Source organism: Sminthopsis crassicaudata, chromosome 6 (genome assembly GCF_048593235.1).
Source record: "Sminthopsis crassicaudata isolate SCR6 chromosome 6, ASM4859323v1, whole genome shotgun sequence".
NCBI classification, from domain to species: Eukaryota; Metazoa; Chordata; class Mammalia; order Dasyuromorphia; family Dasyuridae; genus Sminthopsis; species Sminthopsis crassicaudata.
Window position 1 is genome coordinate 186028500 of NC_133622.1, and position 72089 is coordinate 186100588.

The 72089-nt window shown below is 34.2% G+C and overlaps 1 long non-coding RNA gene across 1 annotated transcript; it reads right to left on the reverse strand.

Annotated features, from left to right (window-relative positions):
• Positions 1-15902: 15902 nt before the first annotated feature.
• Positions 15903-45272, reverse strand: LOC141545963 (uncharacterized). The gene is made up of 4 exons (XR_012483193.1): positions 45070-45272; positions 40946-41015; positions 37528-37610; positions 15903-15950 (listed from the first exon to the last, which is right to left on the reverse strand). It is a non-coding gene; the product is annotated as an uncharacterized LOC141545963 (long non-coding RNA).
• Between the last annotated feature and the right edge of the window lie 26817 nt (positions 45273-72089).

The following is a 72089-nucleotide window of genomic DNA, read 5'->3' on the forward strand; positions in this document are numbered from 1 at the left end:
ACAGGGACAGGACCTCATCCATATTAGATTCTGATAAATATTTATAAATGTCCATTTGAAATAACAAAAGTTGGTTAGCTGAATTGAACCAAATCCTTCTGAGGAAAACTTTAAGTAGATTTTTAAAAGTCATGATTAGACTATGGAAATAACAGTGAGCTCACAAGATGGTAATTTCTTCAAGTAACTAAATATTAATATTCAAGTAAGAAAGAATGATCTCTGCTGCTTAGTCAGCAGAACCACTGTATTCTGGGTTTTTGAAGACAGTGTTAGCATGGAGATATAATTCAGAAACTGTTCCATTAAAATGAGCATTTGGCATGCAAAGGTTTCTAGGAAAACCTTTTATATCCCATCCCATTTCAAACTCCTGAGCCTGCTGTCCCCATTTCTGTAATGTTTATACTCATAAATGGCTGAGTAAGTGGTTGGCTCCAATGGTCTTTCAGCAAATTGGACATTTTATCCCCATCACATTTTGTTTCATTAAACTGGTAATTTTGGAAATCCACAGTCAACTCCCCAAGATTAATTCAGGTAGGATTAGACCCTCACAAAATTGAGATGATGTCAGAGATCATCTTAGGGGCCACGAATAGCTAGTTCTTTGGGATTTCCTCCTCCGCAGCTGTCAGAGGACTTCCAATACTCTCCAATTTGCCCAAATCCTTCTTGTCAAGAACAAAAACCCAAATCATTCCTACTGAAGTCAGTCCAAATTCCTCATCCTGGCATTCAATGTCCTCCATTTACCAGATGTTTGATTTGGGATAAGCCCTTTCTCTTTTTTTGTTAAATGAGAAAGTTATAATAGATCATCCTGGAGGTCTTTTCATTAAATTTTACAGACCTGGGGCAGCTAGGTGGCACAGGGGATAGAGTACCAGCCCTGAAGTCAGGAGGATATGAGTTCAAATATAGCCTCAGACACTTAACGCTTCCTAGCTGTATGATCCTGGGCAAGTCACTTAACTCCAATTGCCTCAGAAATAATAATAATAATTTTTAAAAATAAATTTTACAGATCAATTGTAATCCACATTACTGAAGCATTTCCAGATTTGCAAAAGGCTTTTCTCCAAACTACCCTGAAAGGTAAATAATATAAGTAATATCAACTCCAATTTACAGATGAAGAAAATGAAGCTCAGAGAAATAAAGCAAATGAGTATTACCTGGGACTTGAAATCAGGTCTCATGACTTCCCACTGTAGAGTCTATATCCTACTGCCCTGATAAGCCTATGGATCTAGCCTCTTACTTTCTGATGTTAACTACTGCTATTAGATTTGATGTTTCTATCCTCTAGTCAAACTGCCCTTTTCATCATTTCCTAAGTACATCACATGCTTATTTATCATAGTTCATGCTGTGCTCTATACCTGGACTCCCTATCTTCCCCTTCTGCAGCTCCATCTCTTGAGACTTTTCTCATGATTTAAGGTTTAGTTCAAATGCTTCCCCATCCATACAGCCTTCCCTGAGTCTCCTAGGCACAAATGATCTTTCCTTCTTCAAATCTCAAATATCAATATTTACATCTCCATATATATAATATTTGTCATATTCTACTGTTTTACACTTATATATTTGTATCATGTCCTTCAGGTAAACTGAATCCCACAGGTTCAGGACCATATATCTTTCATCTTTGTGCCTCACACAGCATGGGAATCTCTGAATACATGGGAATCGCTTAATAAATGATTCTTGGATTTAACTGATTCTAATTTTTTTAATCATTGCCACTGAGCATCAATATCCAACCCACAGGTAGATAATTCTTTTGCAAAATGAAGGTTAACCTGGAATCCATGTTATTGTCAAGAATCATGTGAAAAAACATCTGAAAGTGAAGAATAGGTCATTTAAGAAACCCAAAGATGACATGTTAGATAAGGAATTCTGGGTTTGATTCAATTCACATTGACATAGAATCATGGAATCTCAACATTGAAAGGGGTCCCAAAAGCCACCTAGCCTAAATAATATTTAAGTAGAAATTCTCTGATATTCCTGGCAGGTGGTCCTGTGAATTGAAGTGGTTTTCTGACTCAAAGATTTCCTTTTTTGAGATAAGGTCTCTTAAACTCTGAGAAGTAACTTGCCCAAGGTTACACAGAAAACAAAAGTCTGAGACAGGATTTGAACCCATGCCTTGCTGTTTCCAAGCATAGTGTTCTATCTCCATGAATCATTACCTCCACCAAACTAATGCAGGAAGAACAAAGGAAAATGAACTAGATTCTTAAAACAGCAGGTTTAAGAAAGAGTATCAGAATGCAAAAGAAAAAAATGAAAAACGGTAGCTGAACAATTAACACAACAAAATTAAAACATAAAGAGAAGAAGATTGCAATAACTATAATTGAAAGTAAAAAAACTAGGAGATGACTCTGAGGCTATAAACTAGAGTAAAAAGAAGTAGTTTAATGGCTTTGACAAAAATAGGAAACATAAGAAAAATGGAAGATTTGGAGGAAAAGATGAGTTATGGTTTATATATATTGAGTTTGAAAGATCTATGAGTTGGTCAAAGAACTAGGAGAAAAGAAACTTAAGTATTATATGATATATGATTACCAGTTAAAAATGTCCAAAAATCAATTATGTTGGTAAGGTGGAGCTCAGGAGGTATATACTGGGTTTAAGTATATAAGCATGAGAATCATAAAAAATGACCATTGAGTCCACAGGACTTGAGATTATCAAAAGAAGTGGTATAGAAAGAGAAGAAAATAGAGCCTTGGGTTATATTCACAGTTAAGAGACTTGGTGTAGAGGATGATTGGACAAAGGGGATTGAAAAGGATGAGCCAACAGGAAGGAGAAGAACCAGGAAAGAGAAATTACACAAAAGCTCAAAGAGAAAAGAATATCAAGGAGAAAAGTGTCCAACACTAACAAATATTGCAAAGAATAAGGGAAATGAAAAGACCATCAAATTATTAGATTATTTATATTGGTCCTAGTATGACAAGCACAACTCTGTCATTGGGTCTGCATTCAATACCTTTTCAACTTGACAGGATTTCTCAGAGCTTAAGCTTCATTGGTAGAAAATTGAGAACTCAAAAAAAAAAAAAAAACCCACACTTCCATAATGAACACATAGACTATTGTTATTTGACATGATGTTATAATGCTAGCCAAGAAAAAGGAAAAAAAAGAACAAACACTGAGAGAATAGGCTAAAATATCTCTGCTAATATATAATATATATATATATATATAAAACATAATATATATAGTTTACTTAGAAAACTTAGAGTTAATAAAAAACTAATCAAGATAACAAGTGGCTTGTATAAATTAGTAAAATACAAATAAACCCACAAAAATCACAAGCAAATCTATATACTTCTACAAATTCCACAGATCAATATTTCTAAACAAAAAACTTTGGGTAAAAAAAGGCATAAAATAAATTATATATTAAATAACTGATAGTTTATCTATATACACATAAAACTATGTTATAGTAAATACTGTTCTAGTGGCAAAATTGTACAAAATTATTGTACATTTTAATAAAAGATTAAAGAAGTGTTTTATATTCATGGCTTGTTTAGGCTTATATAAAAAGTTGGAAACAACCCGAATTTAACTACAGAGTAGACATGATATCAATCAAAATGCCAGTGATATACCTTATTTTTTGCTTTTAATATCAATGTAAATATCTTGAGTACAATGATTAGCACTGAGGTTATAGCATCAAATATGAAAAAATATTCATTATTATCATTTTGGATTTATAGCAAAAATTCAAGGATGCCCTAAATTAGGAAAACTATAAATATCCTTAATCATATTAGAAACAAGATAATTAAAAGCTCCTCTCAACAGATGAGGGAAAAATCCTTGAACAAAAAACAACATGTATTTATATATTTTTATTCCCTCTTATTTTATTTTCAGGTCTTCATTCTCTTCTCCCACTTCCCCACCTCAAGAAAACAAGAAAAAAAAATGCTACAAGTATCAATGGTATATTTTAAAGAACTGTGGAACTTTTGAAAAATTCATATGGAAGAATAAAAAGTTATGAATATCAAGGGAAATAATGAAAAAAGAATAATAGAAAAGTAAATGGCACTAACATGTTTCAAACTACATACTATATAGCAACAATCATCAAAACTATTGAAAATTGGGATAAATGTAGAAATAGCAGCAGCAGAATATAATACCTGTAGATAAGTGAAATTGAAAACCAAATGCACCAATTGAATACACTAGAATAATGGTTGATATAACTGAATTACAAATTACTAAGGAAAGAATCTTCAACAAAAACTATTCTGCTGAGAAAATTAGGGAGTAATTTGGCACCAAAAATGATAACAGATGATCATCTAAAGTTATATACTGGACTACCTGCCATCTAGGGAACAGGGTAGGGGAAGAAGGGAAAAAGTTGGAACAGAAGTTTTTGCAAGGGTCAATGTTGAAAAATTATCCATGCATATGTTTTGTCAATAAAAAGCTATAATAATAATAAAAATAAAAATATAATTTTAAAAATAAAATTATATACTACTATGAATTCCCAATGGATCTATGAGGTAAAAATAAAGTTCTGCTTAAAAAAATTAGAGGAGAATAAAAGGCTATCCATTTTACAACTATTTATGGATAGAAAATTCCTAAACAAATAGAAAAAATACTATTTTGATGGACAAATGAAGTGTGTGTATAAGGAAGGTTATTATAAAATAGCCTTTGACACAAATAAAAAGAATATATTTATAAGAACTTGTATAAGGGATGAACAAAGATATTGTTAATTGATTTGATGGGTCCCTTTCACCTGATAAAATTACAGAGCATAGGCATTTGTAAGAAAAGGATGCCTCCTATGGAGCTGGACATGAGCCCTATTCTCCTTATTGGAGGACATGATTTTCTCAGAGAACATATGAATTCTTAGTGACTCCGGTCATATCAGAAAACTAATAACCTAGCCTTTGAATGATAAACTATTGTCTAGAAGGGTGAGGTTGCCATCTCTTTTTATTCTTCCCAAGTACTCTCTAGACAAAATATAATGATGTACAAATTGGGGACTTCTGCCCCACAACCTTCCTATCAGCAAAAAAGGTGACATAGTAGAAACATGTAACTGTAGGAATCATTTGCTTGCACATAACCTGAGACTGGAAGTTCTTAGACTTCTCATTTGATGGCTCCCTTGATTACTATTACTTTTCTTCTGTTATGACAGGCTCTTAATAAAAATCCTGAAAAAAATTGTTTTCCACTTTGAAAGTTCTATCATGGACTAAGAGTTCTTGAATTTGGGATTTGAGCATCAGTCAACTAGAAAAAGGAGAGTTTTTTAATGCCATACTTCTCAGAGGAGCAAAGGATGAGTGATAGGGACATCTTTCATCTGAGGACTCAAAAAGAAATCACATCTTAGCTGGCAAAGAAATATAAACCTTGAGGGTTGATCTGACGATTTAGGTTCAAGGTGAATGAGAAATATCTTTTCAGAAAGCCCCTAAATTTGTCTTTATCTTCCAGGAAAACATATTAGTGTCATGGGCTATATATATATATATATATATATATATATATATATATATATATATATATATATATATATTTAAGTTTTTGTATTTGTCCATTCTTACATGGAATCCATTATGTGTTATGCTGTTTCAATAATAGAGAAAATAATAAGAACAAAAACAATAATTAATCAAATGATAATGATGATAGAATTTATATAACACTTTAAGGATTACAAAGGACTTTTCATATATTGTCTCATTTGGTCTCATTTCAATGTTGAAAAAACTGAGGCTATTTCAGGATACATGACTTATTCAGGGATATGGGAAAGGTAACTTTCTTCAAACTCAATATACTATACTACCTAAACCACAGCTTGTTCCTTCCCTGTAACATGTGTATGTTTTTCTAAAGGGAACTCCTGTTATCCACATTTGGGGGAGCCCTGAACATATATCATCTTTATTTTAGAGTTTTTCCTGGAAAGTTACTCGGAGTGAGGGCAGATTTAGAGAAATATGATCCTCCAGTGGGTAACTTGCTGTCTGTGCTTAGATCTCTCTGTAAGGGACCCCATGAGGCATAGAGGTTCAAAGAAACATTTTGGGCTTGTAAAATCTTAGTAATATACAATTCTGAAAATGTTTAATTTGACACCAAAAATCTATAGGGAATTTTATCTATCATCTCTGTATCTTTGCATACACTGTATCCCATGCCTAGAATGCAATCCCTCCTCACCTTTAGAAAACCTTCTTTCTGTAAAAACTTAGATCAATTGCCATTTCCTAAAAAGAAGTCTTTTCTGAGGTCTCTCAGTTACTAGTATCCCCAAAAAATATAATTCTTTTTATCTATTGTGTATACCTCTATGCACAGGCACACACACAATACACATATATTTTAATTATCCATATATATACATATACATATATATATATATATATACATATATATATATATATATGATGTTTTACCACCCTTAGAAGAATATGAGCTTCTTTTTATTTTGGCTTTTCCAGTACCCAGGACAGTGCCTAGCCCATAGGTGCTTGTTAATAGATGGTTCTTGAATTGAATTGACAAAACTTATAAGAATAAGAATGATTTCCCAATAGATAAGCAGTCAAAGGATATGACCAGGCAATTCTCAAAAGAAGAAATGCATACTCTCAATAGCCACTTGGAAAAATGTTTAAAATTATGTTAATAGGAGAAATACAACTTTAAACAGCTCTGAGACATTGCCCATCAAACGGGCAAAGTTGATGAAAGATGACGATATTCAGTGTTCTTCAGGTTGCCAGAAAGCAGGCACATTAATTCACTGTTAGTAAAGCTGTGAATTGATTCAACCATTCTGGAAAACAATATGGAATTATATAAGCAAAGTTGTAAAAATACTCAAATCCTTTGACCCAGAAATCTGACTTTAGGAGGCAAGGGACAAAAAGAAAGAATCCATCTGAACAAAGATATTCACAGCATTATTTACAGCATATGTGTTACAAAAACTAGATGCAAACTCTATGCTCAATAACTGGGAATGACTAAAAAAAAAAGTAGATCTTAAGTGTAATGGATAATGGAAGATGGTACAATAAAATAGAAAAAAAACATTGGTTCTAAAATCAAAGGAGCTGAGTTCAAATTTCACTTTTGATGCTTATTATTTTGGTGTTCTTGGGCAAGGCAATTTCACTGGGACTCAGTTACCTCATCTATAAAGTGTGGTAAATGAAATAAATGTTTTTTTAATACCTTCTAGCTCCATCTATAGTCTAATGATAATTGTGTCACAAGGAGTATTTTTAAAAGGATATTAAAAATGAGGGAAGAATATGCATAGGAACCAGCAGCATACTATACCCTTCAGTTATACAAAGGAATTCTGCCTGTGACATTTATTAGCTTTGCGATTCTAGGTAAATGGCATAAATTCTCTCTCTGTACTTCAATTCCCTCATCTCTAAAAGGGGGATAATAATAGCATTTAGTTCCTGGTGTTATAAAGTTAAATGAAATAACTAATGTAAAGTATTTTAAACCCTCAAAGAACTATGTTAATATTGGTCATTATTAGAGTATGAGAACATGAAATAATAGCAAAATTCATGGCAAGTACAATGGACAATTAAAACTAGTTTCATTTTTTTGATTAATTAGTAAATTATAGAAAGACATAGTTCATGTACAATCATTGACAACTACCTTTCTTTTTTGCTTAATTATTTATGAGGTGGGAATAGCTTTTTGTTATTGCTGTTTTTGTTGTCCCTGATAACTTTTTATGGGGAAGACAAATCTATATATACATATATGTATATATGTAATCATACATATATATATATTTTCATGTAGTTATAAATTTATATATGGGAATATATATATATATATATATATATATGGTTATGCATATATGCATTTTTGATGAAGCAATTGGAATTAAGTGACTTGCCAAAGAATGTTCTGTGTCTGAGACCACATTTGAATTCAGGTCCTCCTAACTCCAGGACTGATTCTCTATCCACTGCACCATCTAGTTGCCTTATGCATACATGCATAGAAAAATTATATTTATATTCATATACATTTGTGTGTATGTACGGAGTTTAAAAACAAAGCATTTTGTAGGATGAGCAAGAGCATGTTGTTCCCAAGACAATAAGTCAAAACCACAAGTATTTAATAAGTGCTTACTATGCACCAGGAACTGTTACTCACTGATGTTATGATTATGATAAAAAGACAAAGAAAAACAAGCTTTACCTTTAAGAAACTTATACTCTTTTAGAGAAAAATAATAATCAACCAATAAACATTTCTTAAGCACCTGATGAGTGCTGAGCACTGGGGACCCAAAAAGAAGTAAAAGATACTTCTTGCCTTCAAAGAGTTTACAATCTAATCAAGGAGAGATAGATAACATATAAACTATACTAAGTAAGCTTTATACAGGATACATGGGAGGAGGGGAGGATTGCCAGAGGGAAAGCACTATAACTAAGGATGGGTGAAGACAGGCTTTCTGTAAAAGGTGAATTTTATTTAGGATTTAAAGGAAGCCACGGAACTCAGTAATCAGGGCAGCACATAAAATATACAAAGCCGAGCTGAAAAGAGAGTTTGGAGGAAAACCCCCATGAGAGTATGATGAAAAATAAAGGTTGGCTGGCTAAATCTTTCCTATAAATGTAAGTTCCCAGAGGAATTTGCCAATTGGAAAAGGGGACCATAGGCAGGGAAAAGATTTAAAGTTGGAAGGATGGAGAGCCCATAGAGAGCCTATAGGTGAGAAGTCCATAGGGATGAAGGAATTTTAGAGGGAGAAGGCAGCTAATGAAGTGAGAGTAGATAGTCAAAAGCAGAGTTCAGGAAGGAATGAAATCTACAGAAAAGGAGGGGAAAATTCTATAGCACATATAGCATTTGAGTTGGGCTTTAAGGGATAGCTAGACAAAGAGAAGGCTTTCTAAGTATCAAAGCAGGAAGAAACTATAGAACATAGAATTTTTAAACAACTTTTAAATATCAAAACAGGAAGTTTAGAACCCAGATTTTTTTTAACAATTATTCTAAGTATCACAGCAGGAAGAAATCTTCGAATATAGAATTTATATTAACAACTGTTCTAAGTATCAAAGCAGGAAGGAACTTTAGAACCCAGAATTTTTATCAACATCTCTGAAATGGATTTTAGAGATCATCTAGTCCATCAATACCCTACATTTGAAACATAGGGAAAATGAGGCACAAAGACAGGCCAGTACTTGCTGCATGTCATACAGCACACAAAAAGCAGAGCCAGAATTCTACATTCCCAGGTTGGTATTTCTTCACTACTAATATAACCTTTTTAAAACAAACTCATAATCACTGAGACACAGAATTCTAGAGCATGACCTAATTCAGATGAAAATATAATCGGTAAATATTTGACAAAATAAATAAAATACAACAAAACAGAGACAATATTAATTTGTGGTTTTCTAAGTCAATATGCTGCTTGCAGGGATTAATTTTTTGCCTGAATTTGACACAACTAGTTTAGAGTATACCGAGAAAGACAAATTTGCACCTAAATCAACTAGTTAACTTCAATGTCCATCAGGACATTTCTAACAATAATCCAATTTGGGAGGGAGACCAGCGTATGCACATCCATGGAATCAGGAAGAGTGAGGAAAGAGGAGGGCTCTTTGGCCTTAGATGGAGAAGTAGCCTAGGTCTGTTTGTACTCTTTTCTAGAAAGATCTGTTCTGGGACCTTCAGTTTGAGAAATATTGACCTAACTTTTTTCAAATGAGTCAGTTTTCAAATACTTCAGAATTCTTTGATTTAGGAACACTTGATGGGAGCTGTAATGTAACTATAACTAATGATGACAGATCAGAAATGATTTCTTCTGAATGCTTTGTTTTTTTTTTCTGGGCTGATGCTCCTTCATTAATCACTACCTCAGATCTAGAGCCCTCTGCCCTGGACTTTACTTAATCTCTCAGATATTGTGATCTTCCCCAGTCACCAAAGTACAAAGTATGTTATTGCCCTTTGATTTCTTGGAGGAACAGTTCAGAAAATTGAAGGAACTTGTCTTGGGTCCCACAATGATTAAGTTAAGACATAAATTTGGGTTGCCCAATCCCTAATCCAATACTTTGGAATATTCCTGTCATTTCTTGGGCTTTTAACATTTTATCCATCCTTCAAGAGCCTATTCAATTATCCTTTCCTTTAGGGAACTTTCCCTTTTAAACCACAAATATGTAATCTCCCTCTTATGTTCTGGTAGCACTTCTAGCTCTCACCATTTTCTAATTTTTTTATGTCTAATCTCTATCCTTCATCCCACTACATAACTATAATCTTTGTGAAAACTAGTACTATGTCTTACTCATCCTTATATCTATTTAATATCAAATGTAGGGTTCTACACAGAATAACCACTTAATGAAGGGTGGATGGATAGATGGATGGATACAGAGGCAATTTACTGGAAAGAACATTGTACTTGAAGTCAAAAGTTCTGAGTTAAAAACCTAATTTTTTTTTACTCAATATCTGTATGACATTAATCAAGGCATTTAACCTCTGTGAAATAAAGGACTTAGAAGAAATGATCTCTAAGATCTCTTCCAGATCTAAACCTGCTGATTCTAAATTGGGCATGTATCCAGCTAGATTGGATGGAGGATCAAGTTCATGGTGTAAAGTACAGTCATTAACCTCAAGTCAGTGCTCTGAAGTTTAGGTGATCCTTTTGCCATCTAATGATTAAATAAGTATAAAAATGCTTACGTAAAATTGTCTCGAAGCATTGTACAAACATAAATGTAATCTTCTAAAAGACAAAATAAGAATAGAAGAACGAGGAAACCAATAAAATAATTTATTTGCTTACTGACATTTATTAATATTTATTTACATAATTCATGTTAATGGATACTTGGTAATTCAAATTCCCTTGCTAATAGACAGAACACACTACAATAACAATAGCCAACATTTATTTAGGACTTTAAGTTTGATGAAGTACTTTTACATTCATTATCTCATTTGATTCCTGGCTCTGGAAGCAGGCACTGTGCCAATCTTGTGTAACTGAGGGTTGAACAGGAAACGGGCAGAGCTGTCTTGCCTGCTTCTAGCATACCATGTGTACTAGCTCAGGACTTAGACACTTTGGGGGTGATGAACTCCCTGACTTCTGCCTGTTCAGTGGCCATTAAGGGGACGCCTTCATCACTTTCAAAGTACCCAAGCACTGAATCATACACAACCAGCTGTAAGTCATTAGGAAAGGAATTAGAATTACTATGTCAGGGAAAGGAGACTTCAAAAAACTCTGTATCTTTTAGTTTTTTTCCTTCTAATTCTTATCTATGGAGATAACATACTAGAACCTCTACCGTTCTCCTCAGCTGTTTCCCTGGAGAGATAGAGTCAACACCGTATTTTTTTTTTTTTTTTTAATTTCAAACTAGGAGCCAGATTTCAGGCCCATCTGAAGTGTCACTCCTTTTTCAAAGAATAAGTCATTTGTAAATCAAGCAACCTCTTGCCAGAATGCCTGTTAACAGAGTCTGGTCCACTTTCCCAAAATCTACCTATTGTTTACAGCTAATGCCAAGTGGGAAATGGCTAAGTTATTAAATCCTATTCAGAGTAACTAGAAGGTAACAAGATGGTGTTGTATTACAAAAGATGGCTAGGAAACCAGACTCCTAACAAGGTGACAATTGCACTTTGTGTTTTTATTTTTCTGGAGATTTATCTCTGATTGCTGAGCCTATCTTGACTTTTTTGTGAATAGGCTTTGGCACACATTTCTATCCACTATCCCCAACATTCTCTTTAACTTCATCTCCAGGAATAATCATTTTCTATTACAAAAGGATTTCTGCAATGAAAATCTAACTCTTCTGTTGTTTTCCTCCCATGAAAATAAGAATCTCATAGTACTCTTCCTCCAAAAGTTCCTTCCTTCCTGTGAAAGTAAAATCAATGAAAATCAAAAGTGGAAGAAGTATTAAGCACAATTCACAAATGGGGAAACCCAAGTGTGAGGAGAATAAATGTTTTCCAAGCTCACAAGCTACTAAATATCATAACTAGTCCTTGTAAATGTTGTAAAAACAATTGTTTTATAAATAAAAGTTGGACTAATGTCTCTAAGATTCCTTACAGATTTTTCAGGGTACCTCCAAATCTTATTTAATATTTTTTTAAATGGCACTAAGACTTTTAGGATGGCCTATATAATTTTGTGGTAATATCATTATTTTTACTATTTATCTATTAGGGTTATTAGTAAAGAAAGTTATTTGCAAATCTTAAATTATCATACTTACAAAAGTCTTGGTTGTTGTTGTTGTTGGCTAGATCTGAGATTTCATTAAATGATAGATTAACCCAATGAGAAAAGCCTTTTTATTAAATGAGATAGTTATTTACTCTGCAAATTATAGTCTTGGGGAGTTACTTGGACACTAAGAGTTGAATATCAATGGTCCTCCTCTTCCCCTCAGGGAAAGAAAATAGCATAGTAGTACCCAAAAATGTGTTGGTATGCTCATCAAGGCGTGCCCATGGTTCTAAGGTCTCATACATTCTATGTTTTAGAATCTTGACCAGCGCTACTATTCTGAATTGATTTGTTTCTTTCCTCCTCTGAACTAATTCTACAGTACCATATTTTCCTACTTTTGCACATAATTTTAATCACCCGGATAGGAGAAAAAGCCCTGGAACAGTTGAAATAAATAGTAGCTTTTTCCCCAAACTTCAAAAGATAGACACATCAGTCCATCTTCATAATTCATGGTCCCCCAGCCTCTAATGAGCAAAAACACTTGTTACCCATACTAATATCACTGGATCATGGATGCTGATTCCTCTGACTTTCTGAAGTAGCACAGGGATACAGGGAGATATAGTGAAAAGAATAATGCACTTGGAGTTCAGAGGTTAAAGTTGAAGTTTGTCCTTTCTCTGAATTTTTAAGTAATGTTGTAACCTTGAATAGATCATCTGTCCTTTCAGACTCAGTTTCCTCTTTGAAAATAAAGGATAAGCAATAATGGGACTCTATACAAATATATGTTAATATTATTATTACAAGAAGTATGAATTCATATCAAAAAAGTGTTGAAATCCTGAAACATTAATATAGACAATAACTAGAGTTGAGGATATGTACTTTTCAAGGCTTCCATGGAGAAACTTCAGAATGTTGCTTATCTAACAGAACATAGTTTTAATGAACTGAGAGTAGAACATACAGATTAATTATTAACTATTACAATACTTCAAGAAATGAATAGAAGTAATGCTAGGGAAAGAGGACTGGTTCAGTCTTCTTGGTTAATTTTTTATTTCTCTTCTAAAATTAAATTCCTCACATCAGGTCAGGGGAATCAGAGAATTGAGGTGGTTAAGCAAAGAATATAATTCCACCTCTGCCCCCACATTTCTGCTTCCTCCTGAGATCCATATAATAACAGTAAAAGAATCTATTTTTAAAAATTCCAGATGGTTGGAATTCTGATAGAAAAATATTTCTTGGTTAAATGCTTGAACAGTTGGTTAAACAACCTTACCCGGGAATATTGCCTAATAGGGAGGACTCTAGTGGTCATAGCAAAATTCTATTTTTGATTGTGTCCTATTCAACATACTTAATGGTGACTTAGATGAATTATCTATCTGGCAACTGACACAAATTTGAGTGATATAATCATATGATAAATGACAAAAATCAGGACTAAAATATTTAACAAATTTTAAACAATGAGACAAAATCTCCAAACTTAATTATAATAGAGATAAATGTAAATTCCTGAACTCAGGTTCAAAAAATCAATTTCTGCAGCTAAGGATGGAAGATAACTGGTCTGATATAGTTTTTAATGTAAAGCAGACCTGGATGTTTCAGTTACCCAAAATCTATTAAAAACAAATAATATTCTCTTACAAAACTAACACAATCTACATTCATCCTTGCAAAATTTTATATTCCAAATTTTTCTCTCTCTCTTCTCCCACCCCTCCCCCAGACAGCAAGTAATTCAATATACATTAAACATGTACAATTCTTCTATGCATATTTCCACATTTATGCTGCACAAGAAAAATCAGATCAAAAAGGAAAATGATGAGAAAAAAACCCAAAATACAAGCAAACAACAACAAAAAATGAAAATACTATGTTGTGATCCACACTCAGTCCTCTCTCTGGGTGCAGATGGCTCTTCGCATCACAAGTCTGTTGGAACTGGTCTGAATCACCTCAATGTTGAAAAGAGTCATGTCCTTCAGAACTGAGCATCATATAATCTTGTTGAGGTCTTTGATTTATCAAATACTAGATTACAGTGGTCATTGAATATTGTATCTTGTGAACCTAACCTATTCTACTGATCAACTTCTCTATTTCTTAGTCAATACCAAATGGTTTTGATGACCACTACTTTATAATATATGTTAGGTCTGGTACAGCTAGGTCATTTTAATTTACATTTTTTCATTAATTCCATTGAAATTCTTTCAGATGAACTTTGTTATTATTTTTTTCTAGCTCTGTAAAATAATTTCTTGGTAGTTTGATTGATATGGCACTGAATAAATAAATTAACAAGTACATTTGTCATTTTTATTTTATTAGTTAGGCCCATCTATGAGCACTTGGTATTCTTCTACTTGTTGAGATCTGACTTTATTTGTGTGGAAAGTATTTTATAACTGTGTTCATGTTTTCCTGACTTTGTCTTGGCAATCAGACTCCCAATTATTTTATATTATTACAGTTATTTTAAATGGAATTTCTCCTTGTATCTCTTACCGTTGGACTTGGTTAACCACAATCAGAAATGTTGAAGCTTTATGTGGATTTACTTTGTATCCTGCAACTTTGCTAAAGTTGTGAATTGTTTCTAGTAGTTTTTTAGTTTATTCTCTAGGATTCTCTAAGTATACCATCATATCATCTTCAAGGAATGATAATTTGGTTTCCTCATTACCTACTTTAACTCCTTTAATTTCTTTTTCTTCTCTTATTGCTAAAACTAACAATTCTAATATAATATTGAATAATAATGGTGATAATGGGCAACCTTATTTCACCCCAGATCTTAATGTGAATGCTTCTATTCCCATTACATATGATGCTTGCTGATGGTTTTAGATAGATGCTACTGATCATTTTAAGGAAAACTCCATTTATTCTTATGCTCTCTAGAAAACAATATTCAGGAAACAGATGATCGTCTTAAAAGGTTATCATAGGAAAGAGAAAAAAAATGCATTATTTTCTATCTCTATTAACATGATATCTATCATAGTGCCCTATATTTAACAACTATCCGATAATTTTCTTCTATTATAGCATAATTTCTCTGAAAGTGAGTTATTTGTTGTATTTATACTTATATCCTCAAAGTCTACAATAGTAACTTACCTATATGGGTATGTCATAATTGTTATTTGAATTTATTGACTATATCTTAAGTTAATAGCAGTGATAGAATGGAGGATGTCAGTATAGGAGTACCAGTTTATACTTGTAGAGTTGAATAAATAAAAGTTAAAGAAGCGTCAAAATTTAAGTAAGAGATAGCCAGTTCTCAAAGTTCTTATTGATCAAGTGTCCAGAAAGGCAAGAGAAAAGTGTGAACATGTAATGTCTCCAGAAATCAGGAAAGGAAGGTCTGGGTGAGCAAGATGATGATTGAGAAACACGCAGGTGTAACAATAGTCATTGTGATTCTTGTATGAAAGGTGCAGCTTACCAGCTGATATTCATCACCTGCTTTTGAATTCCTCTTTGTCTCTCTGGATTTAATCAGTCTTACTGTGTTGTAACAATTAACTTTTTCTTTGGCCTAGGGGCAGTATAATGGTTTCTCTGGTCCAGATGGTCTCCTCATCTGCTGCTTTATCAAATTCATATTAAATGAAAAGTTAGGAGTACAATTACAATTCAGAGCACTAATATTTAGGTAGACTATCTAAGCCTTAATTTAAATTTATGTTTATCTCTACCTGGCCCCTATCCTCTTTATGGTTAAGGCAAAAATTCAGGTTACTAGAAACTTAGGAGTAAATAAATAATTAAGTTACTATGGCTATTAATAAACAGCTATTTGTTCTTTCAGGCTCAGTCTTTGGGGTCATCTTGTTCTTAGTCTGTTCTTCATAAACTATGGATGTTTCTTTTCTTATAAAGCTTTTTATTTTCAAAACATATGCATAGATACTTTCCAACATTCACCCTTGCAAAATTTTTTCTCCCTCCTTTTCCCCTACCCAACCCCTGGATAACAAGTAATTCAATAGATGTTAAACATGTGCAATTCTTCTATACATATTTCCATTCTGCACAAGAAAAATCAGAACAAAAAGGAAAAAACTGAGAAAGAAAACAAAATGAAAACAAAAAACAAAAAAGTGAAAATACCATATTGTGATCCACACTCAATTCCCACACTCCTCTCTCTGGGTACAGGTGGCTCTCTCCATCACAAGTATATTGGAACTGGCCTGAATCACCTCACTGTTGAAAAGAGCCACATCCATCAAAATTGATTGTGACTTAATCTTCTTGTTGCTGTATACAATATTCTCTTGGTTCTACTCACTTCACTTGGCATCAGTTCATGTAATTCTCTCTGGGCCTTTCTGAAATCATCCTTCTGATCATTTCTTATAGAATATTCATATATCATAACTTACTCAGCCATTCCCCAATGATGGGCATCCACTCTATAATATGGCCACTACAAAAAGGGTTGCCACAAACATTCTTGCACAGGTGAGTTACTTTCCCTCCTTTAAGAGCCCTTTGGAATGTGAGCCCAGTAGAGACACTGCTGGATCAAAGAGTATGCACAGTTGGATAGCCTTTTGGGCAAAGTTCCATACTATGCATGTTTCTTTAAGAGCTCCAAAGTGAAATTCAATTTTGGGTACCAACTCAAAAAACACAACAGTTTCAATTCATTCTCAGTTTGGGGGGGAGAAAGCTTGTCCCTCAGGATTACCATACAAAATAACCAGCAGTTCTCAACTCTCATTTACATACTTATTGGGAAATATTAAACATTTTCCCAATGAATACAGCAAGTAAATCAAGGACTATCCTTTATCCCTCCTGTTATTTGACAAACTTCTAAAAGCAATAAGCAATAAGACAAAAGAAAGAAACTGAAGGCATACAAATAGGTAGAAGAAAAAATAATCTTTATATACTGATGATTTGATAGTCTTCTTAAAAATTTCTAGAGAATCAACAATTAAAATATTTGAAACAATCAAAGTTTCAGGCTATAAAATAAACTCACAAAATCAATAGTATTTCTAAATAAACAAAATACAAAGTGATAATATAAAATATCATTCAAAATAACTTACAAAATTCATTTTTAAAATCTGTCTCAATCTACTAAAGCAATATCAAAATCTATAGAAGTACAAACTATTCCTTAGTGAAATAAAAAAATTTAAATAAAAAGGAATATAACAGAAATGGCAATACTACAAAAATTAATAAACATAATTAATGCCATGCAAATCAAACTCCCAAGGAAATATTCCACAGAGATAGACAAAATAATAACAAAATCCACTTAAAGGAGCAAAATATCTAGACTATCAAAAGAAATATTAAATAAAGGTAAGAATGAAAGAAAAATAGCAATTACCAACCTGACCCAATATTATAAAGCAGTAATCATCAAAACTAGTTGGAATTGATTTTGAAAATTAAAAAGTTAATCAATGAATATACGAGGATAAGTGGGAACTTATTTGAATGAAATATCCAGTATTAAATGGTAGACTGGAAACCCTGCTTTTGGTTCTTGATCTGCTACTAACTAATTGCATAAATTTTAGTCCTCAATTTTTTTATCTATAAAATGAGGTTAGATTAAATCAATTCAGTTCAATTCAAATCATCAAATGTTTGTACAGCTTCTTCATTTTGCTGTTGTTGTTGTTGTTTTTGTGGCTGTTGTTTGAGCTTGAATGAAGAGATTTGTATCCAATTTTTTGAACCAGGAATCAAGAGACTCAAATCCAACTGTCAAATTCTGCGATTCCTAATTTTAATATGTTGAATTCACCATGCTGGGCACTGGGGATTCAAAGATAATTTTCTTTTTAAAAAATGTTCCTCAGAAGATTTTGCAAGGGTCAGTGTGGAAAAATTACCCATGCATGTGTTTTATAAATAAAAAGCTGTAATAAAATAAATTTTTAAAAAAGAAAATAAATAAAAAATGTTCCTACCCTTAATCATTACAGTGATGACTTCCAAAATCCATTCCAAAACACTCTTATGTTCTAAATCCCATCCAGTTCCAAAGCCTTGTGTTCTAAACCCTGATATTCTTTGTGTAGAGATGCACTCCAGCTCTAATGTTCTATGTTCTAAGATCCCTGACAACTAGATCATTCTCTGTTCCATGTCCTGTAACCTGTGTTTTAAGATTTTACATTCTGTGTCCTGTGTGAAGATAACTAACTTCCTTGTTTTAAGTTCCCATCCAGCTCTGACATCCTCTGTTCCTTTGTGGTCCTTTCCAACTAAACATTCTATGTTCCATGTTTTAAGGACTCTTCCAGATCTTCTATTTTCTATGATTCTGTGGCTCTGTCTCATAGCTCCTACCCCCAATGCTCTTCCTTGACCCATCAGCCCTGAAAATATCTCTACCTTTCCTATCTCTACTCCACGTCTCCTGCTTTTTTCCTTCCCCTTCTGAAGCTTAACAATGTTTCCTTGCACAGCCTCCCTTTAGTATCTCTAAATATGATTATTCTGTTATATTTCCAAATGGTCTTTTAGTTTCCAAAAATGGATTAATTCAAAGAGATGGTGTTTCTTTTTCCCTGTTCCCAAGGGGTGATACAAGATCAGAGCAGGGGCAGCTGTCTATGGTTCTCATCTTCCCCCTTGTGGCTATTGAAGACATTACCCCCTTACTGATGCTAAAAGGCTAACAGCAGCAATCATCAAGTGAACATCTATTATGCACCTACTATATGTATCCCAGGCACTGTGCCAGGTGGTGAGAATTTGTTAAGCAAAAATAAAATGCTCCTGATCATGAAGGTCCATAGCATAGTGTTGCACTTAACAATTTTAACTGAGTTCTCAGTAACCTACTGCCTAATGGTATTTTCTCTGTATTTTAGCTATGTATCATTCTACTGAAGAAATCTCAGAGCATCGTTTATTCTTATCTTTAGCATCCTCAAAAAGTGATCATCAAGCCTCTACTTTAACAGCCCTAGTAACAAAGAGATCACCCCCTCAGAAGGCAAATAATTCTACTTTTTGTAAGTTATTTTGAGTCAAACAAACTCAATCTCTGTTCATGTACACGTATTTATACCATAAATATTGCCTCTGAAGTCAAAGAACTGGGTTTGGATCCTTGTTTTGTTATTCTTTGCATGATCTAAGGTTGAAGTCCCTTCTTTCTGGACCTCAGCTTCCTTATTTATCAAATAAAAAGTTAAACGAGGTGGTTTTTTCATCTTTAAATCTAACAGGATTGGTTTGAGACTGTAGGCAAATGTCCTCTCCTCTTTAAGCCTTAATTTCTTCCCCTGTGAAAATAATAACACAATAAATAATAATAAAATAAAACTACCCACCTGAAAATGCAGTTGTAGACATCAGGTAAAAATCTGTATGACCATTATGACATATTCCAAGCATTTTATTTTGTTTAAGCAAGAGCTAAAGGGACAAGAAGTCTCTTGGTCACACAGAATAGCACCAGAATTGGAATTTAGGTCTCTAGATATTGAATTCAATAATTCCAGATGTTGAGTTCATTTTTCCCCTACCCCTGTCATCCAATAAATTAAAAGGAATCTTGGAACATAAAAGACAGAATGTTAGAGCTGAAATGAAAAGGACCCTCTTGCCATTTTTTTTTCCTTTCAAACATTATTTTTGTAAATCCTCATGACACTTAAGGTAATCTAACCTTCCAGGTCCAGCTGACCAAGTTTTTTTTTCTTCTTACTGAATTTCTCCCCACAGCAAGCTCTCTTCTGGCTGAATCATAAATTTGGGCATTCACAGTAAAAAGAAAGAGAAAGGAAGAAAAGAGAGAAAGTTAAGTCAAATATTTCTAAGCAGGCATAATTATGTCTTCAATAGGAGAGTTTTGACGTCTGTGATCTCTTATTCTCTGCTAACTGCTATTAATATCTTTCTTACTGAAGAGATTTGATACAACTTCCAAGTTAATGAGTTCATGGAGGTGGAGGTGCCATTTAGAGGAGTGGCCACATCTTTAATCCCAAACAAAGGACCCCCTGATATTTACTATAGTTGCTACAAGACCTCAGACAAGTTACTTTGAGGGTCCCCTGATAGAAAAAAAAAGCTCCTTGAGAAACAGGGACCATTTGACTTTTGATTTTGTATTGCTTGAGTCTATCACAATCCCGGAACATTGTTATTTTTTGTGGTTGTTGTTGTTGTTATTGATGATGATGATGATGATGATGATGATGATTATCCTTTGTTTTCAAAGAGTATCACAGATGAGGAAAAATGAGGCAAACAGGGTTAAGTGACTTCTTAATTAATACTTCTTGATTGATTGATTACAGAGATATAACAGATTCCTTATGAACTAGAGCATCCATGGAGTAGTTGCTGAGTCATTGTTTCATATTTAATAAAGAAAATAGAATCTCAGCTGATAAGGTGACCAGAGACTTTACCTCATACAGAAATCTCTTTTATCAGCAAGGCTTCAACCAGCCTGGGCTTGAACACCTCCAATAACAAGAAGCTCACTGTACATTCATTTTTTAGCAGTGCATATAATTTAGCAGTTTTTAATTTTGGCAGATTTTTCTTTAAGTTGAGGTGAAATCTTCCCTCCTCCCTCCATCATTAACTCACTGCTGCTAGTTCTATCCTCAAGGAGAAAACAAAACAAACCTAATCCCTTTTCTACATGACAGCTTTCCAAATACTTAAAAACAACAATTATATCCACATAAACATTCTCCTTCCTGAGCTAGACATCCTCAATTTCTGGTTTCTTTAGAATGCTAGGTACTCTCTTCTTGAAAAATTAAAACTTATCAATATTCTCTCCTAAAATGTGGCACCTAAAACTGAACCCTGTACTCCAAATGTAGTCTGACCAAGGGAGAAGCTACTGGGATTATCACTCCCTTATTCTGGGCATTTGTAATTTATTTTTTAATGTGGCTCAAAATCATATTATCTTTGTTTGCCCTACATCATGCTGACAATTCATGGTGATTTTGCAGTTCAGTTACATCCCTTAAGAGATGCTTGGCAACCAAGTAGATTTTCTGCAAGGGAAGCAGCACGTTCTTAGCCTCTGAAACAACAATGTCAGGTTCAGTTCAACTCAACAAGCATGAGAGCCTGCATCCTAAGTGCTAAATTCATGTTAAAAATAGAAAAATGAAAAACAATAGTCTCTTTCCTTAAGCTTACAATCTAGAAGGATAGGGAAATCATTTGATAAAGAGGTTGCATGCCAGTAAGCAGTGATAGGTAGATGAAAAATAAAATACCCTAGTATAATGTAAGAAGAAAAAGATTTTCAGCTGGACCAATGTGTTGGAAGTTAGGAAAGGTTTCTCACAGAAAATAGCATCCAAACGGGACCTTGAAGGTAAATTAGCTATACTGTACAGACCTAGTGAATAAAAAATGTACAGGAGAAATTCAAGTCAGAATCTTTGGGAGCCTAATATCTGGGAATCAGCCTAAGAACTTGGGAAATATTTCAATACAGTTAAACTAGTTTTTGCCTGAAGCTCAGTTGAGCTGGCTCTAAACACTGCCTGTCCTTTTCTCCAGTCCAATAAAAATCATTTCAACAAATATTTTTGAGTGCTTACTAGGAACAAGATTAGCTAGGCCTTGAAAACTATGGAAAGATCCTTTAAACAATATGAGGCATTGAATGTCAAAGCAGAAAGGATACTCAAAAGTCATGTTAAACTTCCCCATTAAAAATGTGAAGAAACTGAGTCCCCGTTTGGGGAACGGATTTGTTCAACATTTTAATTAGTAGCAGAGCCAGCCTTAGAAATCAGGTCTCTTAGATTCTAGCCCAGGATTCTTTTCTCTTAAAATTATAGATGTTTATATTATATACATTATTATATTTATATTTAAATTTATTGTTAATGATTAATTATAATGAATAATCATTATTAAATAATAGTTTATATTATAGATTATAGACACAATTTAAGGTATGAATGACTACTTCTTAGGCTGCATACATTTTAATAAGATTTAAAGACCCATGGAAAAAACCCATAATGTTGAATTTCAGGAAATATGACAGGCAGGTGTGTTGTGGGGATGGAAAAAGGGGGTAGGCTGGGACATGCTCAGAGTCCCTCAAATAATACCATGTAGGCGACCGCCTACCTCGCTTACTCATAAGGCCAGTCCTGATTAAAATTATGAATACAGGTAATAGAACAATTAGCTCAAAACATCTGCTAATACAGAGTTGCAAAGGTTTGAGGGGATAGCAGGATTTGGGGTTTGTGTATTTTAGCTGGTTTCCTTCCTTCCACCTCCTATTATTGTAGGCACCCTTCAAATGAATGTTAGTCCTTTCTCTTCTGCTGACCAGAATCAAGCATGATTCTGCATTCTTCATTGTTCAGTGAGGAAGGGACAGAATAAGCCACAATCAGAAGCAAAACACCAACACTCATTAAGCTCATTCACGAAGAAAAAAACCCAATTCTAAGCTGTATATCTAAGCAATACCTGTGGGCTCCTTATAGAACATCTCTGGAGAGGTTTTGAAGAGGGCCAAGCTTCCATTCATCCTGCAGTAATGGACCCCACTTCCCACAGCATAAATCACTCTTGATACTTAAACCAATTTAGTGGGATGCCCCTTTGACAATGTCCTTTCAGGAAAAAGATGGGATTTTTCTCCAGGGAGGTAAAGAATCTCCATTAAGAAAACCACTCGTTAGCACAAAAGAGAATAAAGGGAAAACTTTTGGATGGATTTAGAAGACCTTTTCTATGGACTTTGCCATGTGACCTTTGGGACAAAATGTTTTCTCTGTCTCTGAACCTGAATTTTATCCTCTGGGAAAATAAAAGGTTGAATTAGTTCAATGATCCTTTAATTTCTATTTTGTTTTTTTCATGGATCCATTCCACACTTTAGTAAAGTCTGTCTGCCCTTCTTAAGAGATCTGTTGTTGTAGTTATTGTTACTGTTTTTAATTCTTAATTGAATGTCAATTTAATATTAAATGTTTAATGTTAAATTTCAGATAGAATTTAGTGAAAATAAAGATGCATTTTCCCATCTTACCTCATAGATCCTGAAATCTATCCATGGACCTTTAGGGGGATAAAGAGCTCCTGGATTGGATCATCTGGGAATTTCCTTGTAGTTCAGATTTACCAATACTCCCATATTCTATAAGATGAGCAGCATTTAGAATGACTTTAGGCAAATAAGTTACTTGCTCTAGGCATCAGTTTCCACTTCTTATTTTTTTTGGTGGAGTAGTTGGGGTTAAGTGACTTGCCAAGAGTCACACAGCTATCAAGTGTTAAATATTTGAAGACGGTTACTCCTGACTTTAGGGCTGGTGCTCTATCCACTGCTACATCTAGCTGCCATTTTCATTTCTTTAAATAAGAATAAAGATTCCTGTTCCCCTGATAGAGCTGCAATGAGAATAAAAGCAAACCATGTTTAGAGAAGAGTTTCAAAAAGGAGATGGCAGCCACTGTGAGTGGAGCTGCTGTCGCTTTGGCACATCTGCTATGAACATCATGCATCACTTAGTAGAAAAGTGAAAATATGTCCCAGCTCCTCAAAAGTTTGTCATTTAGTGTGAGAGGCAGGTGATATTTGCACTGACTATCATGTTACCATGTTAGTCTGTCTAATGTTGAACATATATCTCATCAGAAATCATAATGCACAATCAACTGATGACTGCGATTGGTCCACAGGACCAGCAGTAGACTGATTTAAATGACAGCTGATAGTATCCTTGTTTCTGTTGTTCTAGGGATATTGTTGCTGGGATACATCCTCCCTATCTACCATTGTAATGAAAGTTCATGGGCCTCTGTGTTGGTCTAAGCTAATGACTTGTGTTCCTCCAGCATCAACAATTAGTCAATCCAGAAATTATGGAAGGTAGGAGTCATTCCCAACACCTGGCACAGTGCTTGGCATATAGTAGGCACCTAATAAATACTTGTTGATTAATTGATTGATGCTCTGTTGACAATATATTTCATTACCTACATTTACTTCCATCCATAAGGAGCCATCCATTATGTAGATGTATAAAAGATAGTCAAAGATGTAAAAAAGATAGCCAAACAGATTATATAGCATGATAGATTAAAATATAACAAGTGATTAATTCAAAGTTGATATACAAAATCAATCAGTTAATAAACATCTATTAAGCACCTACTATATGCCAGGCACTATACTGAAGCAAAAGATAGTTCCTGTCTTTGGGGACTTCACAGTCTAATGAGGGAGGCAAAATGCAAACATATATATATATATATATATATATATATATATATATATATGTACAAATATATGTATATATATATATGTACAAATATATGTATATATATGTTTGCATTTTGCATATATATATGTATATATATGTATATGTGTATATATATGTGTGTGTATATATGTATATGTGTATGTACACAGAATAGTTAGGAAATGATTAACAAAGAGAAGGCACTAGAATTCAAAGATGTGGGGAAAGGTTTCTTGTAGGATTTTAGGAAGAGTGTTCCAGGTAAGAAAGATAACCAATAAAAATGTCCAGAGCTATATTGAGAGCAAAGAGGGACCTTAGAAATGATCAAATCTGAGTCTTCCATCCTGCATTTTATAGATGAAGGAATTGAGGTCCAAGAAGTGAAGTAACTTGCCAAGTAAAGTAAATTAACTAGTAGATGTCAAAAATAAGATTAGACCCTGCCTTCCTGGCTCAGAAGCCAACACCCTATCCACTACAGCACATTGTTTCTTAAGGTGAGCTGGTGGTAGAATTAGAATCATTTCCAATAGAAAGGCAGTCCAAATGCTGCTCTGTTATTCATAAATTACAATAAATTTCAGAGGAAAACTTACAGCAATATGGGTTTTGTTTTCTTTTTTTTCCAACTTGTGATTTCATTGAGGAAGGAAACATTTTCTCCCAATATGAATTAACAAAGGCTAGACAATACCAGGGGCATTAAGAAGTTAGATAACTTATCGAGGGTCACACAGTCAGTATATGCCAGAGTTATCAATATATAAATTATGAATATATACATGTATAAATATATACTTACATAGAGATACACACAATTATATATATATATATATATATATATATATACAGCTATATGTTATATGTAATATACATTATATATATAATGTGTTTATATATTTAAAATATATCACATATTTCCTCATACATGTATATATACATATAGATACATATATAATATATATTTGTGTATATACTTTATATAAGACATATATAGTATATATCTCCTTGTATATATAGATAGCTACATGTATACATGCATATATAGTACATATAGTATACATTTGTATGTATTATTATATTTGTATATATGAAATATATAGTATGTATTTCCTCATGTATGTATATGAAATGCATATATACATACAAATATATGTACATATGCATATATGTGCATATATACAAGTATAAATATAACCTTATGAATCTATACATAAATACATATTTGTACATATACAAATGCATGCAATATAGTTTAAGGTAGGGGACACTAGTAGTTGGGGGAAAGCTTTATCCATAAAATAAAGGCAGAGAGAAAATCCATAAAATGGAGGAATAACACATTACAGGCATGAGAGGATGGCTGGTACAGGGACACATAGACAAGAGATGGATCGTTATGTGAGATCGTTATGTGACAGACACAGAAAAGTCCAATTTGGACGGATCACAAAGAATGAAAAAGGATGTTATATCTAATGAGGCTGAAAAGATAGATTAAGCCAGATGGTGTAAGACTTTTAATACTAAATAACACTAATACATTGTTGGTGGAATTGTGATATGATACAACCATTATGGAGAACAATCTAGAACTATACCCAAAGGGCTATAAAACTGTCTATATACCCTTTGACCTAGCAATGCTATTACTGGGTCTATATCCCAAGGAAATCATAAAAGAGGGGAAAGGACCCGCATGTGCAAAAATGTTTGCAGTAGATCTTTTTGTGTAGCAGCATCTATATTGGAAAATATAGATGCCCATCAATTGGGAAATGGCTGAATGTGGTGTATGAAAGTAATGGAATATTATTATTTTATAAAAAATTATGAACAAGCTGATTTTAGAAAGGCCTGGAAATATTTACATGAAGTGATGCTGAGCAAAACAAGCAGAACCAGGAATAGGTTGTACACAAAAACAGCAAGAAGCTGTAATGATCTACTGTGAAAGACTTGCTTCTCTCAGTGGTTCAGTGATTCAAAGCAATCCCAATAGACTGGATAGAAAATGCCATCTGCATCCAGAAAAAGAACTATAGAGACTGAATGTAAATCAACATATGCTATGTTCATTTCTCTTTTCTGTTTTTTTTTTATTTCTCCCATATTTTTTCTCTTTTGCTCTGATTTATTTTTGTCTCCCAACATGATTCATAAAGCAATGTGTGTTTAAAATAAATAATAAAATTTAAAAAGGGGTTTATATTTGATTCTAGGGAAAATGGGAAATCAGTGGTTCAGTAGGAGAGTGACATGGGGAGATCTGTGTTTAAGAAAAATCAATCTGGTAGCATATAGAGGATGGGCCACCATTTTTTTTTTTTTGGTGCAACACCAATCAAAAGGTTGTTGCAATAACTCAGGAGGTGAGAAGGCCCTAAACTAAGATGGCAGCTCTGAGTGTAGAGATAAGGGGCAAAATGTAAGAAATATCATGAAAGGGGGAAAACAATAAGACATTCCAACTGATTGGATAGGACAGGTGAGGGGGGAAATAGGGAGTTTATGAACCCAGGAGTTTGGAAGGATAGCAGTGACTGCTGAAAAAGAGAAGGAATTATGGAGAAAGATAATGGGGGGAGGGTGAATTTCAGATATCTGGAGGACTTTCAGTTTGAAAATTCTATTTGTCAATTGGATATACAGGCCAGAAGGTCAAAGAAAGATTAAGAAGACAGTAAAGAAAGATGGGGTTGGATACAGAATTGTGGGTATCATTTGCTTGGAAAATATCATCAAACCCCACCAGTATAAGTTAATTCCTGACTTCTCACATCATGCTCATTGTTTAAATCACAGGGCTTAGGACTTAATGACACATTATATTGAGCTGAATGTTCACCAAATAAACTGTCAACTCTCAGAAGGCAGCTGCAGTCTTCTCTTGAAAACCCCTTGGAGGATTGCACAAGACTTAACATATCATTGAATTGTGAAAATTTAGACTTTGAAGAAACCATTAAATTTGTCTATCTCATCTGAACCATCTTAATCATTCTTTCAACCATCATTCTAGTTTAGGATTTATCTCATTGAGCTGTTTCAATGGTTTCTTAATCAAACTCTTACTCCAGTCCCTCCCTTTTCAAGTCCATCTTATACATTCCTGGGTCATCTTTCTAATACAGCACTCTGACTGTGATCAAAAGCAATTCATTTTTCTCCTTTCCCATACCCCCAAGGTCAAAATTACTTAGCCTGGCATTCAAAACTCTATAACTTAGACTTAACATGATTCTAATTTACCTCCCACTACTATAAACTCTCTATTCTAATCAAATTAGCCATTCAAAGGTCCTTGACAATGTATTATGGAAGAAAGAATTGATTAAAGAGTTGGAGAGAGCTAGACTCAAATCCTAGCTACATATTAACCAACCAAATGATCATAAGAAAATCACTCATCTAACCTAAGTTTTGGTTTTTTTTCCATGTAAACAGGGAAGGATAATATATATTTATAAAACCTACCTCTCATGGTTATAAGGAAAGCACTTTGAAAATCTTCGAGCACTATATAAATATGAGTTATTGATATGATCCTCTTGTATTCTTTCCATATACCTACACTTCGACGTTCACAAAACTTTATGAGAATAATTGATTTATGAAGGGCATACATCATAAAGCAACGAGAAGAAAACAGGCTTGCATTCGCAATTGATATTCTGCAGCAAACCATAGAAGGACAGGCACAATTGACTAAAAGGCAGAGAGAATATAAAATCCCTCTCTGCATACCTTTTTAAATTCCAAAAAGGCATTCAATTCAATAGAGCAAAATATTACCTTAAAAAGTCTCTTGAGGTTGGATATAGAAATGTATCACTTGCCTGGACATGATCATCAAACCCAGACTCAACCAGCCTATGCTAACCTCTCATGCAGATGCTAATCTAGTAATAGGATTAATAGCATATATTATATTTATACTTTAACATATTTAACATATTGGTCAACCTGCCATCTGGGAGGGGGAAGGAGGGGAAAAATTGGAACAAAAGGTTTGGCAATTGTCAATGTTGTAAAATTACCCATGCATAAAAACTATTTTTAAAAAAGTCATAGGATACAATATATTATGTTATAAAATACAATATCATTCAATGTGATATAATATCATACTATGCATATTATGTATTATGTGGCATATAAACAATATATTATATTAAGTATCATACATGCATGATATAATATTATACATTATGTTATATGACCTTATGATGTGATATGTCATGTCACATCATACTTAATTCCCTGAAATATGGAAAAGGAAAGATCATTTTGTTTGATGACTCTCAGATAATCAATCTCATAAGAAAGAGAAATAAATGCTAATCACAGGTATTTGCCACTGTTTTGAAGGATGTCCATCACAGAGTCCAACTCAGATTAGAAGTCCCTAACAAGTTAAGGACAGCCAAATACTCTCATTTGCAGATGACATTGTCTTGATTGCATTAAGCCCCACTATACTTCAGAGTTTCTTAAATGCTCCAAGGCAGTGGTTATAACACTGGATCTGGAGTCAAGAAGATTAATTTTCACCTTTACTAATTATTGTCTATGTGACTTTCGTCTTAAGGTAAGTCATTTAAGGACCACAAAGCACCAATTTCCTCCTTTGTAAAATGAAGGAATAAGACTGGATGGCTTCCTAGCTCTTGTGTAATTCTAGTTCTCTGATCCTATGATTTCTCTGGACCTTAATTTCTTTAATCATAAAATAAGAGGATAAATTATCATCTCTAAGGTCTTTCCCTGTGTTTCTATGTTTTAAAAAAGTCAATGGACATGTTCTTTGCAGGAATATGACAGTAAATGTTTAACAAAGAATTTTCTAAAAAAATAAAATATATAGACATAAAAGGCACATTTTTAAGTTTAATGTTAACATTTTCTCCATCACTATCTTAAGCATAGACAATCAATAAAAACTACATCAAGTCATAATTTGTATACAAAAATATTCATAGCAGCTCTTTCTGTGGAGGTGAAGAATTGGAAACTGAGGGGGTGTCATCAACTGGAGAATGGCTGAATAAGTTGTAGTATTTGATTGTGATAGAATACTGTTTTGCCAAAAGAAATGATCAGCAAGATGGTTTCAGAAAAACCTAGGAATATTTATATAAACTAATGCAGAGTCAGGTAAAAAGAACTAGAGAAACTTTGTACACACTAAGAACAAATTTGGGTAATGATCTACTGTGAGTAACTTGGCTAAGCTGATCGATACAATGATACAAGACAATTCTAAGAGCTCAGATTGAAAAATGCTATCCATCCACAAAGAGAACTGATTGAGTCTGAATACAAATTAAAGCACAATCTTTTCAGTTTATTTTTCCTCTTTTTTTTTTTAACACAGGGCTAATATGGAAACATGTTTTTCATGATTTCAAATATATAATTTATATCACATTTATAGTCTTTTTGATGGGTAGAGGAGAAAATTTGAAACTCAAAATTTTAAAGAATGCTTTAAAAATAAACATTTAAAAAAAAGTCACTGACCCATGAACAAGTGACTGTGGAATATGAGTGGAAAAAAAATGAATCTCAGTCATCTAAATATTTTATCAAAATCACTGATAATAAGAGCAATGCAAGCCTGAGGCATCATCTCATATCATCATGGGATAATAGATCTGAAACTGGAAGAGGTCATCTTGCCTAGACTTCTTATTATATCTTGAAGAAATAGAAACCTAGAGGAATTAAGTGACTGGCCCAAAGTTACACAGCAAAGTGGAGCTTGAATTCAGTTCCTCTCTCTCCAAAACTAGTACTATACCAAGTTGAATAAAATTCAGTGCTGAAATAGTTGTGAGAAGAGAGCCATGTTAATTTATTGATAATGAAGCTGAGAATTGACCCCAAAGTTTTGAGAAATAATTACTAAATTTTTCATTTCTTTTCACTCAGAAGTTCTCTTATTGGGGATTAACTGCAAAAAAAGTTAATGCCAAAAGGAAAAGGACATTGTGTGGAAAGATATTCATAACAAGTAACAAAAAGCTGAACCAAAATGCATGCCTAATTCAAGGAGCCTAACTGAATGAGTGATATTAGATGGATGCAATGAAATGTTATAACTGAACAAGCAATAATAAGTATGAAAAATGAGATTTATATGACGATGCAAAGTCAAGAAAGCAAGAACCAAAGGGGATATAGATAGATAGATAGATAGATAGATAGATAGATAGATATAGATATAGATATATAGATATATATATATAGTAACTTCAGCAACAAAAAGACAGTATTACAAGCCATCAAACAAAATGGATGATGTTGGTAACACTCTATCAAACTTCAAGGCACTCATCCAACAATAAATAAACTACACAGGTAATAAGTGACATGTTCTATCAGTAGCAACCATGCTATAAGCAATCAGGGTCATATTTAATGTTTTTCAGAGAACGTATTTGAGGGAAATGTTATATGGATATTGATTAGTGACTCATATAAAAATAAAACACCTAATCAAAAATTAATAAATAAAATGTGTCAAATATACACAATACTCCAGATATTGCTTAACTAAAGCAGAGGAAAATGAGACTATAGTCCCTCCTATGCTAATATGTTGCTCTATTAACTCATACTTAATTTGCAGTTGATTAAAAACCTGACTCTGAATATGAATTTTCACCTAGCCACATCTGCCTCTATCTTCAACATAAAATTTTTGAATTCCAAGGATATAACTTTACATTAAATTAATTGAATTACATACAACCCCATTAAATTTCATCCTCCAAGGAATATGACATTTTTGAGAGTGACAAAGTTGAAACCCAATCAGGGAAAGCTGGAAGGTAGGCCAACTTCATGGATTCAAGTACAAAAATACTAATGGACTTAAAAGAAACCAAATGAAGCAAATTGTATCAGATGCTTTGTTAAATTCAGACTCTCCTTATTCTCCCACACAGTCTAATTTCTGCCTAGATTTACTTTTCCTAAATATTATTATCCTTTGGTTTCAATGCAGAGTTCAGGTCCAAATGTGATACCTCTCATCTTCTTAAGACCTTCTTAAAGCTTGGTTTCCATGTTTCTGGTAACTGAGTCCAAGCTCTCATGGTAATCATGCTATCTATCCTCTCCTAGAATGGGAGCTTTTATTTGTTCTCTAGTTCATAAAATCTCAACCAATATCATGTAAGACCCTTAGCTTAAGTTCATGACAGACCTCAGAGAAAATATCCCTTAGATCAATCATACTATAGTTAGACGTTGGGTTTTTTGGTAGGAGTTCAGAAAAGCAAGAGATCATTGGAGTATGGGTTCATGGGAAAGGTTTCCTCATAGCTACCCAGTTTTTAACCTTGAAATCATGCTTCGCTCTCCCGACTCCCTCAACCCAATCAACTGTCAAGATTTGTCCCTCCTCCCTCCACAACATCTCTGGCATTCTTTCTCTTTACTCAAATGGCCAGCATTCTCCTCGGGCCCTAATCATCTCATGCCAAGTATAACAGGAAGTAGATTGGGCTATGGTTCACAGACTACCAAGGAATTGGGCTAGCAGGAGCCATACTCTAGATCACAGTGAGGATGGACCTTCCAGAGAGGCACATAGCCCAATGTTACAAAATCTTACAGCAAATCCTTTTAAAAATTTTTATTAAAGCTTTTCATTTTTCAAAACATACACAGAGATGATTCTTCAACATTAACTCTTGCAAAATTTTGTGTTCCAATTTTCCCTCTCTTCCCCTATCTCCTCCCCTTGATGGTAAGTAGTCTAATATATGTTAAACATGGTAGAAATATATGTTAAATCTAATATATGCATACATATTTATACAATTATCTTCTGCACAAGAAAAATCAAATTGGAAAAAATGAGAAAGAAAATAAAATATAAACAAACAACAAAAAAGAGTGAAAATGCTATGTTGTGTTCCACACTCAGTTCCTATTCTCCTCTCTCTGGGTGTAGATGGCTCCCTTCATCACAGGATCATTGGAACTGGTCTGAATCATCTCATTGTTTAAGAGAGCCACGTGCATCAGAATTGATCATCGTATAATCTTGTCAGCAAATCCAATATTTAATACACACTTGGGAAATGTCAGAAGTCACACTGGAACTCAAGTGTTCCTGTTTACTAGACCAGCTCTTGTCTTGTATTTAATGGGAAGGTTTTAAGTGTTTATTGAATTCAGTTAATTATTTGAATGCAATGAAACTTGAGCTAAACTTTGAAAGATAGATTGGATAGATGAGAGGAAATGAAGAGGACATTCTACATGAGCAGAATTATGTTAGCAAGAAAGTAGAAGTACAGTAAATCAGATAGTTGATAATATCAGTCATGGAAGATGTAAGTAGCGTGGTTTCAGAGTTTAACCGGATTTCATCCACCTGTATTGTCAGCATGGTCCAGAGAAGACCAGAGCTGGGGATTAACAATGTTTTCCTTTAACAGATGGAGCCTCTGCTCCTGAGCACTGACCACATTTTAGGGCAGATGGGAAGGTGCCCCCTCTCCTTATGAATCCATAGCTCTCTGAATGTCCTTTTCTTCACAATTTATGACTTCTCCCTGTTTTGGGTCCTTTAGACATATGTTTGGAGTCAACTCAATGGACTCAGAAGTAATAAACTGGTCCCCCATGTGTTCATAGTCCTGAGATCTCCAATCCTGTCCAAGATGGTTCCAATGATACCATGCTGCTCAATGACCTTTATTTGGTTATCTGACTTACATATATCTTCAGCCAATTTATTAATCCAGCCCACCTCTATGTGACCTGTTATATTCTCCATCAATGAAATGATTGGGCTTAATTATTTCTCCTGGGCTGCAAGAGGACATGAAAGTTGTGTCCCTGTCATTTGGAAGTGATAAATGCTGTGTTTTCCCCCTTTCTTTCTTTCTATCCCTCATCTCTCCCCTTAATTGTTCAGATACATGGTCTTGGCTTCTGATGTCAACAGATGCTCTTCCACCAAAGGAGGCGGGCTAGGCTAATAGCTAAGGTTTGTTATCCTGGCAGATGGAAACACTGGCAGAGAGCCAGAGGAGTATGTCTGATAACTGTTAGACTGGGCCTTGGGCCACAGCAGGTCAGGGAGACAGAGCTGTGAGCCAGAACTGAGAAACCTGCAGAAAAAACTAGGGAAAGGGGGAAAGGAGCCAGACAAAAGGATGGTCCAAACCCAAGAAATACATAGAAATAAAGAGTCAAATTGGAAAAGTAGGTCAAAATCAAGTAATCAGAAATAAACATGGTTCCTTCTGTTTATAAAATATTAGGTTCTAGGTTCTAGATTTTGTATTTGGATATTAATGTTGTTCTTGTGAGATTTAAAATTTTAAGTTTCATAATAATCAAAATTACTTATTTTATTTTATGCTTTCTCTAGCCTCTGTTTAAGAATTTTTCTTTAGAGACATATATTTGAAAGATATCTCCATCCATTTTCCCCTATTTTTTAAGGGCAGGACCTTTTATAATTAAGTAAAAGATCTTTTTGTACCTTTTTGTGCTATATGGTATAAGATAGTAGGGCTTAAACCTTTGTCCTCTGGAAAAGTTATTAAAACTTGAAACTGTACTGAGATTTTTGAGATACCCATATGTCAACTACCGATTAGTTGTTTTTGTTGTATTGTTTCCACTTTTCCCCCTAACTTTCCTGTTCCTACTTCTAAGACTGAGGTTATTCTAGAGAAAATGTTTAAAATTAGATCAACTGCATCCATTACAAGTTAATGCAAACAGTCCAACTATAACTAAGCTCTCACCACAACAAGGCAAGTATTAATTCATTCTCTTGCAGATCTTCCAGAATAACTGCTACAAATCTTTTCTCTCTCATTTCTTCATCTTCACCCTCATTCTCTTCAGCATAATAAAGACATCTCTCGTCAACGCCATCACTTCTCATCCTCTATATCTTAAAAACTCAGTAGGTTTTCCTTTCCTTTATTCTAGTTCTCCTCCTGGTGCCAGTAGATGAGGGGGAACTCCTCATTTTTAAAGCTAGCCCCTAGATAGACATTGTGCCCTAACTCCCAACTCTTACAGGGACATTCTCCATTAATCTTTCCCCTTGTCTCATTTCTAATTTCTTCTTTTCCCCTGATTTTTTTCTTTTTACCTACATTTATATTCAAGTCTTGTTTGTCTTCAAACAAATAAAAACAATTCTTGCAATTGCCATCTGAAACCTTTATGCAATCATGACAGATGATGCTGCAGAATAGATATTTTCACTATATTTATCTTGGAGTCCTGTTCAGATCTGTACTATAAATGACAGCCTCGGCATAGAAAGGAATTTTAGAGATAATCTATTCCAATTTACTAGAACAACTAGGTCAACCCAAGATTGGGCCTGGAGTAAGGAAGTCATTTTTTGAAAGTTCAAATCTGTCTTCAAACTCTTACTAGCTTTGGGACCCTGGGCAAGTCAATTAACCCAGTTTACCTCAGTTTCCGAATTCAAAAGATGAGTTGGCGAAAGAAATAATAAATGATTCAAATACTTTTGGGAAAACTCCAAATTGTGCCATGAAGAGTTAGACATGATTGTAAAATGACAAATTCCAATTTACCACTGAATGGGAAAAATCCTATTCATAATGTCAATAATAGATAATTATTTACCTTCTTGAATACTTCCAGTAATAAGGTATTTTCTACCTAAAAATAGCTAGTTCAAATTTTAAACTGCCTTCATTATTTTTTAAATCTTTATAGTCAGTTTAAGTCAGTCTTCTTGGAATTTTAATCCTTGTTCCTAAATCATAGGATTATAGCTTTTGTGTTGAAAGGGGTCTTAGAGATAAATTAGTTCAAACTTGTTTTTGTTTAGTTGAAGAAACTGAAGCTTGGGGTTAAGTGACTTGTCTGCAAGTCATACACGTGGATCTTCTCACTCCAAAACCTGTTTGTTAGACTGCACCACCAGAAATTGTTTTGGGAGAAATACATTTCTCTGTTCTCCTACAAATTTAATCCTTCTGAAAGATTCCCACACATGCAAAATGTTTGTGGCAGCCCTTTTTGTAATGGCAAGAAACTGGAACTGAGTGGAAGCCCATCAGTTGGATAATGGATGAATAAATTATGGTATATGAATGTTATAGAATATTATTTTTCTTTAGGAAAACAATCAGCAGGATGATTTCAGAGAGTCCTGGAGAGATTTACATGAACTGATGCTGAGTGAAGTAAACAGAACCAGGAGACCATTGTACATGTTAATAACAAGATTTTATGATGATCAATTCTGATGGATGTGGCCCTTTTCAACAATGAGATGATTCAGGCCAGTTTCAATGGTCTTGTGATGAAGAAAACCATCTATACCCAAGAGAAAGGACTCATTGTGGATCACAACATAGTATTTTCATTTTGTGTTGTTTGTTTGCATTTTTTCCTTTTGATCTGATTTTCCTTGTGCAGCACGATAATTTTAGGAATATGTATAGAAGAATTTCACATGTTTAACACATATTAGATTTCTTCCCATCTAGGGGAAGGGGATCAAGAGAAGGAAATTAGGAACACAAGATTTTGCAAGGGGCAGTGTTGAAACATTATCCATACATGTTTTGAAAATAAAAAAACTTTTAAAAAAAACAAATTTAATCCTTATTTCCTTATGATAGTTCTTTAAATATTTGACAGTAAAGATTATACCCCCCCTTAAATCTCCTCTTCTCTTAGTTAAACAACCCCAGTTTTTTCATCTATTATTAGCATGGCATGGCTTAAAAACTTCTCATCATCCCGATCTCCTCTGGACCTGATCCAGTTGCCCAATGTCCTTCCAAAAATGTGGGTCCAGAACTGGACATCCTACTAAGGAGTTGGCTCTTTTGCAACCATCCACATATGGTTCCTCATTCCATGAATGACTTTTGGGTCTGGTTTGAAATGCCTGAGTTGGCTACTGAGAAGGGTCAGGGTACAGAAAACCCAAATGGATTTTATGTATTTGCTTCACAGGCTCCCTCTGGAAGCCTTCAAAGGTCCAAGTAACTGAGTCATGGTGGTGAGGGGGAGGGGGTTGGCTCTCTCTCAGAAAACAACCTCTGGGAAAAAATGCCCCATATTATACATGAAAGTGATGGGGACGAGGCAGTGATCTTCATTGGAAAGAGCTCTGAATCTTGGAAGAAGAGGATCCTGGTTCAATTCCTGGGTCTGACTACTTGCATGAATTTAAGTGAGTTACTTAACAGCTCTAAACCTCAATTTTCTTATTTATAAAATGAGGAAGATGAACCAAAGAAAAGATTTCAAAGGTCCTTTATCTATGATCCCATAATTCTATGATTGGATCCAATTCTAATTCTTACTATATGAACTTGGACAGGTCAAAGCTTGAGGCCTCTATTTCCTCATTTGCAAAATGGAGGACTTCCAAAGTTCAACCTTTCAGGTCAATAATGTGTGGTCTTCTACAACATAGCATTTCACTCTTTCTGTTGTTTTTTGCCTGCATTTTGTTTTCTTTCTCAGGTATGGTTGTTTTTTCCTTCTTGATTCGATTTTTCTTGTACAGCAAGGTAACTGTATAAATATACTGAATTTAGCATATATTTTAACATATTTAACATGTATTAGACTACATGCCATCTAGGGGAGGGGGTGGGGAAAGGAGGGGAAATTTTGGAACAGAAGGTTTTGCAAGGATCAATGTTGAAAAATTACCCATGCATATGTTTTGTAAATAAAAAGTTTTAATAAAATAAAAATTTAAAAAAGAAAAAATAATAATCTATGATCTTCAAAGAATGATTAAAGGAAACACTTGTGTAGTACTTTAATTTTTAAAGTGATTGCCTCACAATTCCAATTAGTAAAAGGAGGATGATAAAACTGGAAAGGAGTCTTAAAACACACACATATCATAGCCAGAAAGGGACTTACCAGAGTTTCATAGAAATGTCAGAAGGGCTGTCAGAATCTGATAAACTATCTAGTCCACGTCCCTTATTTCACAGAGCAGGAAACTGAAACCCAGAGGAATTAAGAATTATATTCAACACCCAGAGAAGGAACACTGGGAAGTGAATATAAATTGTTAGCACTGCTGTCTATCTACCCAGGTTACTTATACCTTCCGAATCTAATACTTAATGTGCAACAAGAAAATGGTATTTACACACATATATTGTATCTGGGTTTTATTGTAACACATATAAAATGTATGGGATTGCCTGTCATCGGGGGGAGGGAGTGGAGGAAGGGGGGAGATAATTTGGAAAAATGAATACAAGGGATAATATTATAAAAAAAAAGATAATTGTATAAATATGTTTACATATATTGAATATTGTATAGCATATATTGGATTGCTTACTATCTAGGAGAGAGGGTGGGGGAAGGAGGGGAAAATTTGGAACACAAGGCTATGCAACTGTCAATGTTAAAAAATAATGCATGCATATTTTTTGAAAATAAAAAGTTTTTAAAAAATTATATTTAAGATAATACATCCACTATTGGAATTTGTTGTTCAGGCATTTTCAATCATATCCAATTCTCTGTGACTCCATTTGTGATTTTCTTAGTAAAGATATTGCAGTGGTTTGGCATTCCCTTTTCTAGCTCATTTTACAGATAGGAAAACTGAGGCAAACAAGGTTAATGACTTGCCAGATTTGAACTGTGATGAAACTTTCTGACACCACCTAAATGCCTTCTCCTAGAATTAGACTCCAGCTATACTGACTTTTTTTTTTTTTGAGAGGCAATTGGGGTCAAGTGACTTAACCAGGTCACATAGCTAGAAAGTGGTAAGTGTCTGAGGTTGAATTTAAACTTAGATCCTCCCAACTGCAGGGCCAGTGCTCTATCCACAATGCCATCTAACTGTCCCTATCCTGACTCTTAACTTCATCAAATGGATTCATAAATGCAAATCACTCTGCAATCATTTGAATTTTTGTAGATATTAGCTATTTTTACTATTATAATCAAAATAATTATTATTATATCTCAGGGATCTTTGACATGATACTAGACTTATCTCTCTAATAGATTATTAACATTAACTGGTCCAGAAGGATCACAGGGACGGCCAACCATGAAGAACCTGATTCAGGATGGATTTTTTCCAAAGGGGTAGAAATTGTATTATGGGACTGATGCTTATTTTCATAAAGCTCATATGAAAGAGAGTGGTTTGTTTGTGTTGTGAATTTCTTTTAATCCATTTTGTATTCATGAAGGGTTGAATTTGATTTAACAACTAATATATTGTGGCCTGTGCCTTGATAAGAGAGCACAGCAGCCAGAGTAAAACTGTGGGTTAGTAAATGGCTTTCATTATTCCACCACTAACCACTAATAAAACCTCCTTAGGAGAAAACACAGTATGCTCCATCTTTTGGGCTGGGAAAGCAGACGCCAGAATGGCATGAGAGTCCAGAGGTTTTTGCTTTGGGGTATAAAATAGAATCATGGATCTGAGAGCAAGAAGATTCCTTAAAAATCACCCCGGTCCAACTCCCTTATTTTATGGGGTGGGAAATGAGAGGGAAATAAATAATGAGTGGGAAATAAAGGAAAGGGAAAATTATTTCTCTAGCATCAGATCTGAGATTCAAGTCTAGATCCTATTCCAAAGCAGAGAATGTTAGAGCTGGAAAGAGCTTGAAAAATGTGAATGTTCACATGAGAGCCGTAATTTCCTCTGTGATGCTCATTTTAGAGATGGGAAAACCAAGACCCTAACAAGAAAATGATTTACTCAGTCTTTGGGTCATATCATCTGCTTGCAGATTTAGTAATACCCCCCCCCCCGTTCTAATCAGGACTTTAATAGCATTTCTCATTGCTTTCCCCTCCAACTCCTAACTGCTGGTGCTTTCCCTCTAAGAATACCTAAGAAATTTATCTGATAATGAAATTATGTATTTAAGAGAATTAGAAAATTATACAGAATAGATTTACAGTTTTATATGCAATCATTTTTTTCTATTCTATGTTATGGAAATCCTTGTTTTATCTCATAAATTAAAATGTAAATGAAGAAAAATTCTAAAAGAAAAATAATAAATGTATTTTTCCATTAAGAAAAAAGAATATTTCCAATTTACCCTGGACATATCATAGATGTTTGCACTTGTCTTCCTCATTAGAATGTGAGCCCATGAGTTAAAAAGACTGTTTTTGAGTAAATTTATATTACCAATGCTTAGCATAGTGCCTGGAATATAGTAAAGTGTTTAATAATGTTCGCTGACTATTTGTTAGTTTAAATAATAATTTTACATAGAACTATATTTACACATTTATTATATGTACATATTTATATAATAGAAAACTATATGTATATATTTTTATTAAATATACATATTCAACTATATTTCTGTTATACATGAGCATTTTGCAAAATACATGCATGTGTATATTCATGTATGGTTGTATTTACCAGGTTATAATATGTGTCTATTATATACATGGATGTTTCTATATGCATGTATTTACCAGGTTATATGTCTATTATACACATATATGTCTAGTGTTTCAACATTTGAATGATCAAATTTGATCCTTATAATATAGTCTTATGAGATCAACAAGTACCTCAGCATTCTCCTCATTTTATGCATACAGTACCTGAATTTCACAGAGATAAAGTGGTTTACTCAGCTAATCACTGACAAAACTAGACAAAAGCCAAATTATGGAATCCAAGATATAGATATGCATAACTCTTGCAACTATATCACATTGCCTTAGTATGCTTAGGAATGTCCTCTTTTCATTATACCTAATACCTCAGAAATTACTAAATTTCTTTACAATCTATCTTTTCAGAACTCCATTTTGAATCAAAAAATGTCTGCATTTTTATGGGGTCTTATGCATGATAGTTTTTATGGATGATTTGAGTTTAGTCATTCACATTAGAAAAATAAAGCAGATAATTCATTTTAGAATATAGTAGAAAGTGCACAACAAAGAGCAAAAGAAAACCTATAAGGAAGTAAAGAAAAGATGGGCAATTCTAAATGGGTTATGTTGTGCACAGGATAATATTTTTTTGCTTTTTCTATTTTCTTGTTTTTATTTTCTTTATTTTCTTTTTTAAATTTTAAATAAAGACATTTTAAAAAGCAAATATAAAAGTGTACAATATTAAAAGAACTATAGGAAAATATACTAAGCTTAACATTAGAAGGACTGGAAATTAAGAATAACTCAAAGGAAAAAGCTGCCATTTGTAACAATGCATTTTTTTAATCTAAAAGACAAGTAAAATAGATAATAGAATTTAAAATGTCATTTCAAAGTAAAATTATAATATTTTAAAAATTTTAAAAAGGATATATCTTACCCAGATGATGACATGAAGTTAGATCAACATCCATCCAATTATCTATCAATACATTCATGTTGGAGAAATGCTGCACTAGACAAAAAGTTAAGCCAGAAGTGAACAGCTGGAAGAGATCAGACTGGATTGCATTTGAAAGATTAAATCACTTTTTTCAATACTAATATTCTATACAATTGTGAATTATGAAACATCATGATCTCCAAAGAATCTGAAGTATAGGTGACCCAATGGATAACATAGAGATGCATAGTGAATGGGAGCAGACTGAAGCTCTTTATTAAGGATTTTTGGTCCAAGGAGTGATATAAAAGACATCATTAAGGATGCATATGAAAGAAAAGTGGGACAACTGCATAGGAAGGATGAGGAAGAGCCTATGGCAAGTATTAAAATTGCACGGATATCTACAAAATATTCAAAGGCACAATTAGTAATGGGAGCTAGCATTTATATAGCATTCTAAGGTTTGCAAAGAAGCTATCTATGTCTATATAAAGAGATATAGATATAGATATAGATATAGATATATACTATCTGATAATGTACTTGACATTCACAATAACCTTACAAAGTAGGATATTATTATTCCCATTTTATAGATGACATAATTGAGGCTTAGAAAGGTTATGACTTGCTATGGGTCACGCAACTAATTGATCTCTGAGGCAGAAGCTGAACTCAGATATTTCTGACTCTGGGTCCACGTATTCTATCAGGGTATCATCTGGTGGTCTCACAGAAAATAACCTCCAGCATAATGGGACAGCTCTTTTAAAGAGCATATTGATTTATTCAAGACAATTGTGATAGGTCAAAACAGATTGGTAAGAGTATAAGATGTCAGAGGTAGTTAAACATGGATGAGAAGTTCAAGAACTGGAATGTATAGGGACTTGAGGATTTGCATAAAAGGAATGGTTAAGCCAATTAACTAACTTGGCAAAAGCCATAGGGACACACAACCACACATTTAGAGCTGCCAGCTATCTAAGGGTCCATTTAGTGCAGATTTTTCATTTTATAGACTAAAAAACAGAGAACCTCAAATGAAATAATATCTGTCATCTGAATGTAATCTAGCTAAGTTCTAAGTGGCTCATTTTCAGAGAATCGAGTATCAGTGATAGATTTTTTTTTTTTTTTGGTCAAAGCAGCTTTATATGTATGATGAGATTTATGTACATATGGTTATTGTGGGGATAAAATAATATTTATCAAGCATTTGTCAAACCTTAAAACACTATAAAATTGTGTCTGTTATTAAGAAATTAATTCAATTCCAGTTTTTTCAGAATAATCAGATAATTCAGCCCAGGTTAGGAATCACCATGATTCTTTTTTCAATATACTCTGCATCCTCAAATTACTGCATGAGATCTTCTTGTAATAAATTAGTGTAGCAGAATGAAGAAGAGGAAAGAAGAAAAAAAGCCCAAAGTCCTCTATCATTCATAAATATCCTGTCACCGATAGGCAGATTGGACAATTAGCAACATGTCAGATAACAGCATTATAACAACCAAATTAAAAACCTCACTGGCTGGTGTTCTACTGAAACAGCCTATGATATTAGAAGGAAGGGAATGAGAAGTCTTTGTCTCTCTGCTTTTCTGTGCCCCCAGAACGATTTAATTATCCTGATTCAAAATATTGAGGAATTGATCCAGAAGAAATGTAAGAAAGAATGAAGATAGAATTCAACAAAGCTAGGACTAAATATAATCAGTGGCTTGGAGTTTTGCCTCTGGTCTTAGGCTATAATTAGATGTGATGCTGAATGATTCAATATTAGATTGGATTATGAATTGTACAAGTAGGGGGGAGACTAAAATATAATGCTCTCAGGTCCCCAGTCCAGGCTTACACAGGCATATAAACTGGTAACCAAGTGGGAGGTGACACATAGTCTTGAAGAGACAGAAACTAGATAGAGAGATGTATACTGCAAAGGACAGGGTCTTAAGGTGGAAGCTGAGAGACTTCAATTCTGATCTCAGCTCTGCTACTGACTGAATTCCTTCTCTGGGTCTGAATTTCTTGACAAAATGGGATTATGTCATCTCTAGGGTCTCTTTCAGTTCTGATAAAGTATCTTCCTAGATCCTTCCGAGTTCTGATGTTCTAAACATTAATATGCATATCTTTCTTCCAGTTTAATTTTCTAACTTCAGAAGATCTTCAAAGCCCTCGTGTCTCAAAGTCTTTTCTTGGGCTAACGATTTACATTCTGTGTTCTAGTTGTTACAAGTTCTTATTGTCCCAAGGTTCCATCCAGTTCTGCTATTCATTTATTTTGGTCATGTTTGAATCTTCATGACCCCCACTGGGTTTGTCTTGCAAACACAATGGAGAAGTTTTCCATTTCCTTCTTCAGACCACTTAACCCAAACAGGGCTAAGTGATTTGCCCAGGGTCACCCAGCTAGTAAGTGAGGTTGGATTTGAACCTAATGAAAATGAATCTTCCTGATTCAAAACCCGATGTTGTATCTATTGCAACACTTAGCTGCCTCAGCTCTAACAATTTATTTTCTGTGGTCTAATCTCTCTTCCAGATAGTCTATGTTCAAAGCTACTATATAGCTTTAATGTTCAATATCCTTTTATCTAAGGTCTCTTCCAATTCTGACATTTTAATTTCAGTTAAATTTTATTCTAATTCTGATATTTAAGTTATAATTATTAAGAAAAGAGGGGAGGCTACCCATTTCATTAAAATGTCCTGACCAAGCTGTCTACTTTTGAATGCACCACTACCAAAAATAATTAAGAAAAAAAATTCTATGATGTGTAACTTTCTACTTATGACTACAAACATGGTGTTCATCTATACTACAGTGATTTGGTAGAACTATAGCTTTTTCAGTGTGTTAACCTAGTTCACTCTATTCATTTGTAATAATTATTTAGTAATTCATCCTTTCTAAAATGTCCTCAAATATTTTTTCCTCTTTTCTCTTTGAGCCAACTCTGATGAGAGTAAGATTCACTCAATGTTCCTCCCCCTCTCTGAATTCCCTTAGATATGATAGGTTTTCTTTGCCTCTTCATGGAATGTAGTTTCCCTCTTTTTATCTCCCCTTTTCCCTTTTTCTGACGCTATCCCCTTTCTATTTCTACTTCACCTTTTTATGTTATAGCAGTAAAATCAAATTATACATGTGGTCTTTATGTATATACAGTTCTCAAGAGTTCCTTTTACCTTTTGTTCCTCTTTTCTCTCACAATTGTCAGGTGAGATTATCCAGAATATATTATCCCCATTTTATAAAGGTGAAAGAGGTGAATATCATATAAATGATATTGGGTTCTGCTAGGATTAGAAGTCATTCCTTAAGTTCAAATGTTCTTTCCAATAAACAGTATTCCCTCTTACAGAATCTCATTTGGTACTAGAATGTAAATCTACAAATTCCATTCTTCCAAGTAAGGAACAGAAAGAAACCCAGAAGTAAGAAGATAGATAAGAGAGAGGGGGAGAAAGAGAGAGAGACTTTAGAGATCACCTAGTTCAACTTCTTCATTTGATAAATGAGGGAATATAAACCTAGAAATCATATGCCTATTTAGTGGTAAAATACCAGAATGCACAGATTTTGAGAGTAAACTATTTAATCCAAACCATTGCTCAATGTAGGAATGTTTTGAGAAACTCCAGTGACCAAAAAAAATTACCTCAAGAAACAGTTCATTAATTTTTTAATTAATTTAACTTAGATTTTAAAATAATTTTAATTTGAACACCAGCCTGAGTTCAAATGTGGTCTCAGTCACTTAACACTTCCTGACTAACTTCCTTAGGCAAGTTACTTAAACTCAATTGCTTCAGCAAAATAATAATAATAATAATAATAATTTAAACAACTTCATTTAAAGGAAATTTTTCCTTTAATTGTTAGGAAATTGCTCTTTTACTACATGTGTGATTGGGCAACCTTTTTAAGCATCTATAAAATGGGAATAATAATTGTAAGGAGAAGATTAATCTATAGTGAGGCAGGATAAAAGTCACTAGTTCCATTCTGTCCTTTCTAGTTTTACTAAAGTGAAACTTTAAATTAATTTTCATAGCCTTAATATAGAAGTCACAGACATAATGGAATTTGAAGGCGATGTACTCACTCCATCTCAAGGAGCAGGCTCAGCTCAAGGTGCTCTCCATGGGGATTTTGTAGTAATAGATTTTGAAATAATGACTTCTTTTTTTTTTTCCTTTCCTCTTTCTTCTTCTTGTTCATTCTGCTGAGCAGATATAACTAAGTCAGAATCAAAATTCTCAAAAACTACTGAAATCATGAGCTGATCACCCATATACAAAAAGAATTGTACACTTTGGGGGAATAGCTGTAATTCAGAATCAGCAGGTAACTGCAGCAATTTAGCAAGAGAACCAACAAATGACAGGGATGCAAGGAGACAATTGAAATAGCTATAGTCATAGCTCAGCAGAGACAGAGGCTCAATAAAGAAAATCACCAGACCAACAAATGACAATAGCTCTGTGGGAAAAGGGTAAGTTATAGTTTCAAAACCAGATGGGTATCCCATCTGAGACCTACCCAGAAATCATCAGGTGTCCAAGCTACAAAGAAGTGTAAAAAAAATTGTCTCTTCTCTCAAAGGGCTAACAGTCTACTCTAATGGGATAAGTGGTCCTGATCAAAAATAATGGTTATATATTATATAAAAGCTGGTTACCAAGATCAAACAATGGGAGATCCCTAATTAGAACTTGTACTGTTTCTACCATATTGGTGCCCTAAGTCTGACCTCCTAATACCTATAAGGCAAGTAGCTACCTACAAAGACCTCATATGGTGGATAGAATATTAAATATGAAGTCAGGAAGACTCATCTTCCTGAGTTCAAATATGGCTTATGACACTTACTGTGTGGCCTTTGTAAGTCACTTAGCCTATTTGCCTCATTTTCCTTGTATTACACAATGAACTAGAGAAGGAAATGATGAACCACTTTCCTCCCCCCAAAGAAATAAACCCTAAATGGGTCATGAAAAGTAGAATATGACTGAAAACAATTGAACAACAACACACCTCAATTTCCTCTTCTGAAAAATTTGAATAATAATAACCCTCTACCTCACAGAATATATGTAATGAAATTATTTGGAAACCTTAATGTATCAGTCTCAAAAAAGCTAAATTATTATTATTTTTTTTCTTTAGGTCATACTGAATTGGGGAAGGAGAAATGAGATATCAGAGTAATAGAGGTTCAGAGATTGACAAATGCTTCTAGCAGGATAATTTGGCAAAAATGTTACAGGCTTGGGCAAACAAAGCCAATAAAACTTGAATAAAATATGAATCAATTATGGATTGATTCATAATTTTTTCTATTAGTCTAAGGCTGCTAAATTATATATGTAGAAAAGAAAATGGTCATTTATGGCACATAAACAAGACACCCTTGGCTTTCTTATAATTATCCTCATTCTCTAATGTTAATTTCCAGCCATAAGGTATTCTTTACAAGAACTAAGTGAGGCTTGTTGTGAAATATCCAAATGTTGGTGACTGTCACTAAAAGTTGGTAGTCTGAATGACTAACATGCTCTCCTGGAAAAAGGATTGAACTGAGAATTAAGGAGATTTCTAGTACCCACGTGACTCTGATCCAATCACTTCTTCCCCCTACCTCAGTCTTTGTTTCCTCTTCTGTAAAATGAGAGAGAAAATGGTCAGAATTTTTAAATTAAATATGTAGTATTCATGCTACACATACATTTTTGTGGAATGGATTAAGATTATAATTTAGCTTAATTCTTACATTTATTGGTCACACTAAGTTATTGTCCAGGTGCTGCAGGGCTTGGTACTTAAAGATTTCTCCTGAAGGCATCTACGTTTCATTAGTTCCCAAACCCATGATGGATGCCGATTCTTAGGTTTTTGTGGCTCCCACCTACCACATGTAGAATGGGGGGAAAAAAGAAAAAAGAAAAAGAAGGCCAAGAAATGAGGCTCACTTCTTAGTGAGCTTATGGCTTTAGAGAAGGAAAAAAGTCCTAAGGCAGTCCCTTTTACATGAACAAAAGAACCACTAAATTTCCCCCCAGGCACAAATAGAGTAAAAAGAAAGTAGCTGAAGTTGATAGGCCTTTTTAAAGACCTCCAACATTTCCACCCATTCAACCAATCAAAAATAGGTCCTTTCAAATACATAATTAGCCAATCAGATTCAGTTAAAGAATGTCCATACTTTCTGCCCAGTCCCTCCAAGGTATTTCCTTTACAAATTACCCCAATTTTCCCTAAAGCTGCTCCCTAGATTCCTTGACATAGAGAAGTTGCAATAGACAACTAAGCAAATGGGATCTGTACATTCATCTGCTCCCTTATTACAAAGGATGGCTAAGGTTGCTTCCAAAACATTCTGTGTTCTAATGCCCATTTGGATTCTAATTTTCTTTGTCTAAAGCTTCTATAATCTTAAAATGTATAACTTTTTGCAGACAACTTTTCTCTGCTGTTGCCCCCTCATCTATAAAATGAAAGGTAGTGATAAAAGCACTTGATTTGGAATGAGAGCTCCTGGGCTTTAGTTCAAGTTCCACAGCTCATTGTCTACTTAAGGCAAATCATTGAATCACTCAGCCTCAGTTTCCTTATCTATAAAATTAAGATAAAAATACTTGTACCACATACTTTATAGGATTGTATAAGGATTATGGAATCAGAGAAAAAAATTTTTAAGTATTCTTCAATCTGTATTCAAAGTTCATCAGTTTTCTCTCTGGAGGTAGATAGCATTTTTTATCATTAGTCCTTTGATAGTGTCTTTTTAATTATTATAGCTTTTTTATTTACAAAACATATGCATGGGTAATTTTTTCAATTTTTACCCTTGCAAAACCTTCTGTTCCAAATTCCCCCCTCCTTCCCCAACCCCCCAGCTGGCAGGTAGTCCAATACATGTTGAATATGTTAAAATATATGTTAAATCCAACATATATATATATGTATATGCAGTTATCTTGCCGCACAAGAAAAAATCGGATCTAGAAAGAAAAAAAAAAACCTGAGAAGGGAAACAAAAATGAAAGCAAACAACAACAGAGATAGTGAGAATGCTATGTTGTGGTCCACACTCAATTTCCACAGTTCTCTCTCTGGGTGTAGATGGCTCTCTTCATTACTGAACAATTGGAACTAGTTTGAATCATCTTATTGTTGAAGAGAGCCACATCCATCAGAATTGATCATTGTATAGTCTTCTTGTTGCCATGTACAATGATCTCCTGGTTCTGCTCATTTCACTTAGCATCCGTTCATGTAAGTCTCTCCAGGCCTCTCTAAAATCATCCTGTTGGTCATTTCTTACAGAACAATAATATTCCATAACATTCATATACCATAACTTATTCAGCCATTCCCTAATTGATGGGCATTCACTCAGTTTCCAGTTTCTGGCCACTACAAAAAGGGCTGCCATAAACATTTTTGCACATATGGATCCCTTTCCCTCCTTTAAGATCTCTTTGAGATACAAGCCTAGTATGCCCAGTTTGATAACTTTTTGAGCATAATTCCAAATTGCTCTCCAGAGAGGTTGGATTCATTCATAACTCCACCAACAATGCATCAGTGTCCCAGTTTTCCCACATCTCCTTCATCATTCGTCATTATCTTTTCCTGTCTTTGGAAAATGGCTTGATTTCTTATAAATTTGAGTCAATTCCCTATATATTTTAGAAATGAGGCCTTTATCAGAACCTTTGAATATAAAAATGTTTTCCCACTTTATTGCTCCCCTTCTAATCTTGTTTGTATTAGTTTTGTTTGTACAAAAACTTTTTAACTTAATATAATCAAAACCATCTATTTTGTGATCAATAATGATCTCTAGTTCTTCTTTGGTCACAAATTCCTTCCTCTTCCACAGGTATGAGAGGCAAACTATCCTATGTTCTTCAAATTTATAATATAATTCTTTATGAATCATGAACCCATTTTGACCTTATCTTGATACACAGAATTAAGTGGGGGTCAATGCCTAGTTTCTAGCATACTAGTATTCAATTTTCCCAGCAGGTTTTTGTCAAGTAATGAATTCTGATCCCAAAAGCTGGGGTCTTTGGGCTTATCAAACACTAGAGTTATTGACTATTTTCTCCTGTGAACCTAACATTTTCCACTGATCAACTAGTCTACTTCTTAGCCAGTACAAAATGGTTTTGATGACTGCTGCTTTATGATATATATAGTTTTAGATCTGATACAGCTAGGCATCTTCATTTGCTTTTTTTCATTGTTGCCTTGAAATTCTTGACCTTTTGTTCTTCCAGATGAATTTTCTTGTTATGTTTTTCTCCGCCAATACAATAGTTTCTTGAGAGTTTGATTGGTATAGCACTAAATAAATAGATTCATTTAGATGGTATTGTCAATTTTATTATATTCGCTTGACCTATCCAAGAGTACTTGATATTTTGTTCCAGTTGCTTAGATTTGAATTTATTTCTGTGGAAAGTGTTTTGTAGTTCCTGACTTTCCCTTGGCAGATAGATTCCCAAATATTTTATACTATTGACAACTATTTTAAATGGAATGTCTCTTTGTGTCTTTTACTGTTGGATTGTGTTAGTGATGTATAAAAATGCTGAGGATTTATGTGCACTTATTTTGTATCCTGCAACTTTTGCTAAAGTTATGAATTTTTTCTAATAACTTTTTAGTTGATTCTCTGGGGTTCTCTAAATATACCATCATATAATCTGCGAAGAGTGATAATTTGATTTCCTCATTACCTACTTTAATTCCTTTCATCTCTTTTTCATCTATTATTGCCAAATCTAGCATTTCTAATACAATATTGAATAGTAATGGTGATATTGGGCAAACTTGTTTCACCCCTGATCTTATGGGAAAGGTTCTAGTTTATACCCATTACATAAAAATGCTTCTCTTGAATCCTATATTTGGAGGTCAATTTTTTTGTTTAACTCTGGTCTTTTCATCAGAAATAAATGGAATTTACCTGTTTCACTTAATGCCCATCTTCTTTCCTGGAAGAAAATGCTCAGTTTAGTGGGGTAGTTTATTCTTGGCTGCATTCCAAATTCTTTGGCCTTTCAGAATATTAGATTCCAGGCCTTTTAACCCTTTAAGATGGAAGCTGCTAGATCCTGGGTGATCCTTATTGTGGCTCTTCAGTATTTGAATTGTGTTTTTTTTTTCCCCTGGCTGCTTGTAATATTTTTCCTTGGTCTGATAGATCTGAAATTTAGCCAAGATATTCCTTGGAGTTTTAATTTTGGGGTCTCTCTTTCAGGAGGTATTCAGTGAATTCTTTCAGTGGCTATTTTACTTTCTGATTCTATGACATCAGGGAAGTTCTCTTTGATGATTACCTGAAAAATGATGTCTAAGTTCTTTTTTTTCAATCATGGTTTTTAGGAAGTCCAATAATCCTTAGATTGTCTCTCCTAGATCTATTGTTTTCCCAAGTATGCATTTTACATTTTTTCTCTATTTTTTTATTTTTTGGTTTTGCCTGGCTGATTTTTTTATATCTCATCAAATCATTCATTTCCATTTTTCAGTTCTAATTTTTAGTGAATTATTTTCTTTATTTATTTTCTTTACTTCTTTTTGTATTTGTCCAATTGTGTTTTTAAATTAATTGTTTTGTTCTATGGAATTTTTTTCCATTTCACAAATTCTGTTTTTTAAGGAGTTATTTTCCTTTTCCATTTCACAAATTCTGTTGTTTCTTTTTCCATTTTGTCAAATCTATCTTTTAATGAGTTATATGCCTCTTCTAAACCCTCTTGCAAAGTTTTCATTTTCTTTTCCCATTTTTCTTCCAGCTCTCTTTTAAGATACTTTTTAATCTCTTCTATGAGAGCCTTGTATGATGGGAACCAGGTTATATCACTTTTTTAGGACTTCATCTGGAAATGATCTGATTTTAGTGACCTCAGGTTTGAAATCTGTTCTTCTCTTTCACCATAATAACTATCTATGGTTAGAGTTCTCTTTTCCTTTTTACACATTTAAAAAAAACAGTTGGGATCTGTTTTTAGGGCAAGGAAGGTTTTCCTCGCTTTCTCTATAAGTGGCAAAGTGGCTGCAGCTGTTCTGGGATCATGCTGACTCATTCCCAGTGGTGGATGAGCATGGCCAGACCCTGTGATATTTTTCATTTTAAGGTTCACTATTTACCTTTTGTGTTTGTGTTGGATGTTTTATAACTTCTCTGCTGATCTACTACCTTTCAACCAGGGTAGAATAGCCAAGACTGGTATAGAATCCTCCTCATAGATTCTCCACTGCACAGAGACCGCACCTGTCCTAAGTCTGAACAGCATGCACCAGCCACTTTCCTCCATGCCCAAAACAGACCTTTTCTGGTGATCTTTGAAATTATCTTCTGCTGGTAATTTGCTGCAATCCCAGTATTCATCGATTCTGCCAGTCCAGAGCTAATTCAGAGGCTGAATTTGCTAATTAGTTGAGAGTCCTGGGAGAAGATCATAAAGAAGTTTGTGTCCTCTCGCCATTTTGGTTCCACTCCTTGATAGTAGGAATCACAGAAACTTAAAGGTCACATTGCCCAACCAATATCTTTCCAAGAATCCCCACTGTAACACAGCCAACAGCCAACAAATCATGAACCAGACATTATTTAAGACATCTTGTTAGGGGGATATATATACTGAACTGCATTGAGAGAAGAAAAAAATGCAGGGGGACAAAACCAAAACAGCAAAATAAAGTTAGCATTTTTTGCAGAATTCTCCCAACATATTGCCTCTACAATAACTTTTTAAAAATACCACAAACTGAAATCTGAGTGAGAAAGCAACAAAAAGTCAGTTATTTTTTTTTCCATGCCATGGCAACTTAGAAAGGTCTGTTTACAATGTGGGGGGGGGGGGCTGGCCAAGAGTTCATAATGGCAGAAGTCGCACCAATAGTCATGACATCATTAACTATGTTGGCAGAAATACTACTACTTGTGGAGGAGCAATAGTGCCCAGGGATGATAATAGTACTGAAAACACAATCAGATAGAGAACCCATGAGATCTCTGTACTAACACTGAAACAGGACTGGGTGCCATTTGGCAGCTCTATTACCCACTACCCAGTTCAAGGTTGAAATTTCAGGTGGAGAGGAGTAGTAACAGTCACAAGGGAGCAAGGTATGTACTTCAATAAGGACCAGAAAATAGACCCAAAGGACAGTAACTGGATTTCTCCCCAAATCACACCATCTTGGGAGCATTGACCCCCACTGAGCTGGAAAAGCACCAGAATATAAAAGACAAAAGCTCAGGTCATCTCCACATCTCCAGTCCCCAGATCATTTCCACAACCCAGGAGTGAACAGAGCCAAATTCTACATAAAGTCTAAAGGCAAGAAATAGATTAGACAAATGAGCATACAATAAGAAAAGAATCTGCCCATAAAAATCTTCTATGGTGACAGGGATGCTCAAAACAGTAACTTAGAAGAAGACAATGACTTGGAAACATCTACAAGCAAAGCCTAAATAGAAAAATGTTGTCTAGACTCAAGACCAACAAGAATCTCTAGAAAAGCTTTCTAAAAAGAGCAGAAAATATATCTCAAAAGTCAAAAAGGGGGGCAGCTAGATGGCACAGTGGATAGAGCACCAGCCCTGAATTCAGGAGGACCCGAGTTCAAATCTGGTCTCAGACACTTAACACTTCCTAGCTGTGTGATCCTGGGCAAGTCACTTAACCCCAGCCTCAGGGAAAAAAAAAGTCAAAAAAGAATAGTAGAGGAATAGGGACATGGGAAAAGAAATGAGAGTGATACAAGGAATTTATGAAAGAGAATTAATAACTTGTTTTAAAAAAGAGAAAGGCACAAAAATGCTGAAGAAAATAAATCCTTAGAAAACAGAATTGTCCAAATGGTAATTGAGATATAAAATCCTTCAGAAGAAAATAACTATTTAAAAATTAGAATTGGTGGAGTGAACGTTTTAAAAAAAATTCCATGAGACATCAAGAAACAATTAAACATCAAATAATGGGAAAATAGAAGAAAATGTTAAATATTGGGTTGAAAAAATCACAATCACATAAGAGACAAGACATTATAATTCAAGAAGTTATCAAGGAAAACTGCCCAGATATCTTAGAACCAAAGGACAAGTAGAAATTGGAAGAATTAATTAGTGACTTCTGAAAAAGCTCCTCAAAATAAAAATTGCAGGAATATTATATCCAAAACCTACAGCTCTCTGGAAACACTACAAGCAGCCAGAGAGAAATAAATCATATACCATAGTCAGGATCACATCAGATTTGGCTGCTACCATGCTAATTAAAGGAATGGGAGGTATTATATTCCAAAAGGCAAAGATGCTAAGGTTATTAATTAATCATATTATCCTACCCAGTAAAATGATGCATAATATTTTGAAGAAGGGATGGATATTTAATGAAATGGAGGCTTTCAGAAATTCCTGATTTTTTTTAAAAAGAACTAAATAGAAATTTTGACATTCAAACACAAGCCTTAAGAGAACCAAAAATAACTTGATTGAGAAATCTTAAAGAACTCATTAAGACTAAAATGTGATAAATTCCTATGTGGGAAAATTATACATGTAAACTCTAAGAACTTTATCATCATTAGAGTTAGAAGAAGTCTACTTGGACAAAGGATATGAGTCTATTGTGTTGGGATGCTCTCAAAAGAAAAATAGAAGGGTAAAGGGAGAGGGGAAGATATACTAGGAGAAGGGAAAGGAAAAAGGATGAAAGAAGGGAGGAAAAGTTTTTTGTTATTTGTTTTTAAGGGGAGGGAAATGGAGGAAACCTGCCAACAGTCGAAGCTCACTCTCATCTTAACTGGTTCAAGGAGCAAACAATATACATGCATATTCATTGGATATAAAAATCTTATCCAACAGGAGGAGGAGACAAAGTTAAGAGAAAGGGATAAGGTGATAAGAATGAAAGTGAATTAAGGAACACAGTAATCAGAAGCAAAATAGACTATTTTTGGAGGGATAAGGCAAAACAAAAAAGATAAGGATAAATAGAATAGAAAAGAGAAAAATGCAAAGTTGGTCATCACAATATAGCAGTGACTTGGGATGAATTCAACCTACCCCCCCAAAAAAGAAGAAGAGCATGACAGACTAGGTTAGAAACCAGATTACAGCAAACAGATTTAATAATTCATAGTCTATTATCAATACTGAACACTATTACAACAAATGGCCAAATTCTTGAGGGAAAAGTTATATGAATTAGGAGGGAGAAAATCTGGAACTGAAAATAAAAAATAAACATTTTCCATTTTTAAATTTTAGAATTTTTTAAATTTTATTTTATCATTTTTGATATACACATATTTTTATTTTTTTAATTTTAAATATATATATATATATTTTTAATTTTAAAAATAAACATGTTCCAATTAAATTTTTAAAAGAAAGGGGATTATAAAGCACCTAAGAAGGAGATGATAATCCCCTGAATTCTTCCTTGGTTAGGCCTCATTTGAAGTATGTTTATTTCTAGACATCCCAGTTTTAAAAGGAAATTGATAAGATGGAAAATTTCCAAAGGAAAGAAATCAGGATAATAAAGGGGCTTGAAACTGTGCTTTATGGGAATCAATTGAAGAGACAAGAGACTTGTTTTGGAAAGGAGGAAAATGGAAGAAAATCTGAGGAGGGGAGGGGTTAGAAGAACATCAGAGCTATCTTCAAATATTTAAAAAAGGAGAGAGTAGATTTATTTGACCCTAGAGGACAAAACAAACGGAAATAAATGAAAGTTCACAAGAGACAAATTAAGGCTTAAATTTAGGGGGGAAATAAATTAATAATTAAGATATATATCCCAACTGGACCAAGGAGGTAGTAGGTGAAGATTTTGTCACTGGAAATCTTCAAGTGGTTGGAAAACCACTTTTATCGGATATGTTCTAGGTAGGAATTCTTTCAAGAAGAATGCTGAAAAAAATAACTGTTTGGACATGTATACATATATTGTATTTAATTTATACTTTAACATATTTAACATGTATTGGTCAACCTGCCATCTGGGGGGGGGGGAAGGAGGGGAAAAATTAGAACAAAAGATTTGGCAATTGTCAATGTTGTAAAATTACCCATGCAAATATCTGGTAAATAAAAACTATTAAAAAGAAGAAGAAGAAGAAGAAGAAGAAGAAGAAGGAAGAAGAAGAAGAAGAAGAAGAAGGAAGAAGAAGAAGAAGAAGAAGAAGAAGAAGAAGAAGAAGAAGAAGAAGAAGAAGAAGAAGAAGAAGAAGAAGAAGAAGAAGAAGAAGAAGAAGAAGAAGAAGAAGAAGAAGAAGAAGAAGAAGAAGAAGAAGAAGAAGAAGAAGAAGAAGAAGAATGCTGAGGTCCCTATCAACTCAAAACTGCATTATTCTAAACTTCTTTTCAGATCTAACAGTATGTAATCTATGGCTTAAGAAGTCTTTCAGTGTTAGATCTTAGATTCTGTGCTCTGATTTGGGTGACTTTTTGGTAGCAATTTTAAAAGGGGGAAGGAGATTTTTGCATTCCAATGAATATATATAGTTCATAAAATCTTTTAAAGTCATTATTTCATATTTAAATTCTAAATGTAAAATTTATATTCTATAAATATTCTGAAAGACTTTCTCACACTTCACACTTGGAAAGAATTCAATACATATAGCTAAGTGGAAATTCTGAAGTAAAATTCTGCAATCAAAGTTTATTTATAAATTAATAGACTATGAGTGCTATAAGGGATTTTAGACATCATCTAATACAATGCTCTCACTTAAAAGATGGAGAAACTGAGCCCCAGAAAAGGGAACTGACATGACTAAAGTCACCTGGCTAGTCACACCATAGTCATTAAAAAGAGAAGCCAGTATTCACAAGCACCAGACTTTCCAGATAATATATTGAAATTTGGGTGAAGATGCATTAGTTCTCTTATTTGAAATCCCTGAATTACTTAAAGGAACCATGACTCTCTGTTGACTGTTGCCCTTTACTGCCATCATATACCAATATCCCATATTAACTTCTGGCCCTTTCATGCTTCATTAAGAATCTCAAAATGTGCCAATGGATACCTGATTGACCTTTTAAATTTAATCAGGACTCAAATGTAGCAGAACTGGCAGAAGATTTCATATTTGATATTCTCCAACCATCACCACCCATTTGTAGCCTGTTCTTATATAACTTCTATTGAGAACTGAAAAATTTAGAACTGAAAAGGACAACCAAATTCAAGTATTTCAGTCCTCTTATTTTCTAGACATGGAAACTGCAGCATGGTGGAATGTGGTGAAAAAAGCAGTGATTTTGGTGTCAGATGGGTTCAAATTTGAATTCTGGTACTTAATAATCATATGAGTTATTAACTTCTCTTGTCCATCAATGACAATGACAATGATGATGATAATGATGATAATAATAAATTTATACAGCTTTTTAAGGTTACAAAGTACTTCATAAAGATTATTTTAGCTTCCCAACAATCCTGGGAGCTAGGTAGCATTATTATTCTCATTTTATAGAAACTGAGGTAGACAGAGCCTAACTGGATTGGGATCAGCTTGAAAATGTTTAAGACAGCATTTGAACTATTTTCTTGACTGTTGGTCTAGTGCTCTATCCACTGCATCACTTAGCTACCTCTGAGTTTGATTTGTAACATAAAAGAATGAGATAAAATTATCTTTAATGTCTTTTCCAGTTCTTAATTCTATATTTTCATCCTATCTTCAATTCAAACTAGTATTCCTTTTCTTCTCCATAACCCCCACATTTTTCCCTCCTCTCTGTTCATATGTCACTACTCTAGTTCAAGTCCTTATCACCTCTTTCTTGAATTATTAACTATAGCATCATAATTAACATTCCTTTATCTTCCCTTTTCAAGCCACCCTCCACAGAGCTTTCAGTGTAAATCTGATTATGTCACTCCCCTACTCAAGAATTTTCATTGGCTTCCTATTTTCACTATGCTAAATACAAATTTTTCAGCTGGTATTTAAACCCATCCTAATCTGGTTCCATTCTATCATTCCATTTTTATTTCCCAATTTGCCTTTGTGTGCATTTTATACACAACCCAACTGAACTACTTGTGGTTTCTTGAATCTGGCACTCCATATTTATCCTCTAATCTTTTGCAGAGATAGTCCCACATTTATTAAATACATTACCTGCTTATCTTTGCTGCTCAGAATCCTTAGCTTCCTACTAGGTTTGATTCAGATGCCACCTTCCACAAGTCTTCCCTATTTCCCCTAGTTGTTAGTATATCCCTTCTTCAAAGAATACAGTATTTACTTGCTTCTTTAAATATCACACCTCCATGAAAACATAAGCTCCTTGAATTCTGTTCTTTTTTAAAAATTTTTTATTAAAGCTTTTTATTTTCAAAGCATATGTAAGGATAGTTTTTCAACATTGATTCTTGAAAACCTTGTATTCAAATTTTCCTTTAACCCCACCCCATTCCCTAGATAGTAATTAATCCAATATATGTTAAAATATATGTGAAATTCAATATATGCACATACATTTGTACAATTATCTGGCACAAGAAATATCAGATCAAAAAGGGAAAAAATGAGAAAGAAAATAAAATTACATTCTATTCTTTCTTTATTTTATCTTTGCAGTTCCTCAACAACAGTATCTTCAACATAATAAATGTTTTTTTTTCTTTTTTCAATAAATGGTGTCAATAAATATTTGTTGAATAAATTAATTCTTATTTGTCTAAAATTATATAGGTTATGTGTAGTATGAATGCTGATATGATTCTGAATTATGTTACTCTATCTATATATCTATATCTATATATCTATATCTATATATATATATATATATGTCATTATGCTTTTCTTGGTAGTAAAGGGAAAGAATAGTAAGAGAAAGCTTCCCCTCAATGTGGAATGAGGAAAAAAGGAATGATGAAGCAGTACATGCATTTTATTTTTAGGAAAAAAATACAATTGATGGACGTTTGTTTTTGTTTGATTGTCTTTGGTCTAAAAGAGATGACCAAATGATCATCCTTTCAAATTTAATAACCTGTTGGCCTGTTAATAAAATAATTAAATTGTCCTCTCCTCAAAAAAAGGAAAAAAAATTCCTAAATTTAATAAATGAGAAAAAATCATCTTATCAATTCTAGATTCATTTCCTGCCACTATATTCAGTTGTTCTCTTTGATGTGTCATATCCAATTAGTCCCCAAATTTCATCAATTAAATTTTTACTTGCCCTTAAAATGAAACTTATTGCAGTAGGCATTTATCACACTGAGGTAAGGAGAAAGGTCATATAAGCATTTGCTCAGATGAGCAGTAAAATTGAGCCCTGGGCTCTGGATCAGTTCCCAGTTTATCTCCCCCTAAAATTGTTTCTTTTTTCTCATTCATCATTTCTCTCTGTGCATCAACTTTTATCTAGTCCCTCATGTTCAAAACCTTGGGGATGTCTTCAAGTCTTCTCTATCCCTCCAGTTATATGCAATTATCCAACAAGTCCTGCCAGTTTCAGCTCAAAAGCATGACTTTCCTCTGAGCATCTATCCCTTCCCTCCTCTTTGCATCATTATGGTCCTGATACAGACCCTCATCACCATCATTCACATGGATCTTCCTGCCTCTAAGTTCTTCCTTTCCGATCTATTCCTCATATAGTCTCAGATTATAACTGTGCATAACTATGAACAGATCACTTCTATATTAATGTATATGTGTGTATGGATGTGTATATATGAATATATAGAACTTCTCATCACCATTTTAATTTCTTATCCTGACTTTCAAGTATCCCTTGAAAACTCCTTCTTTATTCTTTACTATTCTACTTTACATAATAGATTGATTCTTCCTTATCAAACTACTCACTCCTTCCCAAACTAGTCCTGAAAATTTTTTTGTCTGGATCTTTGCTCTGCACTTGCTCTTGCTCTAGCTTTTAAGCCTATTTGCTTCAATTTTCTCATATGTAAAATGAGCTAGAGGAAAAAAAATGGTAAGGCACTCCAAGAAAACCTCAAATGGAGTCACAAAAAGTCAGGCTAAAAGACAACAATAATGAGGATTGAGATGTAATGGAGTTGCTCATTCTGAGTTAACAGCCTTATTACCACTGCAGTGACCTATGTCTGTTGTGAATAGTTTTTTATTCTTAAAAAGCTGTGGAAGTGAAAGTATTCTGTGTGAATTCTGTTTGAAAAGTGAAAATTATCATCTGAACTTAAATCCCTTTGAACTTCTAATGTTAGTCACCCGATATAATGCATTATGTTCATCTATGTCTAGACTTTATTTCTTTCTATAGGACCTTCTACAAGGTTGTACATAGCATCTAATATATGCAGCATCAGTCCTAGGGACCCTTATTGTCTATATCACTCACTGAATACTTAATCATACATAGTCTTTTTATTTTTTTTTATTTTTAACCTCTTAATAATAACCTCTTTTAACCTTTTTTATTTAACCTCTTAATGTATATGTCTTGTCTCTCCAACAAAACTTTGACGTCCCCAAGAAAAAATGGAAGATTTGGGGATCTTCTCCTGCCTCCCACAAAATAACATAGCTAAGCACATTTCTGGCCATGTAGTGTAGGGAAGGAAATGTGTAGAGACAAAAAAAAAGGCATTCAAGAAACATTAAATTTAAGAATTAGATAAAACCTGAAAAACTATCTACACTAACCTCTATCCAAACAGAAATCTCTACAAATAGGATCACAAGCTTAAAACTAAAAGGTATCTCAAAGACTGTTAATTTGACCTCCTTTCTTTTGTTTTAGAGTTGTGGAAGCTGAGGTTCAGGGAATTCAAACAATTTGCTTCAAGGCCACACAGATAGTGTGCGACTTCCAGGGTAAGTAGATAGCGCAGTAAATAGAGTACCAAGTCTGGGGTGAGATCAAACCTGGCCTGAGATACTTACTTCTGTATAATCCCGGGCAAGTCACTTAACTCTGTTTACTTCAGTTTTCTTATCTGTAAAATGAGCTGGAGAAGGAAATGGCAAACCACTCCAGTATCTTTGCCAAGAAAACCCCAAATGGGGTCATAAATAATAATACACAGCTGAAAATGACTAACAACAACACATAAGGAATAAGTGAAAAGAAAAGAAAAAGAATAGAAAAGTACCAGACTTTGAACCTGATGCCAGAGCCAGGAAGCTCTCCAGTATATCATTGTACCTCTATTTATTCCCGACAAGCTGCCATCCAGTCTCTATTTGAATACACACCTTAATTGGTACAGAAAGTATTTCTGCATGAGCTTGGCAGTAAGAATGTTGGTAACAATGATTTTTGTTTGTCAAATCAAATCTTCAAAAGTTTGATCAGTTGGCCACTAGTGTCAGTTCAATGATTTGCCAGACCCAATAAGGCAACAAAGCCTTGGAAAGCAGCATTGCCTAAGAAGAGAGCTAGAGAATTTCTCTGTACATGCCCAGTTATTACCATCCACCCAAAGATCTTCATACCATGGTAGAAAACTATGCATTTTAATGGGATTCAGGCTCATCAGTGCTACCTGTTGATTTTCCTCTCCAAATTAGCAAATATCATTTTTTTATCTCCCTACCTGTAGCAAAGAATCCTTTTCTAGGATTTCACTCCCACCCTGAACATCTATAATTCATGGAGCTCCAGGTAGCCAAATTCTTTTCTTGGATTCCCCCTCAAAAACGGTCCTGCATTGTCCTATGGATGGATAAACTATATTGTTTCCAACAAAGCCATCAGGGCAATTTTGAGCTATTACAGCTCAAATATTAACAGTGTTTATGTTTAAGATTTAAGCTTTGCAATTGCTTTCTTTATCAGAACCTTATGAGGCGGCTAGTACATTTTATAGATGTATTCATTTTATAAATGAAGAAAACTGATGTAGGATTAGTCCATAGTCACACAGCTAGAAAGTGTCAGACTGAGGACTTCCAAACCAGTTTTCTGATTGCAAATCCAGTCCTGTCTCATCCACTATGATGCTAAGGCTTTCCTTTCCTACTCCCCATTGCCTCCTAGACACAGCCTAAACTGTGCAATTTCCTGGATAAAGAGGGTTTGGTTGAGATTTAGGTATCCCAAAGCAGAATATTTTTAAATACTATTTTATTTTTCCAAATACATACTAAGATAGTTTTCACCATTCACCTTTGCAAAAGTTTGTGTTCCAAATTTTTCACCCTATCCTCTCCCCTTTCTCCTCCCTAAGATAACAAGCAATCTACTGTAAGTTAAAAATGTGCAGTTCTTCAAAACATATTTCCAAATTCATCATGCTGCACAAAAAAAAATCAGATTAAAAGGGGGAAAATGAGAAAGGAAAAGAACAAGCAAATATATAACAACTAAAAGGTGAAAATACTATCCTTTTCCACAGTCTCCATAGTTCTCTGGATGTGAATGGCAATTTCCATCACAAGGAATTGTCCAAGGATTTTTCAATTAGTGCTGTGTGTGTGTGTATATGTGTGTATGTAAGGTTTTTTTAGTCTTCTTGAAGAAAAACAAAACTATTTTTATCATCTTAGATGTTATTGTTCCCTTCTGAGAGGATAGGAGAAAAAATGTTTCTTTTCTGGGAGCCAAAGACACATGTTTCTTCTTTACCGACATGAAGGTCCTTATTCCTGTTTGGAGTCCATTTCCAGTACACGACATCTGGCAGCTTAAAATATTCTACTGAAAGGAGAGGAAGGATTCTATGTTCCTGAAAAAGGAAAAGGTTGGACAATGGAAACTGGGATCAGAACATTTAACCACTCAGTTGACAGGGCCCAACACAGTCTGGTACATACAGTAGACATTTAATAATTGCTAAAAGGATCGAGTTATATTGGTGTATAGGATCTAGGGCTGACAGGGAGTACTCTAAGATCCTCTAATCTATCAACACTCTCCTTTTGGGGCATATTGCCAGCTCTCCAAGGATCTGTTGTCATATGCATACAAATGACTTCCAGATATGTATATCCAAGTGTATCTCCTTATATCCTAGTGTCTCTTCCATTCCCAGGTCACCAGATGCCTGATATATATCTTTAGCTGGATATTTTGTAGGCATGTCTTAAAAACAAAAAAAAAAAAAAAAAAACTATTGCCTCTTCCTGGTAAGCCCATTTCTGTTGAGGGCACCATTACCACATCAAGTTACCCTGGTGTGAAACCTTGGAGTTGTCCCTAACACTTTCCCTTCTCACCCACCCCTTTTTATCCAATCTCTTGTCAAGACTTGTTGAGTAAGCCTCCAAAATATCTCTTCTAACTACCCTCTTTTATCCACTCACATGATTATTGTCCTACTGATCAAAGCCGACTAGGTGGTATAGTGGCTAAAGTACTGACCTTGAAATTGAAAAAATCTGATTTCAAATCTTTCCTCATTCTCTTAGTAGCCAGGTGACCCTAGGCTTCTCTAAATCTCAGTTTCCTCTTCTGTTAAATAGGTACAATAACAATACCTACTTCATAGGATTATTGTAAGTATCAAGATTACATAGGTAAAGCACTTTAAAGAACTATAAAAAGTTATTATTTTTATTAACTATTATCTCTCATCTGTACTATTTCAATAGTCTCATAATTAGAGGTTTTTTTATTTTTCCTTTCTTCACTCCATCCTCCACAATCTGACAAATATTTCTAAATACAAGTTTAATTACGTCAATCCTCCGTAGGAAGCTCAATTGGCACTCTAATATAAATGTTTTTGTTTGGCATTTGATGCCCTTCGCTGTTTGAGTCAGCCTACTTCTCTCATATATGTAATATGTTTATTACATATAGCTCTCATTCATTTTATGGGTAAACAAAACTTTCCTGCTTCCATCTCCATGACTTTGTACAAGTTATTCTCCCATGCCGAGAATGCACTCCATCTTCATCTCTGCCTGCCATAAACAAGATATTCCTTCAAAGCTCCCCAGGGCTACCTCCTACACATCCTATAGGAAAGCTGTCTTGATCTCTTCCATTGCTTAATGACTTCCTTTATTCCCCACGAAGGAAAATTTCTATATATAAGTTGACTTTTCTACATACATTATTTCAGCTAAAGAAGCTGTATGCTCCTTGAGGGAAAGGATTGCTTCATTGTGTCTGTTATCCTCATTGCTTAGTCTACTTCCAGTATTCAGTAGGCATCTAACCCATGCCTTTTAAGTCAGATTGCATTAAATTGAAATTATTACAACCCCTCTCATTTTAAAGACAAGGGATCTGGTGTCCAGAATGGGAAGTAAATTTTCCAGGGTGACAGTTAGTTCATTAGCAGGAGCAATATTCAACCCTGGACCATTCCATTCCAAATCAAGTACTTTTAATATTATTTTGAATCAATTGAGTTTCAGAACTCTAGCCGACACATGAAATAAGGAATACTAGAAGACTCCACAATCAGTTGATCCTGGCTTGGACAATACTTCCCCTGGGCACTTTCAACAATATGTTGAAATCAATGGCAAAAATAAATAATGCTCCAGATCTAAATGATTTTCTGATAAATCTTCCTAGTGGCCTCCAATTTCAGCCATGTTATAGGTGAGAAGAATCTACAAAATCAATAATCCACTGGAAATTCTTTCTCCTCCATCTCTGCTATTGAGAACCACAGACCTCAGGTCTTGGTAAAATTCGTTTTCCATGGAGCTTCCCCAAATGCCTGAGACCTCAATGATCTCAGAGTCCTCCAAATGCTTATAGTCTGTACTCCCCACCTTCTTTGGAGTCTCCAAAGAAATTTATTGTCGATATCAGTCATCTGGGCACTGAATACATGCAGCCTTATTTTCTAACTAGCTTGACTCCTCTTTGTTTCAGGGGACACAGCTTTAGTTTTGGTCTTCTCATTAACTACCTGTGTGACCTAAGGCAAAGCACAGAATCATAAGATCTCAGAGTTGGAAAGAATCTCAGAGGCCATTAAGGCCAACCTGTAACTGAACAATACTCATCTCTCCAATATGCTCGATAAGGACTCATCCACCTTCTGCAGTGAGGAGAAACCCATTGCCTTCCTAAGGCAACCTATTCTACTTTGGGGTAGCTCAGATTGTTAGAATGTTTTTTCCATGTACCTAATTTAAAATTGTCTTTGTGAAATGTCCACTTATTGCTTATGGTTTTTGTCTCTAAGTTCAAAGAAAACAAGTAAAATCCTGATTCCTCAGTCCTTTAAATACTTGGAGATAGCTACTGGTTCTCTATCTCCTCTCCCTGCTGCCCCCCCCCCACACACATACACACACACAGCCCCAATCTTCTTTTCTCCAAGCTAAACAACCTTAATTCTTTCTTTTTATCACTTAATAGTATTTTTATTTTTTCTAATTACATGTAAAGATAGATGTTAACATTCATTTTTGTAAGATTTTAAGTTTCAAATTCTTTTTTTCCTGTCTTTCTTTCCTCCCCCATCTCCAAGATAGCAAGCAATCAGATATAGAAACATGTACTATTATTTTAAACATATTTCCATATCAGTCATGGTGTAAAGGAAAAATCAGAACAAAAAGGAAAAACTACAAGAAAGAAAAAGCAAAAAAAAATGGAAATCCATGTTAAGTCTTCATAATTTTTTTCTCTGGATGCAGATGGAATTTTACATCTTGAATCACTGTATTGTGAGAAAAGCTAAGTCTATCATAGTTGAACAGTACACAATCTTGCTGAAAAACATGAGTCCTTTCAATGGATACTCATATAGCATGATCTCTAAGCATATGATATCCTGAATGCCTTACTTGAGACATTTGTCAGCTTCTCAATTGTCCTTCCTGAAATGTAATACCTAGAATTAAATATACTGTTCTAAATAAGGACTGATTATAGCAGAATTCAACAAGTTTATTACCTTCCTCATGCCAGATTATATTCCTCTCAATATAAAGTGCAAGCCTGACTCCCCCTCTTCCATTCAATATATATATATATATATATATATATGTATATATATATATATATACATATATATATATATATACATATATATATATATGTATATATATATATATATATCAGTGTGTCTCTATTACCCTTCAGAATCAAAAATAACATCCTATGTTAAACTTTTAAAACAAAACAAGCCAATGCTTTCCTATCTTTCTAACCTTCTTAATAATTGACTCCCCTTTATATATTACTCCTTTACATACAATCTAGCCACACTGGCTTTCTGACTTGTTCCTTCAATTAAAAAAAAACTCCATCTTCAGATTTGCCTTTTTACCAGCTGCTCCTCAAGCCTGAAATGTATTCTCTCCAGCAGGCAGGCTGGATCCTGAGCCTGACATAACAATGATCCTTTGCACTTGGATGGTATCAACTACTGACAAAGTGTGCCACTTAGACCAGCACCAGGAATTCACTGGGGGATTTAGTTGCCTTTATTTCCCAGGACTGTCCATTGCACAGTCCTTGTTCCTTGTAACTGACAGAGCTCTCTTGTTCCCATCACAAAACTCTGGTTTTATGTCCTATAAGGTGATCATAATCCCTAAAAACAGTATGAAGACCTTACTGTTCCCACAGGATCTATGGGAATAATAATTCAAGACTTAAAAATGATTGTGTCATAATCTAGACCACTTGTGACAGATACAACCTGCCTTTGTTAAACCCTTCTTAGAAGGAAGGGCTTCCACCTGCAGGTGTCATTTTTCCACACTCTAAAATTAATTAAACTTCTGTTTGGGTCCTGATTCTTTCTGTAGCTTGTTTTATGTGCTTCCAGTCACCCACAGGTTAGAGGCTGATTCAGGTCCAGTTAACACTGCATTTACCTTGTATATAAAGTTTTTTGCATGTTGTCTTCCCCATTGTAATACGAGATCCTTGAAAGCAGGGGTCATGTTTTGTCCTTCTTTGTATCCCAAGTGCATTGGACAGTGCCAAACACATCCTTAGCACATAAGAAAAACTTGTTGGCTATCAAGGTTCACAGAATCTCAGAGCTGGAAGAAATTTAGAGGCCATCTATTTCAACCCAGAGCCCACTCCAAATACTCAATAATATCACTAGGAAGTGTTCATCCTGCTTTCACTTAAAGATGGCCAGTGAATTAAAAAAAAAAACCCTCCTTCCTAAAGCAGCCCATCCTACTTTTTGATGGCTCTCTTGTTTGAAAATAGTATAAAAAGTTCCCTGACATTCTGCATCCAAACTTTTAGCAATCAATATTCTTCTTAACTAGGAATCTCTAGGAATGGACAATAGGATGCTCAGAGGGCTGAACAGCACTGAATAAATAGGCAGTTTTGCTCAACAGAGAGAAGCATTTAATGAGGTCCAATAAATGGACTTTTGGGAAAATTTCTAGCTCAGTAACAACTATACAAATCCATCATGTTATTCTATAAATTAAAAATGAGCCTTTACAGAAACTGAAATAATCACACACACACACACACACACACACACACACACACACACACACACCACACACACCACACACATCCTTGTAAAGAGTATGAAATTAGACCCTTTCTTCTGGGTTTTGAAATCAGATTATGAAGGTTTTCTATGTATCTATCAAACAGTAGAGAATGGGAGGAAGGGAGCAGGAGAAGGGAGGTTGCAGGGAGAAAGGGATGTGCATGTAGAGAGAGAGAGAGAGAAGGTGGTAAGGGAAAAGAAAAATAAACCCCAAAATACAAATTCCTCTGCTTTCCCAAAAGGCACTGCTACTGGCTGCCATTCACACCTGCAGGGAAGAAAGAGAGAAAACAGAGTGAAGAAGACAGCCTTGAGAATATCTGTTAACTCTTGGATAGGCCCAGCGAATATAATTAAGATGACAATACTCCCTAAACTAATCTATTTATTTAGTGCTATACCAATCAGACTTCCAAGAAACTATTTAAATAACCTAGAAAAAATAACAACAGAATTCATATGGAACAACAAAAGGTCGAGAATTTCAAGGGAAGTAATGAAAAAAAATTAAATGAAGGTGGTCTAGCTGTTCCTGATCTAGAACTATATTATAAAGCAACAGTCACCAAAATCATTTGGTATTGGCTAAGAAATAGACTAGTTGATCAGTGGCATAGGTTAGGTTCACAGGGCAAGATAGTGAATAAAAATAGCAATCTAGTGTTTGACAAACCCAAAGATCCCAAATTTTGGGATAAGAATTCATTATTTGACAAAAACTTCTGGGAAAACTGGAAATTAGTAAGGCAGAAACTAGGCATGGACCCACATTTAACACCACATACTAAGATTAGATCAAAATGGGTCCAAGATTTAGGCATAAAGAACAAAATCATAAATAAATTGGAGGAACATGGGATGGTTTACCTCTCAGACTTGTGGAGGAGGAAGGAGTTTGTGTCCAAGGGAGAACTAGAGATCAAAAAATGATCAAAAAATAGAAAATTTTGATTACACCAAATTAAAAAGTTTCTGCACAAACAAAACTAATACAAACAAGATTAGAAGGGAAGTAACAAATTGGGAAAACATTTTTACAGTTAAAGGTTCTGATAAAGGCCTCATCTCCAAAATATACAGAGAATTGACTTTAATTTATAAGAAATCAAGCCATTCTTCAATTGATAAATGGTCAAAGGATATGAACAGACAATTTTCAGATGATGAAATTAAAACTATTTCCACTCATATGAAAGAGTGTTCCAAATCACTATTGATCAGAGAAATGTAAATTAAGACAACTCTGAGATATCATTACACACCTGTCAGATTGGCTAAGATGACAGGAACAAATAATGATGAATGTTGGAGGGGATGTGGGAAAACTGGGACACTGATGCATTGTTGGTGGAGTTGTGAAAGAATCCGGTCATTCTGGAGAACAATTTGGAATTATGCCCAAAAAGTTATCAAAATGTGCATACCCTTTGACCCAGCCATACTACTACTGGGCTTATATCCCAAGGAAATACTAAAGAAGGGAAAGGGACCTGTATGTGCCAAAATGTTTGTGGCAACCCTTTTCATAGTGGCTAGAAGCTGGAAGATGAAATGATGTCCATCAATTGGAGAATGGTTGGGTAAATTATGGTATATGAATGTTATGGAATATTATTGTTCTATAAGAAATGACCAACAGGAGAAATACAGAGAGGCTTGGAGAGACTTACATCAACTGATGCTGAGTGAAACGAGCAGAACCAGAAGATCATTATACACTTCAACAATGATACTGTACGAGGATGTATGCTGATGGAAGTGGATTTCTTCAACATAGAGAAGAGCTAATCCAATTCCAATTGATTAATGATGGACAGAACCAGCTACATCCAGAAAAGGAACACTGGGAAATGAATGTAAACTGTTATTTTTACCTTCTGAATCCAATTCTTCCTGTGCAACAAAAAATTCGGTTCTACACACATATATTGTATCTAGAATATACTGTAATATATTTAACATATATAAGACTGCTTGCCATCTGGGAGAGGGGGTTGGGGGAGGAAGGGAAAAAATCTGAATAGAAGTAAGTGCAAGGGATAATGTTGTAAAAAAATTACCCATGCATATGTACTGTCAAAAAAAAAGTTATAATTATAAAATAAAATAAAAATTAAATTAAAAAATTAAATTAAATTAAATTTAAAAAATAAAACAATAAAAAAACCTTGTTTCTTTGTACAATGAAAAGATAAACTTAATCACAATATTAAGAAATTATTTATATCTACAAGAATATTCCATAAATATTTTTGGTAAAAAAAAAAAAAAAAAAAAAAAAAAAAAAAAAAAGAAGATCTGTTAAGTCAAGTTCCTTCTTGAGAAAACCCATGGCTTCCCTTTGAGTTCGGAACACAACCACACACACTAAGGCATGTCAAAACTAAGACCAATTTTAACATCCAACAGTTCTGACCTGACAGCCGGGACTCTTCTTTCTCCTTAAAGAAGTGAGCAAATGTGTCCCACAAATGTAATGAAGACTCCACATGGGAGGAGATAGAACCATCCTAGAATGTAACTGAAGGGAAAGCAGAACAGACATCTCTAACCTCTTCATCCACCCTTCTCCAAGGAACACTTTCATTCCTATCAGAGAGGAAGCAGAAGTTGGATTAGAAGTCATCACTCTGCTCTCCTTTGAGAGAAAGGCAGGTACCAGATTAGAATTATGCTTATCTGATCTCTTAAATAATGTTCATCTAGAATTTAGTTTCTTAAACTGTGGTTCATGAGCCCATATGGGGTCTCATAACTGAATGTAGGGGTCACAGTTTTATGATTTATTATCAGTTAAGTGTTTGATATATATATATATATATATATATATATATATATATATATATACCTGTTTTATATATATAAATTTATATATATTCCTCAGGCTAAAAGGGGTTATAAGTTAAAAAAAATGTCTAAGAAGCCCTGATCTGGAAAATGATAATCTTTCCTTGGGAGGAAGTAGGAAGATTCCAAACCCTATATCTAAGACTTGACTCCTTTCCTACCTAACAGTTTCAAGATGAACATACATAGCAAATTTCAAAGAAGTCCATTTATCCAAATTGTTGGCAAAAGAGAAATCAGAAAAAGTATTCATGGGAGAATATATACAATATGATACAGAGTAAAAGAACTCTCCCACTGGCAGAAAAAAAAAAGAAAAAAAAAAAAAAAACTCAGCTCAACCAAGAGAGGATCTTGGATTTCACCCAAAAGGAAACTCCTTGAGTCTAGAGTATCAAGTTGGAATCAGACATAATGCAGATTTCCCACTCCTCTCATTTCTGTCCAGAGTCTTTTCTTTCAGCAACAGTGTGGTTGTTCTCTTTCATTTTATCTCTTAAAAAAATCCCAAGCCAATAAAACCCTTTGATCCAGCAGTCTCACTACTGGGTCTGTATCCCATAGAGATCATAAAAGAGGGAAAAGAATCCACATGTGCAAAAATGTTTGTAGCAGCCTTTTTTATAGTAGCAAGGAACTGGACATTGAGTAGATGCCCCTCAATTGGGGAATGGCTGAATAAGTTGTGTTATATATGAATGTTATAGAATGTTATTGTTCTGTGAGAAATGATGATCAAGGTGATTTCAGAAAAGCTTGGACTTACATGAATTCATGCTAAATGAAGTGACCAGAACCAAGAGAACATTGCATACATTAACAACAAAATTATGTAATGATTAACAGTGACAGACTTGGCTCTTTTCAAAAGTGAGGTGATTCAAGGCAATGCAAATAGATTTGTGATGGAAAGAGCCATCTCCATCCAGAAAGAGATCTATGGAGACTCAACGTGGATCATAGTATTTTACCATTTTGTTGTTGGGGTCATGTTTGCTTGTGAGTTTTCTTTCTTTCTTTCTTTCTTGTGTTTTTCCCTTTTGATCTGATTTTTCTCATACAACATGATGAATATGGAAATATGTTTAACTTATTTAAACATATTAAATATGTTTAATATTAAATTTAAATTTAATTTAATTTAACCTACATCAGATTGTTTGCTATCTTAGGGAGAGGGAGAGAAAAAAGGGAGAGAGGGAGAAATATTTGGAATACAAAATATTTGGAATATTTAAAACTATTTTTCATGTATTTGAAAAAATACTATTTAAAAAAACTAAAAGCCAACTCAGTGCTACTCTTGAAGAAAAAGACTCTTGCTTGGAGAATCTTAAAGTGAGACTCATGTTTGAAGAGTCTTCTGTGAGGGAACTCACAGAAAGGCTGGATTACTCTCACCTCTCATCAATTCTATCCTATCCTCAGGTAGGGCTAGGCATTTTTCTCCTCCAATACAGAGAGATGTCCATTCCATTGGATTTTGTGACAAGGGTTATATTTGTTCTTGTTGGCTTTTTGTTAAAGCACAATAAGAGAATTGATTCATTCTTTCATCTTTTTTTATTATCTGTTAGCATTATCCCATCCACTCTGAACAATAGTTCTTTTTCTTATTTGATCCTTGTCTCATCTCCATCATAACTAAAAATACAACCAACAATATTCTCCTAGGAATTTCATTATTTTATATTCACCATCTATTATTTTCACTTTCTAGTCTGATCATCTGCAGTGTGGTGTTTTCTTTTTTAAATCCGAGTTCATACATGAATTATAAGTTACCAGCTACTACCCAAAGGACAAGCAAACCAGATTAGAAGAAGCAGAGCTTGAAGGAGAGATAGTAAGTTTAAGAAAGTCAAACCACCTGCCTTCAGTCATAATCTCCCCAACATGAGATAGCTTAGGATTTTAGGTCAAGAGCCCCAGGAGAATAGGTGATCCCCTGGTCACTTCCACTCAGTCCTGCTTCTAGACCAAGTACCAGAGTCATCCTTCTGGTAATCAACATTTATGAATATGTGAGCTAACAGCTTCATGGCCCCTAGCTCCTCACCAGCCACAGGTACCAAAGATCCAAAAAAGAAAGGCTTTGCAACCAAAGATATTCAACAATAGAAGTAGGTATGATTTTACCAATGAAAATAACATTAAAGAAGATGTATTCCTAACTGTTTGGCCCCCATTCTCTAAGAATAAAGTCTTTGCATCTGCCTTGCAGCTGATTGGAATATTCCTCTTTGTGTTGTCTCTCATGCCAAATTCAATATGAATTACTTGAGAGCAAAAGCTGTCTTGTTTTTGTCTTTATATCCTCAACATATAGCAGTGTTCTACACATTTTCAGTGCTTATAATTACATTGTCGTTAATTCATTCTTCAAACTTTTTTTCTCTTTCTAGTTGGAATTACTTCTATTTGCATCTTCTGGATTTCATTCTTGAGCATTTCCCACCCCCAGTGCAGATAATTTCCCCTACAAAATATTTTTCTTTTAGGTCATTGGATGATAGACTTAGAACTATAAGGGACTTCAAAAGTCATCTGATTTATTCTTCTGCCTCCTTTTACAGATGAGGAAACTAAAATTCAAAAACGTGACTCATCCAAGGTCACAAAGATGGTAAACATCAGAGATAGGATTTGAACCTACATCCTCTGACAGGAGAGCAAGTTCTCATTTTACTATATCAATGCGTAGAGCTTTTTTCCCCCAGAAATAATTAACTTAAAGTTAAAAAGTATCAATGAAATATTATTTTAAAATTTAATAGACAAAATGAGGATCAAGATTAGGTCTGGATTTCTTCCCTTCTTCTATCATGAGTTCTAA